This window comes from Sprattus sprattus, assembly GCF_963457725.1.
Source record: "Sprattus sprattus genome assembly, chromosome: 8".
NCBI classification, from domain to species: domain Eukaryota; kingdom Metazoa; phylum Chordata; class Actinopteri; order Clupeiformes; family Clupeidae; genus Sprattus; species Sprattus sprattus.
In genome coordinates, this window is record NC_137927.1 from 9,651,674 (window position 1) to 9,720,726 (window position 69,053).

The 69,053-nt window shown below is 42.3% G+C and overlaps 5 protein-coding genes across 5 annotated transcripts in view; all 5 read left to right on the forward strand.

The window, feature by feature from the left end:
* Window positions 1–694: 694 nt before the first annotated feature.
* LOC308368876 (low choriolytic enzyme-like) lies at window positions 695–4,094 on the forward strand (the record flags this gene model as incomplete). The annotated part of the gene is made up of 8 exons (XM_080843159.1): window positions 695–782; window positions 1,153–1,224; window positions 2,402–2,554; window positions 2,718–2,835; window positions 3,041–3,219; window positions 3,389–3,470; window positions 3,646–3,770; window positions 3,991–4,094. The coding sequence occupies 8 exons, from the start codon at window positions 695–697 to the stop codon at window positions 4,092–4,094; spliced, it is 921 nt and encodes a 306-aa protein (XP_080699285.1).
* A 5,748-nt stretch (window positions 4,095–9,842) lies between these two features.
* On the forward strand, window positions 9,843–12,431 carry LOC308368877 (low choriolytic enzyme-like; the record flags this gene model as incomplete). Its single annotated transcript, XM_080843160.1, has 8 exons — window positions 9,843–9,930; window positions 10,287–10,358; window positions 10,732–10,884; window positions 11,045–11,162; window positions 11,328–11,506; window positions 11,721–11,802; window positions 11,984–12,170; window positions 12,390–12,431. 8 exons carry the CDS (start codon window positions 9,843–9,845, stop codon window positions 12,429–12,431), a joined length of 921 nt encoding a protein of 306 aa, XP_080699286.1.
* Window positions 12,432–18,188: 5,757 nt separating this feature from the next.
* LOC308368878 (low choriolytic enzyme-like) lies at window positions 18,189–20,772 on the forward strand (the record flags this gene model as incomplete). The annotated part of the gene is made up of 8 exons (XM_080843161.1): window positions 18,189–18,276; window positions 18,632–18,703; window positions 19,069–19,221; window positions 19,385–19,502; window positions 19,668–19,846; window positions 20,061–20,142; window positions 20,324–20,510; window positions 20,731–20,772. 8 exons carry the CDS (start codon window positions 18,189–18,191, stop codon window positions 20,770–20,772), a joined length of 921 nt encoding a protein of 306 aa, XP_080699287.1.
* A 4,733-nt stretch (window positions 20,773–25,505) lies between these two features.
* On the forward strand, window positions 25,506–29,360 carry LOC308368898 (high choriolytic enzyme 1-like; the record flags this gene model as incomplete). The annotated part of the gene is made up of 7 exons (XM_080843188.1): window positions 25,506–25,577; window positions 26,465–26,537; window positions 26,924–27,076; window positions 27,383–27,500; window positions 28,056–28,234; window positions 28,370–28,451; window positions 29,228–29,360. The coding sequence occupies 7 exons, from the start codon at window positions 25,506–25,508 to the stop codon at window positions 29,358–29,360; spliced, it is 810 nt and encodes a 269-aa protein (XP_080699314.1).
* A 39,090-nt stretch (window positions 29,361–68,450) lies between these two features.
* Window positions 68,451–69,053, forward strand: part of c1qtnf4 (C1q and TNF related 4) — a gene marked incomplete at its 3' end in the record, with an annotated part of 15,339 nt that continues 14,736 nt past the window's right edge. Inside the window, exon 1 of the mRNA XM_080843466.1 lies at window positions 68,451–68,559. Coding sequence (XP_080699592.1) covers window positions 68,550–68,559 — 10 coding nt within the window. The 5' untranslated portion in view covers window positions 68,451–68,549. The remainder of the gene's footprint in view (window positions 68,560–69,053) is intronic.

The following is a 69,053-nucleotide window of genomic DNA, read 5'->3' on the forward strand; positions in this document are numbered from 1 at the left end:
GCCTTGATATGTATAAGACATGAAAACATTGAATATGTAGACCATTGTAAAAACGTTTGTGTTTAACTGAGAAAACAGCAGACAGATATATCTGAATAAGTGACAAGTCCTCTCAAAAATTTAATGACTATAATGATAACATAGTTATTAGAATAATTGCAATCATACAGTTTCATACAATATAATTTTACAAAAGTATTAAAATAGAAAAAGGCAACAAAAAACCAATAAAAAAACTTTGACAGAACCATGCGCTTAAATCCTGAATCCTGCAAGTTTTATAACATTCATTAACATGCATTACCAGAAAACTTCATTATTTCTGATGATTACCAAATCCATGATTAGCCCACAGAGGACAAATACCCAATCTCCATATGTCAAGGTTGCATGATAAAATATCTATTGACATAGATACGTATCGTGCACACATGCATTTCCAAGGATTCACGTGTTTTTCCTTTGACTATATTTGGTAGCCTTTATCACAGTGGAAGCAGCTTTGAGACCTATATAAGCACCCTCTAACAACTTCACTCATCCACTCGTGAAGCATTACGGTAAAGTGTGCAGCACTATACAGTGTCTGTCGTATGCTTATGTTTTCTTGCTATCGTATTCATTGTCCATGCAATACTAATACTTAAACAAACATGTTTATTGGGTGATGTTTCCCCCCAGGTGATTGTCTGTCATGGCTGTGTTCAAGTTCGCTGTGGGTCTGCTGGCCCTGCTGCTGGTGTCTGCCTGGGCTGAGGAGGTGGAGGTGAGACAGTTTCACAGTATAACACTTGCAACCTGTCTTCTCCTCATAGCTTCATAGCAACACATTTAATATCCAGCTTTGTCAATTCAGTATCGAGATGAATTCAAAGACTTTGCTAGGTCTCACATCAGCAAAATGCATTTTAGGTCATCAAATAAAACAAATGGTTTAGGGTCAAATGGTTTAATCTATTTTCGCTCTGTCTTCTCTGTTTACACGTTCCACCTGCATTCTTCTCCTTTAGACAGGTAAAACCAGCATTTCATATTACAGCTGAACACTGCATGAATGCATATATACAGTATACATGCATATATTTATACATAACTAATTGTGATGTTCAAAGGTAGTTTTATAATTACAAGTCACTGTTCACTTCCTCCCAGATGAGATTGTGGAGGACACCAATGCTGAGCTGTCTGTGTCTGAGCTGCTGGAGAGAGCCAACAGGGACCGCAGTATGTCCACCTCCAGACAAACTCTTTCATGCATCAGCTGTCTTATTGCATTTATTATCAAATCAAATCAAATCAAACTTTATTTGTACGGCGCATTTCATACACGAAGGTAACACAATGCGCCTCACAGTAGGAAGGAAAGAAAAAGGGGGGGAGGGAGGTTTATAAATACTTGTAAAGAGACACAGATGGGAAATAAGTAAACGTTACATAAATGTTAAATAAATACATTTTACATGATACCAGGGCACCACTCTTGATACCAGTGTGGTGGGATTTAGGGACAGAGAAACATTTCAGTAGTGGCAATAATGTATATGACAGTCGCAACACGCGCCATATGCTGTACAAGAAGCAACGAGTCAATCAGCCCAAACCACACCAAAAAGAATCTCTTAGCACACCTTTCTTTTTTCCACAACGAGCTGGCACATGAGTGATTGAGTCGACTCCTGGCCACGGTACAGCATACGCTGTCTATAGCCCAGTTAAACGTTACATAAATGTTAATTAAATACATTTTACAGGTTACAAAACACTTTTAAAGAGACACAGATTTTGCCAGAGAAAAATCAACAGCAAATTATTTACTAACAGCACTGGCACCGTAAAGGACTACACAGCACGGTTATCCTCATACTAAGAGACAGCTGCTTGGGCTGGGGGTTACAAACACTTGTAAAGAGACACGGATGAGTAAATAAATAAATGTTTCAAAAATGTTAAATTTATATCTTTTTACAGTGAGTGATAAGCCAGATAAAAGAGGTATGTCTTAAGTGTATGTTTCAACCGTTTTAGCCATTCTTAGGTATTCTGGCAGAGTATTCCAAATAATAATTGATAAATAATTGATAAACTATTGCCTAATAAAAAAACAACAATGTTAATGTAAACATCTTCTCATGTAATGAATAAATAACTAATGTGTTAGGGTTATTGCTCTAAAAGAAAATAAAGAATGGGGTGAATGTATCTCAAGGTGTTTCCTAAGAAGTAACTCTAGCTCATTTGCTTATTGTAACCCTACTGTTACACCAACGATTAGGCCACTCTGCAGAACTTAGAGAACGGGTGTATGGCAATAGAACATGTATCGCAGATCTATTTTTATTTTTAAGCCGGACAGCATTGATCAGTTGTAACAACAGTGCTCTCTGCTGTCTCCCTCCTCCAGCTCCTGACTTTGATGAGCCCGAGCTGATGGGAGACATCGCCCTTTACAACGAGGCTGAGAGGAACGCCGACCCTTGCACTTCCCGCGGTTGCATGTGGGGCAAGTACAATGACGGCAAAGTTTACGTGCCATACGTCATTGCCAACCACTACTGTGAGTACAATTTGCACACTGAAAGAGCAAGAGTTGACAGTATACAATTCATTCTAACTGCATTTTCTCTTTCATGAAGGGTAGTTTACTGGTCACAACTAAAGCTACTCACACAGTCTTTCCGCCGATGATTAGTTAAGTTTTTTTTTTACTGCTTCAACAGCTTCCCGCGAGCTGTCTATCATTCAGCGTGGTCTGGACTCCTTCTCCTCCATGTCCTGCATCCGCTTCAAGCGCCGCTCCAACGAGAGGGACTATATCAGCATTGAGTCTCGTAACGGGTATAAAACTAAAATCACAACTCCAGGCATTATACATAGAGATAAAATAGTAGATATTTAGAGTAGAGAATAGAGTATTTGATTGTCCCATCAATCGTGTGCAAACATAGTCTAAATGGCTGTTCATCTTTAATTACCAAATGTAAAGTGAATTTCTCCTAACCTTTCGTTAACTTACCACGCCTTTTCCATCCCACACCCCTAGATGTTACTCCTATATTGGTCGTACTGGTAACGCTCAGACTGTGTCTCTGAGCCGTTCCGGCTGCCTGTACCACAACACCGTCCAGCACGAGCTGCTCCACGCTCTGGGCTTCAACCACGAGCAGACCCGCAGCGACCGTGACAACCACATTCGTGTTGTCTGGGAGAACATCATTGAAGGTAGGATAACATATCTAAACTAATTATCAAATGGGGGTTTATAACATGTACTTAGATTCTCTCATATAGTGTTTATGATGATCATATTTGTATAACAGGCAGAAGCTGTTTCAAAAGAATAAGTTAGCAGAGATAACATTTAGAGGTTAAAAATGTTTCTTTCACACAGACATGAAACACAACTTCAACAAGAAGAACACCCTCAACCAGGGAACTTCCTATGATTACAACTCTGTCATGCAGTACTTCAAGTCAGTAACACAATGCATGCTGATCTACTCTCAAATAATATTCACTGATTCATGAATTGATTGAGTAACCCATTCATTATTTAATTCAGGCATTCATTCATCCATTTGGATATTTTCACAAGCCATTTTCTCATCTCTTCATGTGCATTCTGGATGTATATTTCTGTCATATTAGCACTGCCTTCTCCAAGAACAACCGCCCTACAATGGTGCCCATCCCTAACAGCAATGTTTCGATTGGCAAGGCCACCCAGATGAGCCAGAACGACATCAACAGACTCAACAGGCTGTACAAGTGCTGTGAGTATCATTCCTGCACACGTCAATCTAGATGGGCCTGTTATTCCTGCACTTTCCTCGCTGTAGGGTTTGTTTTGTGTTCAGTTAGGCACTAGGCCCCGATAGCGTGAGCTTGAAGAAAGCTATCTATATTTAGATAATGGCATTGGAATCATTCAGGCTGGACTGAAGGTTTTAAACAGAAAACTTTGTAAATATAATGACATGTATTACTGTGCAGTGGACTGTCTTGAGATGGGGTGTCCTCCTAAAACCCACTCTGTGTTTTTCTTATCCAAACAGAAGCTCACAGGCATTGATCAGGACAATAGCCAGGCTGCCTGAGGGAGAACTCCAGATGTTTTAATCACCGGAGCTTTAATCTCATCTGATTTGATAGCAATGCTTTGTTGCTCAGCAGATCAAAATGCATTCACTCAATAAATCATCAGAACATGAGTGCAAAATGAAGGCTTTGGTGTGTTGTTATTTTTTCCTTGTGATTGTCCCATGAACAAAGGTCTTATAACAAAAGAGGAACATAAAGTATTAATGAACAGCAATGGCACATATTACATGGTGTATTCTGAATATTTAGTGTCACAAAATGTGTACACCAGATAATTTAACAAAAAAATGCTATTCCCCCTCCTCTGTATTTTCAGTATACATGAAAATAATGGCTTAGTTCCTTAATTTGAAAATAAAGAGCAAAGAATCAACTTTATTTCCTTTTTCTCTGGTTTAAAAAAAATAGTTGCACAAACAATACTGTACTGCTAGCCTGGGTGCCAGACTGAATTTAGCCCCGCCCACCACATTTGTGGTCTGTTAAGTTCGGTCTGGCACTGCTCCATTGGGGAGAAATTATAAGTTTTCAGCAAAATGATCTAACCAATGACATTTTCAGGGTGGGCTTTATACGATGATGGACAGATGATCTACCAACGCTTGAGTTGATTAAACAGTAGATTCCAAATCGTACCAAGATGGCGGCGTCTCGGGAGCTTGTCAGTGGGAAATATTTTATGTGAATTAAGCTATCTACACGACTTTTTTATGTGTACATTGACTCGGTTAGTTGTGTATGTGCTACACGAATGTTGCAGTGAAGGTCTAAACTGTAGTTCAAGACCATTATTGTTAGGTTAATGCAAAAATCCATTAAAAAACACATAGTAGCTAGCCTCGCTGCTAATAAGTATAACGTGAGCATGCATATCTCACCGATATTGACAGCGCATCAATTTTGAAAGAGGAACAGAGAAACGCGATCAAGGCATTTGCCGATCGAAAAGATGTTTTTGCCGTCCTTCCTGCGGGATCCGTTAAAAGTTTAATGTATCAGATGGTTATACTATGCTGCTCTGATTGGTTCTAGGTATCCAAATGAGCGAAGAGGCATTTTTTTCCCTGGTTCGTTGAAACACGCCCCATAATCACAGCTCAATGGAGCAGTATCAGACTCATATTCTGACTAGAATTATGAGTAAGACATCGTTAGGCTACTGTACTGCACAAACTGCTTTGAATTGACCAGTCAACCAAGGTTTTGAATCTTGCAGAAGCTGTAGGCCACCAATGGCCTACAAAAAACTTTACTCAACACAGAACTGCTGGCGGGTAAATGAAAGCATTTTCAACATGCAAACATAAGAAACAGCGTTGCTTTAAATATACAAAGACATGAGTTTTTCATGCCTCAGTGCATCAACAGCAGCTTGTAGGGTTGTGAACATTAAGGACCTGATTTACTAATATGCGAGCGCTGCTTAATCTGCGTTCGCAAATTAACGCACAGTGTTTTTGCGCATTTTCCGTGGTATTTATCAAACCACATCTGCGCTGGGCACTGGGGTGCTTACTCCGCCCTTTAAAGTGCCTGATTTACTAACATTGATTTGCGAACGCAGCTTAATATGCGTCTTTGCGAGGTGCACATTAACGCACAGTGTTTCCCCGCATTTTTCGGGATATTTATCAAGCCAGATCCGCGCTGCATGGGCAATCATTATTTAGCGCACCGTTTAAAGACTGGAGAAATTGCTTGCAAGTTATTGCCACCATGGAGATTCGAGGAAGAAAAAATGAAGGTTCAGCAAATAGGAGAAAGATATATTGGTTCACGTTCGCTCAATCACTGAACCTGATTCAATGGGTTATATTGTTGTTTTGCCTGCCATCACCTACAGCGAGATGTTGAAAAGAACACGATTATAAATAATATGCTATTGGTGGCATTAATGCATAAACTGTCTATTACAACAATATAGATGTGTACATGGCGAGATTAATACGTTCTACAAGGGACATGGGTTCACTACAATATATCCCCACTGAAACATACATTTACCAAGTAGCCAGGCCTCTCCAAAATCACCGTTGCTCAATCATGGATAGATGGCACTATTCCGGAAGATAAAACTGTCATGGACAGACCACTACCACGTAAGTAATGGTCATGTTGTCATGTCATATGACCTGAACATTCATTGAATATGTGTGCTTTCTGTTTCGTTAAAAGTGTTCGTGGATTGAAGATGGGGCTGTTTGCATGTGGGTGCGATGAATGGCTCCAATTACGTTCGGAAAGTTTAATTTCAGCTATCGTAGTGGGGAAATGTATATTGACCAGTGCCCCGTAGCAATGCGTCGAGTACCTGGGTGAATATTTGGCTGAGTGAAGGCTGAGATATACCAACTGATGCTATAACTGTTTGAAATGATCCAATGCCAATATTTGCAATGTTGTCCAGGGTCTACCAACTGATTGAATGGAATGTGATCTCCGGTTGGAGTGTTAGATGTCGTCTATGATCTGGTTCAGTAATTGAAGTATTGCGTGGCTTTCAACCTGTACCGTCTAATGATTTGTGGTTCATTTAACTGAAAATGTGTTATACGAGTTGAAAAAAATAATTCTGTGCGCTGTCTCTGTCTTTTTTCTTCGCCTTGCTGTTATCACTGCTGCCATATCAACGTTTTCAGACTCAATGGAAATGCGCTTGCTGGTTAAGACGTGCTTTTATGAGGCGGAGAATTAGCGCGCAAATCGGAGACTTGCGCTCACCAGGCAGTTTAGTAGATACCATGCAATACATTATTAGGCGAACTTACCTTCTCTCCTCCCATTAAAGTGCGCTTCACGCCTACGTTACCACCCACGTCCACGTAACCTCCCCTGTTCACACCCACAGGCGTTAATATGCGCTGCGCCCCCTTAGTAAATACCGTTTTATGTTTACGACCGCTATTTTACGCCAGAAATGGGCGCATAAATCTCTCAGGAATACAGTAATCATGATCCTGTTATACTTTGCTAATGAACTGTTTATAATAAACCACCAACATGTGGATAAGTAAATTACATTTGTCATGTTATTATGGTTTGCGTTTAAGGCTGCGAATAAAATGCATCTTCTTTGTGGATCTCTTTGCATGTTCTTGATTACACTGATGCAGATCACAATGATTGTGGGAGGCAGGCAGCACAACACCTGCCATCGCTGGAATTAATTATCATACCCACGTGCAGGGATATAATTAGAAGTGTCTAGGACGATGCCATCCCATTAATCAACAACAACCACAACTCTCCGATCACGTCCTGAGCACACATGTTTCTCTGCTTTTTTTCTGGAAAACATTTTTGATGTCTTTCATGTCATTTTCTGGAGTCATGTTTCTCGTGTCATATTACACAGCATTTGCCTTGTACTGGGGGGCGATAGTGGTTCAGGAGGTAGAGGGGATTGTTTAATACTTGGAAGGTTGCTAGCTCGATCCCGAATTACCAAGTGTCGAAATGTTCTTGAGCAAGACACTGAACACCCAAACACTGTGCTGGTTGGCAAGTTAGATAGAAGATAGAAGCTTCTGCCATCTGGTGTATGAATGGGTAGATGTCTGAGGCATTCATCTGTAAAGCGCTTTGAGTTCTCTATGAGTAGAAAAGTGCCTGGTATCAAGTACAATATTACCGATAGTGCAAACAGTAGATGAAACTGTAACATTTAAAGTGGCGAGACTGTATCACTGTCCATTTAGAAGCCTGATGGCCCTGAACTTGTGTCGTCGGTAGGCTCGTCAACTAACAGTAAACTAGCTGCAGATTGCAAAACGTTTCAGCACATCTGAGCGTGTCGAATATGAATGATTTCGACGCAGCGAACCGCGGATATGTTTGAGTGCTCATGCATTGCATTGCTTGGAATAACCAGAGGTGAACTGTGACGTAGCAAGCTTGCGCATGTATGTTTTAACTGTCTGTTTTGATGTATCAACTGTCACATTTGTTGCACTGGTTAGAATTCAGTAAAAGACGGAGCAAACACAGTGTATGTGTTGTTGAAACACATATGTGCGTAGACTTGTTTTCTTTCCCTCTGAGAGTGGTTATTCAAAGAAAATGTTAAGAACTATCTACTGATAGAAAGAAGGGAACTTTTAGCCACTACACTGCCTGCGCACGATGCGGATCCACGTTGATGTTGTTAGTAAACAAACAGGGTGGGAGCACATCTCCGTCGTCTTTGCACATGCCCAAGGCAAGGTAAGCGGCTTCAATTTTGGTCCATGTAACCACTTACAAACAAGAGCAGCTTCCCGTAGAATTTTTCACACCTACTTGCGAAGACGATTCTGTCAGAGCGGCTTACAAAAAAGACACATGTACACGCAGCTACTGTCCATTTAAAAGCCTGATGGCCCTTGGAAAGAAACTGCTCTCCAATCTACGGGTGCGAGACCGAATACTTCGGTAGCGCCTGCCAGAAGGCAACGGGCTAAAAAGTCTAAAGTATGGATGGTAACAGTCTTTTAGGAACCTGCCAGTTTTTTTGAGGCATCATGTGTGGAAGATGTCCTGCAGGGATGAGAGCTCCCTGCCGATGATGAACTCAGCAAAGCTGACCACACTGCGTAGGACCTTGACTGTGCAGCTCCCATACCACACTGTGATGCAACCAGTCAGGATGTTCTATATAGTGCATCTGTAAAAGTAAGTGTGGATGACTGATTCCATATGAAACTACTTCAGTCTCCTCAGGAAGAAGAGGCATTTCTAGGCCGCTTTGACCACCTTGTCCGTGTGAGCAGACCAGGTGAGATCACTGATAATGTTCACCCCGAGGAACATGAAGCCCATATCATATCCTGTGGTAACACGTGGGTCATATAGAGGTTGCCGCAGAAGGAACATGGTGCTGGTTACAAAGACATTTTCAGTCCAATATGACAAGGAAAACAATAATAAACTATTGGGTACAAACATCAGCAGGCAAAGATGGTTCTGAGGTTGGCTGGTGATAAGAAATGGCTATGACAAAAAGAAACAACATAGTCACAACATCCTGGAACATGAATATGCTATTAGAAACTCAAAGCCTTGATGTGTATCAGACATGAAACATGGAATAATATGTAGACCACTGTAAAAACTTGGTGTTTAACTGAGAAAATAAAAGTTATTTTCTTTGAGTCGTCAAAACAGCAGACAGAAATATCTGAATTAGTGACAAGGCCTCTCCAAAACGTAATGACTATAATAATAACATAATTATGCCATTAATTGTAGTCATACAATTTCATACAATACAATTTTACAAAAGAATTACATAGATAAAGGCAACAAATCCTACAATAGAAGAACAATACGGTTTAATCCTGAATCTTATTCGTCTTTTAACATATGTGACATGCATTATCAGAAACTTCATATTTTCTAATTATTACCAAATCCATGATTAACCCACTGAGGACAAATACCCAATCTCCATATGTCAAGGTTGCATGATAAAATACCTATTGACATAGATACGTAAAGTGCACACATGCATTTCCAAGGATTCACGTTTTTTTCCTTTGACTATATTTGGTAGCCTTTATCACAGTGGAAGCAGCTTTGAGACCTATATTAGCCCCTTCTAACAACTTCACTCATCCACTCGTGAGGCATTACGGTAAAGTGTATTCCACTTACAGTGTCTGTTGTATGCTTATGTTTTCTTGCTATCGTATTCATTGTCCATGCAATACTAATACTTAAACAAACATGTTTATTGGGTGATATTTTCCCCCAGGTGATTGTCTGTCATGGCTGTGTTCAAGTTCGCTGTGGGTCTGCTGGCCCTGCTGCTGGTGTCTGCCTGGGCTGAGGAGGTGGAGGTGAGACAGTTTCACAGTATAACACTTGCAACCTGTCTTCTCATAGCTTCATAGCAACACATATCCAGCTTTGTCAATTCAGTATCGAGATGAATTCAAACACTTCGCTAGATCTCACATCAGCTAAATGCATTTTAGAACAAATGGTTTATGGTCAAATGGTTTAATACTCTCACTCTGTGTTCTCTGTTTACACGTTCCACCTGCATTCTTCTCCTTTAGACAGGTAAAAAACCCAATTTCATAATACAGCTGAACACTGCATGAATGAATATATACAGTCTATTTATACATCTTATATTTATATATAAGAGTTATTGTGATGTTCAAAGGTAGATTAATAATTACAAGTCACTGTTCACTCCCTCCCAGATGAGATTGTAGAGGACACCAATGCTGAGCTGTCTGTGTCTGAGCTGCTGGAGAGAGCAAACAGGGACCGCAGTATGTCCACCTCCAGACACACACTCTTGCATCAGTTATCTTATTGAATTCATTATTGATGAACTATAGCTTAATAGAAAACAACAATGTAAACATATTCTCATGTAATGTAGAAATAACTTGGTGTTAGGGTTATTGCTCTAGTATAAAATAAAAAATGAGGTGGATGTATTTTAAGGTGTTTCCTAAGATGTAACTCTAGCTCATTTGCTAATTGTAACCCTATTGTTACACAAACGATTAGGCCACTCTGCAGCACTTAGAGAACTGGTGTATGGCAATAGAACATGTACTGAAGATCTATTTTTATTCTTAACCCGGACAGTATTGATCATTTGTAACCGCAGTGCTCTCTGCTGTCTCCCTCCTCCAGCTGCTGACTTTGATGAGCCCGAGCTGATGGGAGACATCGCTATCAACTCTCCCGATGAGAGGAACGCCGACCCTTGCACTTCCCGCGGTTGCACGTGGGGAAAGTACAATGACGGCAAAGTCTACGTGCCCTACGTTATTGCCAACCACTACTGTGAGTACAGTTTGCTCAATGAAAGAGCAAAAGTTGACAGTACTAACTGCATTTTCTCTTTCATGTAGGTTAGTTTACTCGTCACAACTAAAGATAGCCTACTCACACAGTCTTTCCGCCAGTGACTATTTAATTGTTTTATTTGTTACTGCTTTGACAGCTTCCCGCGAGCTGTCTATCATTCAGCGTGGTCTTGACTCCTTCTCCTCCATGTCCTGCATCCGCTTCAAGCGCCGCTCCAACGAGAGGGACTACCTCAGCATTGAGTCTCGTAACGGGTATAAACCAAAAATCACAACTAAAATGCAAAATTAGTATTTGATTGTCCCATCAATCGTGTGCAAACACAGTCCTTAATGGCTGTTCATCTTTAATTACCAATGTAATGTGAATTTCTCAACCTTTTCTTAACTTAACACACATTTTCCATCCCACATCCCTAGATGTTACTCCTATGTTGGTCGTCGTGGTAACGCTCAGACAGTGTCTCTGAGCCGTTCCGGCTGCTTGTACCACAAAACCGTCCAGCACGAGCTGCTCCACGCTCTGGGCTTCAACCACGAGCAGACCCGCAGCGACCGTGACAACCACATCCGTGTTGTCTGGGAGAACATCGTTGATAGTAGGATAACATATCTAAACGAATGATCAAAAACATTATTTTCCCCTCCGTCTTAGTAGTGTATTTGTAATGGGGGTTTGTAACATGCACTTAGATACTTTCATATAGGCCTACTGTATATGATGATCATATTTGTATAGCAGGCAGAAGCTGTTTCAAAAGAATAAGTTAGCAGAGATAACATTTAGAGGTTAAAACTGATTATTTCACACAGACATGAAACACAACTTCAACAAGATCAACACCCTCAACCAGGGAACTGCCTATGATTACAACTCTGTCATGCAGTACCACAGGTCAGTAACACAATGCATGCTGATCTACTCTCAAATAATATTCACTGATTCATGAATTGATTGAGTAACCCATTCCTTATTTTATTCAGTCATTCATTCATCCATCCATTTGACGATATTTTCACAAGCCATTTTCTCATCTCTTCATGTGCATTCTGGATGTATATTTCTGTCATATTAGCACTGCCTTCTCCAAGAACAACCGCCCTACAATGGTGCCCATCCCTAACAGCAATGTTGCATTTGGCAAGGCCACCCAGATGAGCCAGAACGACATCAACAGACTGAACAGGCTGTACAAGTGCTGTGAGTATCATTCCTGCACACCTCAATCTAGATGGGCCTGTTATTCCTGCACTTTCCTCGCTGTAGGGTTTGTTTTGTGTTCAGTTAGGCACTAGGCCCCAATAGCGTGAGCTTGAAGAAAGCTATCTTTATTTAGATAATGGCATTGGAGTCATTCAGGCTGGACTGAAGGTTTAAACAGAATACTGTGTAAATATAATGACATGTATTACTGTGCAGTGGACTGTCTTGAGATGGGGTGTCCTCCTAAAACCCACTCTGTGTTTTTCTTATCCAAACAGAAGCTCACAGGCATTGATCAGGACAACAGCCAGGCTGCCTGAGGGAGAACTCCAGATGTTTTAATCACCGGAGCTTTAATCTCATCTGATTTGATAGCAACGCTTTGTTGCTCAGCAGTTCAAAATGCATTCACTCAATAAATCATCAGAACATGAGTGCAAAATTAAGACTTTGGTGTGTTGTTATTTTTTCCTTGTGATTGTCCCATGAACAAAGGTCTTCTAACAAAAGAAGAAGTACACAGGTATATGATCAGAAATGGCACATTTCCCCTGGTGTACTCTGAATATTTAGTGTCACAAAATGTGTACACCAGAGAATCTAACAAAAAAGTGCTATTTCCCCTCTGTATTTCCCATCTGTATTTTCATTACACATGGAATAATGGCTTAGTTCCTTACAGTTTTTCACTGTTGCTAAAACCCGTTTTTCAAAACAGTAACGTCTTTCTCAAAACTGCACACAGAAAATTGAAAACCTCACACACAAAATGCTAAACCTGACACTCCCTTTGCAAGATGACTCTTTGCTATCATTTCTCTTAACTGTTCACAAAACGGAACTCGTGTTTTCATTTGGTACACACAGCCATATTTTCAAAACACACACACATACATTAATTTAGTACACACAACTAAGCATTAGCTGCACACTACCAAGCATTTACAGCACACAGAAGTGCAAAATTGAAAACACAATCATCGAAACACACCATATGAATGACAATAACTCATTGAGCCCTTTCTCCTTTTGTAATATGTATCAGTGTAGGCCTACATTTTTCATAGTCAAACATAAAACAGCAATACCGTTGTTCTCACAAACCATATTTACAATTTCAGTCTCCTGTTCCACCAGATTGTATTGACATAAAATTGTATACAAAATGCTTATAGTTTTTCTCAATTGCTTACACACATTTTTTGAAAGCATGCCTCGTTCTCAAAACTCTAAACACAAATCCCAAAGCAACTAACTGAAAATGCAAAACCCTTTATATCTCCTGGAAAATGCTACTTTGCTTTCAAAAAATATTGAAAGTGTGTTTTCTTCCTCCACAGTGTGGTTCTCTTTCAGTCCTGCAAAATACAAATACTGTGAGCACACTACGTATATTATATTGATATGCAGTATTACAGTACACAAGGCAAACAGATTTCGTACTTGTTCTCCATCCTGAAGGTTCTAATGAAAAACCATGAAAACATGGTCTAACACAGCGGCCCAAATCTCATTAGAGATGACCATTCTCCTTCTTCTTTCTCCTGATCCTCCTCCTTCTTCACCTTGTCCTCATTCTCTTCCTCCTCCTTGTCCTCCTCTTCCTTCTCTCTGTCCTCCTACTCTTCAACCTCCTACTCCTCCTCCTTCTTGTCCTCCTCTTCCTCCTCCTCTCACTCTTACCCCTCTCCTTCTCTGGTTATCGATCTTTTCAAGTTTTCAATAGTTTATCAAACAAAACAGAGGCTCAAGACACTTTTATGGTGCAGTCCTCACTGCAAATTGGTCAAAAGACCTGAAAGTTTAGAGATTTGACTATTTGTGGCTTGCAGGTTGATGCTTTGAGATTTTACTTGAAAATTGTGTGCAACAACAGAACTTTGTGTACACTGTTTTGACAACAACGTGATGTGTAATTGACATCAGTGTGTTCACAAGGAAAATCGGACTCTAATGTAGATAAGGGAATCTTAAGTATTTCCCACTTGGGGCGAGCGATTGATACATGACGTGAAGGTTGTGCAGATTGTGCCGAATTTTCGCTTTTTACTTCTTAACAATAGTGAAAAACTGTAATTTGAAAATACAGAGCAAAGAATTAACTTAAAAAAAAAGTTGCACAAACAATACTGTTCTGCACAAACTGCATTGAATTGACCAGTCGACCAAGGTTTTAAATGTGGCAGAAGCTCAAGGCCACCAATGGCCTACAAAAAACTTTAATCAACACAGAACTGACGGGTAATTTAAAGCATTTTCGACACCCAAACATAAGAAACAGCATTGCTTTAAATATAAAAAGACATGAGTTTTTCATGGATCGGTGCATCAACAGCAGCTTCTAGGGTTGTGAACATTAAATCTCTCCGGAATACAGTAATCATGATGAATCATGTTATACTTTGCTAATTAACTGTTTATAATAAACCACCAACATGTGGATCAGTAAATTACATTTGTCATGTTATTATGGTTTGCATTTTAGGCCGTAAATAAAATGCATCTCCTTTGTGGATCTTTCTGCATGTTCTTGATTACACTGATGCAGATCACAATGATTGTAGGAGGGAGGCAGCACAACACCTGTCCTCGCTGAAATTAATAATCATACCCACGTGCAGGGATATATTTAGAAGTGTCCAGGACGATGCCATCCCATTAATCAACAACAATCACAACTCTCTGGTCACACCCTGAGCACACATGTTTCTCTGCTCTTTTTCTGGAAAACATTTTGGATGTTTTTCATGTCTTTTTCTGGAGTCATGTTTCTCATGTCATATTACACAGCATGTGCCAGTTATTTAGGGGCGATAGTGGTTCAGGAGGTAGAGGGAATCGTTTAATACTTGAAAGGTTGCTAGCTCGATCCTGAATCACCAAGTGTTGGAATGTTCTTGAGCAAGACACTGAACACCCAAACACTGTGCTGGTTGGCAACTTATAGAAGATAGAAGCTTCTGCCATCGGTGTATGAATGGGTAGATGTCTGAGGCATTCATCTGTAAAGCGCTTTGAGTTCTCTGTGAGTAGAAAAGTGCCTGGTATCACATACAATATTACCGATAGTGCAAACAGCAGATTAAACTGTAACATGTAAAGTGGCGAGACTGTATCACTGTCCATTTAGAAGCCTGATGGCCCTTGGAAAGAAACGGCTCTCCAATCTACAGTTGTGAGACCGAATACTTCGGTAGCGCCTGCCAGAAGGCAACGGGCTAAAAAGTCTAAAGGATGGATGGTAACAGTCTTTTAGGATCCTGTCAGCTTTTTTGAGGCGTCATGTGTGGAAGCTGTCCTGCAGGGCTGGGAGCTCCCTGCCGATGATGAACTCAGCAGAGCTGACCACACTGCGTAAGACCTTACGGTCCTTGACTGTGCAGCTCCCATACCACACTGTGATGCAACCAGTCAGGATGTTCTCTAGAGTGCATCTGTAAAAGTTAGTGTGGATGACTGATTCCATATGAAACTTCTTCAGTCTCCTCAGGAAGAAGAGGCATCTCCAGGCCGCTTTGACCACCTTGCCCGTGTGAGCAGACCAGGTGAGATCACTGATAATGTTCACCCAGAGGAACATGAAGCCCATATCATATCCTGTGGTAACACGTGTGTCGTATAGAGGTTGCCGCAGAAGGAACATGGTGCTGGTTACAAAGACATTTTCAGTCCAATATGACAAGGAAAACAATAATAAACTATTTGGTGTTCAAACATAAGCAGGCGAAGATGGTTCTGAGGTTGTAGGCTGGTGATAAAAAATGGCTATGACCAGGGGCGGCCCTAGCACATTTGGCGCTCTAGGCGAGCTTCGCTTCTGGCAATGTACGAACACTATTTTGCCCTAAGACTGTATTTCTTTCACATAAACACAACAACGATCGCAGCGATGAACAAACATTAATTGAAAAACAAAATCACTGAGAAAATACAGGCCTGTGCTGAACTACGCTCCGACCACGCCCCCCTGTTCAACTGTTTATGGATACACACACACCTTCACGTCATCTTCCCAATCGCTTGCAAACAATGTTTATAAAATAAAGTGAATCTGAAATTATATAACAAAAGTATTGTAACTAATCACGGGAGTGCGAAATATTTGTTATGGATTTTTATTACTAAATACTTAACACAACACAATGTCAAAATGGCACAGGCTTTATGCCCTGCTACAGGTTATCTTGAACAGACTGTGTTACCGTCATATACCTGTATAAACTCAGTCCCAACCAGTGGTGTAGTGGTCCCTGGAGAAGTGAGTATACTCTTAATTTTGCCATTTTTTTAAGCAGCCCACACAGCACAGGATTAAACGCCCTGTTTTGAGAGGTTGGTATACTAGGCGATTTTGCTGCCTGAAAAATAAGTGGGTATACTCCGTATACCTGCGTGTACCCTGGACTACACCACTGGTCCCAACACAGAACAACGACATGCAATAAGAGCAGTAAGAAACATTGTGTATCACACAAAGAAAAGTATGCGACCACCGCACGGCATTATGGGCCGACTATGCCGGACGTTACAGTATGTATTATTTGTTAAATGTAGCTATTATGTAGTTATCAAGTATTTTGGTGTATTTGGACAGCCTGACATACTTTTTTCATTCCAAGATGCATAGCTCTTGATTAGTTAAATCATGTCTAATCAAACTGGCTAGCTAGCTCGCACTATATTTGAGGTGTTGTTGAACTGGCTATTGGATTTATATGCGCCATGTGTTTTTTTGTATAATGTAGAATAAATGGACATTTTGGATATAGCCTACCCGCCTCTGTTGAATACTCAAAGAACTATGTGACAGGGAGTAGGAGTACTTTCAATGATAAGGTACATCTTTTTTTCACTAAAGTACTCGGGGCAATTTACGCCTTCATTAACGTTTTCTTATCTGGAATTCATTCTAGGCTAGGAACAGGATTTAAGGATTTACCTTTGTCCTTGCCACGTTTTTCTTCTTCTTCCTTTCTGTTCTTCTTAAATTGCGCCCCTCTTCATTATTTCGTTCTTCAAAGTATCTTGACACACACACTCTAACCAAACGCCTCACTGTGCTAGCATGTTCTGTCAACACCAAGGAAGGACATACCCCTTCCGTTTTCGATTTTTGGCTCATTTTACCCTAATGTTAGCTTTATTTTTTAATGTAAAAAGATTGGTTGGGGATATAGAAAGGGTAAAACAATTCTTGTTTTTTTTTTTGCTCGGCGCAGTTTTTGGCGCCCCCTTCTGAGTGGGGCCCTAGCCGACCGCCTATACCGCCTGTAGGAAAGGCCGCCCCTGGCTATGACAAAAAGAAACAACATAGTCACAATATCCTGGAACATGAATATGCTATTAGAGACTCAAAGCCTTGATGTGTATCAGACATGAAAACATGGAATAATAGGTAGACCAATATAAAAACTTAAAAAGTTTAAACTTATAAAAGTTATTTTCTTTGAGCCGTCAAAACAGCAGACAGAAATATCTGAATTAGTGACAAGGCCTCTCCAAAACGTAATGACTATAATAATAACATAATTATGCCAGTAATTGTAGTCATACAATTTCATACAATACAATTTTACAAAAGAATGACATAGATAAAGGCAACAAATCCTACAATAGAAGAACTTTACAGAACAATACGCTTAAATCCTGAATCTTACTCGTCTTTTAACATATGTGACATGCATTATCAGAAAACTTCATATTTTCTAATTATTACCAAATCCATGATTAACCCACAGAGGACAAATACCCAATCTCCATATGTCAAGGTTGCATGATAAAATACCTATTGACATTGATACGTAAAGTGCACCCATGCATTTCCAAGGATTCACGTGTTTTTCCTTTGACTATATTTGGTAGCCTTTATCACAGTGGAAGCAGCTTTGAGACCTATATAAGCCCCTTGTAACAACTTCACTCATCCACTCGTGAGGCATTACGGTAAAGTGTATAGCACTATACAGTGTCTGTCGTATGCTTATGTTTTCTTGCTATCTTATTCATTGTCCATGCAATACTAATACTTAAACAAACATGTTTATTGGGTGATGTTTTCCCCCAGGTGATTGTCTGTCATGGCTGTGTTCAAGTTCGCTGTGGGTCTGCTGGCCCTGCTGCTGGTGTCTGCCTGGGCTGAGGAGGTGGAGGTGAGACAGTTTCACAGTATAACACTTGCAACCTGTCTTCTCATAGCTTCATAGCAACACATATCCAGCTTTGTCAATTCAGTATCGGGATGAATTCAAAGACCTCGCTAGATCTCACATTAGCAAAATGTATTTTAGAACAAATGGTTTATGGTCAAATGGTTTAATACTCTCACTCTGTGTTCTCTGTTTACACGTTCCACCTGCATTCTTCTCCTTTAGACAGGTAAAAAAAAAAAAACATAATACAGCTGAACACTGCATGAATGAATATATACAGTATATTTATACATCTTATATTTATATATAAAAGTTATTTTGATGTTAAAAGGGAGATTAATAATTACAAGACACTGTTCACTTCCTCCCAGATGAGATTGTGGAGGACACCAATGCTGAGCTGTCTGTGTCTGAGCTGCTGGAGAGAGCCAACAGGGACCGCAGTACGTCCACGTCCACCAGACAAACACTCTCTTGAATCAGCTGTCTTATTGAATTCATTATTGATTAACTATTGCTTAATAGAAAACAATGTAAACATCTTCTCATGTAATGAAGAAATAACTTGGTGTAAGGGTTATTGCTCTAGTATAAAATAAAAAATGAGCTGACTGTATCTCAAGGTGTTTCCTAAGATATAACTCTAGCTCATTTGCTAATTGTAACCCTACTGTTACACCAACGATTAGTCCACTCTGCAGCACTTGTGTATGGCAATAGAACATGTACCGAAGATCTATTTTTATTCTTAAGCGGACGGTATTGATCATTTGTAACCGCAGTGCTCTCTGCTGTCTCCCTCCTCCAGCTGCTGACTTTGATGAGCCCGAGCTGATGGGAGACATCGCTATCAACTCTCCCGATGAGAGGAACGCCGACCCTTGCACTTCCCGCGGTTGCATGTGGGGAAAGTACAATGACGGCAAAGTCTACGTGCCCTACGTTATTGCCAACCACTACTGTGAGTACAGTTTGCTCAATGAAAGAGCAAAAGTTGACGGTACTAACTGCATTTTCTCTTTCATGTAGGCTAGTTTACTGGTCACATCTAAAGATAGCCTACTCACACAGTCTTTCCGCCGGTGATTATTTAAGTGTTTTTTTTTTTTGTACTGCCTCGACAGCTTCCCGCGAGCTGTCTATCATTCAGCGTGGTCTTGACTCCTTCTCCTCCATGTCCTGCATCCGCTTCAAGCGCCGCTCCAACGAGAGGGACTACCTCAGCATTGAGTCTCGTAACGGGTATAAACCAAAAATCACAACTAAAATGCAAAATGAGTATTTGATTGTCCCACCAATCGTGTGCAAACACAGTCCTTAATGGCTGTTCATCTTTAATTACCAATGTAATGTGAATTTCTCAACCTTTTCTTAACTTAACACACATTTTCCAAACCACATCCCTAGATGTTACTCCTATGTTGGTCGTCGTGGTAACGCTCAGACAGTGTCTCTGAGCCGTTCCGGCTGCTTGTACCACAAAACCGTCCAGCACGAGCTGCTCCACGCTCTGGGCTTCAACCACGAGCAGACCCGCAGCGACCGTGACAACCACATCCGTGTTGTCTGGGAGAACATCGTTGATAGTAGGATAACATATCTGAACGAATGATCAAAAACATTATTTTCCCCTCCGTCTTAGTAGTGTATTTGTAATGGGGGTTTGTAACATGCACTTAGATACTTTCATATAGGCCTACTGTATATGATGATCATATTTGTATAGCAGGCAGAAGCTGTTTCAAAAGAATAAGTTAGCAGAGATAACATTTAGAGGTTAAAACTTATTATTTCACACAGACATGAAACACAACTTCAACAAGATCAACACCCTCAACCAGGGAACTGCCTATGATTACAACTCTGTCATGCAGTACCACAGGTCAGTAACACAATGCATGCTGATCTACTCTCAAATAATATTCACTGATTCATGAATTGATTGAGTAACCCATTCCTTATTTTATTCAGTCATTCATTCATCCATCCATTTGACGATATTTTCACAAGCCATTTTCTCATCTCTTCATGTGCATTCTGGATGTATATTTCTGTCATATTAGCACTGCCTTCTCCAAGAACAACCGCCCTACAATGGTGCCCATCCCTAACAGCAATGTTGCATTTGGCAAGGCCACCCAGATGAGCCAGAACGACATCAACAGACTGAACAGGCTGTACAAGTGCTGTGAGTATCATTCCTGCACACCTCAATCTAGATGGGCCTGTTATTCCTGCACTTTCCTCGCTGTAGGGTTTGTTTTGTGTTCAGTTAGGCACTAGGCCCCAATAGCGTGAGCTTGAAGAAAGCTATCTTTATTTAGATAATGGCATTGGAATCATTCAGGCTGGACTGAAGGTTTAAACAGAATACTGTGTAAATATAATGACATGTATTACTGTGCAGTGGACTGTCTTGAGATGGGGTGTCCTCCTAAAAACCCACTCTGTGTTTTTCTTATCCAAACAGAAGCTCACAGGCATTGATCAGGACAACAGCCAGGCTGCCTGAGGGAGAACTCCAGATGCTTTAATCACCGGAGCTTTAATCTCATCTGATTTGATAGCAATGCTTTGTTGCTCGGCAGTTCAAAATGCATTCACTCAATAAAACATCAGAACATGAGTGCAAAATGAAGGTTTTGGTGTGTTGTTATTTTTTCCTTGTGATTGTCCCATGAACAAAGGTCTTCTAACAAAAGAAGAACATCAAAACATGGCACATGGTGCACCTGGTGTACTCTAAAAATGTAGTCTCACAAAATGTGTACACCAGAGAATCTAACAAAAAAGTGCTATTTCCCCTCCTCTGTATTTTCATTACACATGGAATAATGGTATAGTTCCTTAATTTAAAAAATACAGAGCAAAGAATCAACTTTATTCTTTTATTATCTGGTTTTCCAAAAAAAGTTGCACAAACATTACTGTATACACCTAGCCTGGATACCAGCCTGAACTCCGCCCACAAAATTTTTGGTCTGGGAGATTCAGTCTGGAATCGAGTTAGTTGGGAGAGATTTAACGTTTCAAAAAGGTTGAGAAAGCAATCTAAACCAATCAAATTGTAAGGGCGGGCTTTATACGTTGATGGACAGATATAGATAGAATATACCGGAATATACATCGAACAAAGATGGCGCCGTCTCGGGAGCTTAGTGGGACATATTTTATATGATTTAAGCTATCTACACGACTTTTTTATGTCTACATTGACTCGGTTAGTTGTGTTTACGCAAAACGAGTGTTGCCGAGGATTTTAGGTCCTAACTAAAGCACTCTAGACCATTATTGATTGGTTATGCTAACGCGTTGGCCAAAAAAAATCATTGAAACTAATGGTAGCTTCTAGCCTTGAGTGCTAATTAAGTAACGTGAGCAGGCATATCTCAGCAGATATTGACAGCGCATTCATTTTGAAAGAGGAACAGAGAAACGCGATCAAGGCATTTGTCGATTGAAAAGATGTTTTTGCCGTCCTTCCTACGGGATCAGGTAAAAGTTTAATCTGTCAGATGGTAATACTACGTTGCTCTGATTGGTTCTAGGTATCCAATTCAGCGAAGAGGAATTTTCTGTCCTGGTTCGCTGAAACACGCCCCATAATCACAGCCCAATTGTCCGATCTCAGACTCATATTCTGACTAGAATTATGAGTATGACATCGTCAGGCTAGTATACACCTTTCCTACAGGTGGTATAGGCGGTCACCTAGGGCGCCACTCAGAGGGGGCGCCAAAAACTGCGCAAAAAGAAGATTTTTATTTTTTTTGCTGGGCAGAGGTTTTTTTTGCGCCCACTTCTAAATCCCCAAACAATATTTTTACATTAAAAAACGGAAGGGGTACGTTCTTCCTTGGTGTTGTCAGAACATGCTAGCACAGTGAGGCATTTGGTCAGAGTGTGTGTGTGTGTGTTTAAGAAACTTTGAAGAACAAAATAATGAAGAGGCTAAAGCCATCTGGGGCGCAATTTAAGAAGAAAAGAAAGGAAGAAGAAGAAAAACGTGCCAAGTACAAAGGTAAATCCTTAAATCCTAGAATCCTACAAAAACTGTGAGAAAAAATATTATTATATGGGGGGCAGGAGTGAAGCTTGCCTAGAGCGCCAAATGTGCTAGGGCCACCCCTGACTGTATAAAAACTGCTTTGAATTGACCAGTCTACCAAAGTTTTGAATCTGGCAGAAGCTCAAGGCCACCAATGGCTTTCACAAATCTTTACTCAACACAGAACTGGTGTGTTATTAAAAGCATTTTCAACACGCAAACATAAGAAACAGCGTTGCTTTTAATATAAAAAGACATGAGTTTTTCATGCCTCAGTGCATCAACAGCAGCTTCTAGGGTTGTGAACATTAAATCTCTCAGGAATACAGTAATCATGATGAATCCTGTTATACTTTGCTAATGAACTGATCACTAAATTACATTTGTCATGTTATTATGGTCTGCATTTTAGGCAGAGAATAAAATGCATCTCCTTTGTGGATCTCTCTGCATGTTCTTGATTACACTGATGCAGATCAAAATGATTGTGGGAGGGAGGCAGCACAACACCTGTCCTCGCTGAAATGAATTATCATACCCACGTGCAGGGATATATTTAGAAGTGTCCAGGACGATGCCATCCCATTAATCAACAACAATCACAACTCTCTGGTCACACCCTGAGCACACATGTTTCTCTGCTCTTTTTCTGGAAAACATTTTGGATGTTTTTCATGTCTTTTTCTGGAGTCATGTTTCTCATGTCATATTACACAGCATGTGCCAGTTATTTGGGGGCGATAGTGGTTCAGGAGGTAGAGGGGATCGTTTAATACTTGGAAGGTTGCTAGCTCGATCCCGAATCACCAAGTGTCGAAATGTTCTTGAGCAAGACAATGACCACACAAACACTGTGCTGGTTGGCAACATAGAAGCTAGAAGCTTCTGCCATCTAGTGTATGAATGGGTAGATGTCTGAGGCATTCATCTGTAAAGCGCTTTGAGTTATATGAGTAATCATCATGTGATCATGAAATCATTAGATAACTGAATATCAGTAGACACAGTAACTGCTATGATTTACCAACCATACTCCAAATATTGATGAAACACTGAAAATCACTCCCATAGGATGACACCAATGTTATGTACTCACTAATATTCCTACATCTAGAAGAAAACCTCTACACTACACAGCACCAGCGCTTTGCAGAACATGGATTGTAATATCCAACAGCTGATGGGTTTGAACATGGATTTTAATATCCAACAACTTATGATGGGCACTGAGTTTGAACATGGATTTTAATATCCAACAACTTATGATGGGCACTGAGTTTGAACATGGATTGTAATATCCAACAGCTGATGATAGGCACTGAGTTTGAACATGGATTTTAATATCCAACAACTTATGATGGGCACTGAGTTTGAACATGGATTGTAATATCCAACAGCTGATGATAAGCACTGAGTTTGAACATGGATTGTACTAACCAACAGTCTAGTGATGGGGTTGAAATAGTTATTTCCTTCTTGGACCTTAACTGTCAGATGAAAGTAAGATGTTGAGCGTAAGATGGGTAGAGTAAGGTGGGTAGAGTAAGATGTGTAGAGTAAGATGTGTAGCGTAAGATGGGTAGAGTAAGATGCGTAGAGTAAGATGGGTAGAGTAAGATGGGTAGCGAAAGATGGGTAGAGTTAGATTTGTAGAGTAAGATGGGTGGAGTAAGATGTGTAGAGTATGATGGGTAGAGTAAGATGGGTAGCGTAAGATGTGTAGAGTAAGATGTGTAGAGTAAGATGTGTAGAGTTAGATGCGTAGAGTAAGATGGGTAGCGTAAGATGTGTAGAGTAAGATGTGTAGAGTAAGATGTGTAGAGTTAGATGCGTAGAATAGGATTTTCACCGACCAACATACGATGGCCCTGCCCTTAATTAAAGAGTCAATAAAGATCAAACAGCAAGAGATATGAGGCCTGCAGCTGCTGCAGATCTCACAGGGGAGGAGCGAACAATGAACCTTGGTAACATCTCATGGAAAAATATTAAATTCATGGCTTTTTTTCATGGTTTTTATCATTCTTGGCAAGCATCTATTTTGGAGACTCAGGTTGCTCCCTGATTTAGATTCACACTAATATTTACAAGTATACGGCTACTTGTTTCAGAGAAATTTAAATTAAGCTACTGTTGCACATCTTGAAGTGGCTGTGAATTGACCAAACAACTTCATCAATTAATTATTAAACATCAATTAATAGTTCTTTCGTATGTTTAAAAACATCCACTTTGTGTATACTCTTGGCCTACTGTTGAAATAAATCTTCTACCTCAACACTTAAATCTTCTGAGACATTTCTATGACAAGACAAACATTATTACATTACATTATGAAACCTGAACAAGTGAAACAAACTATTTAACTGATTGAATCAAACATAAAACATTGAGGAATGAAATTTAGATATATATTTAAAAATGCTTAAATTAAATCAAAGAATATTGACCACACATTGTACAATTTAATGCAATACTGAGGGACTAATAAATGAAGCTAGGTATTTGTTTACTTGTAGCTGTGGAAATGGTATTCGCAATGACACAACAAAAGCTCAGGTATATTCATGTCAACAGTCAACATGGAGCCAAGGAATTTGGGAAAGGAACACCTGAATGTGCCTTGCCAAGGCTGTGCACATATTGATATATGATAAAACCGCCAGACCATGTTATAATTTCCTATATGTTCCCATGTCCCTGCAAGAATTAGCATGGAAGCAGGAGTTACTGTTTGCTCAGATAAAAAGTGCCCAGGCAAGCACATGGTTTGGCCATATTTGGGATGAGTTATCAGCATGTGTGCGAGGGTACAGGTATAAAACGTTGCAGTCCTCCCATGGTCCAGCAGTCAATGCCTTTCTGACACTTCAAAGGTAAGTCACTTGTGTGAAAGGACAAAAATCAGATGCATACAAGTGTTTTCTTTCATTCTTTCTGTTTCAGTGTACAAATAAACTCAACATAGCATGGGACTCACATACATTCATGGTGCTGGTTAAAGTGTAAATACGCCTAACGATCATAATTTATTGTAATCCTTATATCTCATAGGTAGAAAGTAACACGACCACTACGAGAAGGATAACTGTAAAAATAAAAGCTACCATTCTCCACCCAAAATGACTACCACTAACATGCAATGCTTAACTGTGTTGAATACTCATGTTTGTTTTCTATTCTGCGTACAGTCTGTCATGGCTGTGTTCAAGTTCGCTGTGGGTCTGCTGGCCCTGCTGCTGGTGTCTGCCTGGGCTGAGGAGGTGGAGGTGAGGATCGTTGTCCCCATTGACGTCTTTAATTCTACACATGCAACCTGATCTTACGTCGACGAGGTCTTACTCCAAAGTCACTCTTTATCTGTCACTGACGAGCCTTTCTATTCTCTCAGGGCACATATGTCCAATTCAATTTATGTCACGGGCCAAACTGTAATCTAAATCAAGCAGGAAATCTACAATACGAGACTATGCATAAAATTGGTGTAATGTGTATTCCACTTTGCCCACAATCAATTTATTCTCTAACTGCAGAATTTAAGCAGATTAGTATGTCATAGAAGTAATCAACAATAGTAGAACAGTAGAACACTTTTCACCTGTGCGTGCTCTCACACTTGACGACTATTACAGAACCCTTTTCACATGTGCATGCTCTCACACTTCACTTTTCCTACTGATATTAATGATATTCCTGCATCACTGAATGTATATGCTATACAATATATCTACAGTATATGTATGTAAATATATATATACTGTATATATATACTATGTGATGCAAGACTGATTTCATTTGAAATGATTACAAAATGAATGTGCTCTAACCTCTCATCTCATCCTTTCTCTTCTCAATAATACCATATGAATCCTGCTTCCTCTCTCAGACAGGTGAGTAAAAAAAAAAAAAAAAAAGAAATCTATCAACTTATTGTAGTCAAGGTAATCGGTAATTCGGTAAGAAGTGAATTCATAAAAAAAGGCTTCCACCTAAATTTAAAGAGTACCTTTGACATGTGCTTCATGACTAAATTCCTTCTTCATAATTAAATGAACTATCTCTGTCATTGAACTGACCCAAAGTGCCTGCAGCTGATTATGTGTGTGTGTGTGTGTGTGTGTGTGTGTGTGTGATGTCTGTGCCGCTCCCAATAGAGAATGCTGTGGAGGAGGACACTACTGCCGAGCTGTCTGTCTCTGAGCTGCTGGACAGGGCCAACAGGGACCTGAGTATGGGCACCCCGCCATTATATCATATTACCTGATGCCAAAACTATAAACATAAATTATTATGATGTATTCACACAGATATATTATTCCTAATTGGCCTTAATTGTTGTCTTGTTGTTCTTATCCCAGATTACAGTTATAAAACTGGTATTTATTATGTGCTTCAATGTTAAATGTATTGGTTATATTATGTACATACTCCTACAGAGGAAAATCAGCAGTAGGCCAATTTAACAGATGTGAATGATATTGTCGGCTACTTTTCCACATTTGCACACAGACATTGTATCTATATATTTGTGTGGTTTTATCAAGAATGTTTTGTAAGGGTTAGGATGCTGTTGAATGTGGTCTTTAATAATGGTCTCTCCAATTCGCTCCTCCAGCTCCTGACTTTGATGAGCCCGAGCTGATGGGAGACATCGCCCTTTTCAACGAGGCTGAGAGGAATGCCGACCCTTGCACTTCCCGTGGTTGCATGTGGGGAAAGTACAATGACGGCAAGGTCTACGTGCCCTATGTCATTGCCAACCACTACTGTGAGTCCAGTTTGCTAAATAAAACAGTGAAAAGGTGACAATTCATACTAACTGCATTCTCAGTAAGAATGATATGCTGGTCTGTTCCAGCAACCTCTGTGCTGTAGCACATTTTTTTTGTTTGTTTGCGACAGAAATCTTCATAAATACCGCTAGTGACAGTGAATGACAACATTATCACAATGCGATGATGAGGTTTTCCCCCCCACGTGGTTCATCTTTACAGTCACTCTGATGTGTTGCTACCCTGTCGCTCTCTAAGGAGACTTGCCAAATAAGGCAATGTTTAATTTTCGCTCCCAACAGCCTCCCGCGAGCTGTCCATCATTCAGCGTGGTCTGGACTCCTTCGCCTCCTCTTCCTGCATCCGCTTCAAGCGCCGCTCCAACGAGAGGGACTACATCAGCATCGAATCTCGCAGCGGGTGAGCTACCCGACACCATTCAGATCATGCTTAACAATAGAGTAGTCTACTGTGAATTACACCGGTGTAAAGCAGCTCCTGGAATTGATCCTATCAACAATATGTGTTGCATTCCAAATCTGATCAGAAGTGGAGAAGTAAGACCTGATCTTAGTATTATTTCGTTTGGTATTACATAAACCAAGAGTGTAAGTGTCTAACAACAGAGATTCATCAGATAAGGGAAAGTGAGGGTAGGTCAGTATCTTGTACGTCTTTCTACAGGCTCAGATACTGGCTTTACACCACTATCTTGTCTGACTTTTTTATTATTATTTTTGATTTTAGTGATTGATTGTTTTACCCTGTAAAGCACCGAGCTTTCAATGTATTTTTAAGTGTGCTATATAAATAAAATCCATTATTATTATTATGTATTATTATTACTATGCCTACAAAGCCTCTGAGATCTGTAAGGCTCGTTTCCTGTGATAGTGACCATGTTGTTGCTGACCTCCATAAGACTATTTTCCTGTGATAGTGACCCCGTTGCTGTTTTTGACCTGCGTCCTCCAGATGTTACTCCTACGTTGGTCGTACTGGTAACGCTCAGACCGTGTCTCTGAGCCGCTCCGGCTGTCTGTACCACAGCACCGTCCAGCACGAGCTGCTCCATGCTCTGGGCTTCAACCACGAGCAGACCCGCAACGACCGTGACAACCACATTCGTGTCTACTATGAGAACATCATTGATGGTGAGACAGAAACAATCAACACTGCAACTAGTGGTTTTCTCAGAGATAATGCTCATATTAATATGGAAATATCTTCTTTCAGGAGAGTCAGCGTGTATTTATAACACAAACTATTCTTGCATGTGATTCCTATAGATATGAAGTACAACTTCAACAAGATCAACACCCTCAACCAGGGAACTGCCTATGACTACAACTCTGTCATGCAGTATGAGAGGTCAGTGGCATCAGATTCAAAACAAACAATTCAATTATGTGTTTTAAATGGGATAAATCTCATCCCTCTTCATGTATGTAGTCAGGTGTATATAGCACTACAAAAGGTGGACCTTATGTATGGGTCTCCAGTACATTCGCTTCTCTAGAGTAGCCTACTAAAAGAACTATTAAAGATTGTATAGTCATTTGAGAAAATGTTTGATCATAGACTTTAAATCAGTTTTTAGTGATGCAGAGTAATACATAGTTTCACCCCATTAAAAAAATAAGTATGATACAATTGTCCCCAGTTTTCCCATACCTCAAAACATTTTAGTATGTACTTGAAAGAGTTCTTTTATTAGATTCAACAGATTCTTTTGAAGACTGTCTACAGATGCTCAGATTATAAACAAACTATCTGTTGAAACTCTGTTAACTACAATTTATGGTTAAGGTTAAGGGTTGGGTTTGGTTAAGGTGAGAAGACTGAACTTGAATTTCAACAAACCATCTGTAAAGTCTCTGAAGGTAGACAGTATTTAGTACTAATTAATACAAATTATTGTAAGTACATTTAAGTAGTACTGAGGGAGAAATGTACTTGTAATTAGTACATTTGTTATATATTTTTTGCACTTATATTTAGAACACAAAACAATCATGTACTTCCTGATATTAAAATACATATTAGTTCAGTAAAATATACTGCATTTTTATCTGGGCAAAGAGTCCAGAATTTTAGTAAACAGAGCGGTTCCAGACTGAACTACACGTCCTCCCCATGTCCTCCAGGTATGCCTTCTCCAAGAACAACCGCCCCACCATGGTGCCCATCCCCAACAGCAACATCGCTCTCGGCAAGGCCACCCAGATGAGCCAGAACGACATCAACAGGCTCAACAGGCTGTACAAGTGCTGTGAGTAGTATTCAGTCACCACACCTCAATCTAAATGTGCCTGGGAGGTGTTATTATTCCTGCACTCTCCTTGCTGTAGGGTTTGTTTTTTGTTCTGTTAAGCACTGGTCCCCACTTGGTTATCTTGAGCTTGAAAGAAAGCTATCTTTTTTTAGATGATGGCCTTGGAATAATTCAGGCTGGTTTAAACAGACTACCGTGTCAACATGATGGAGTTTGAGATGATGCTTCATTATTCTTAGGAAATTAAACTTTTGTGAAGAGAGTGTGTTGGTCTTCCTTAGTCAAGGAGATATGAGGAAGGTTTTTGATAGTTGTTCAATAAGTTTTTAAATAACTGTCAGTGATGTTTGAATATGGGCAGTGCCATGACTTGACATGACTGAGAGGTTTTTTACAGATATGGCATAACCCATTTCTGAAACCTTATCTTTAATAACCAGTCATTTTATTCAAAAAAATAACCATGTGTTCTGGCACCAGCATTACAAATGACGTGTTCATTAACAAACTGTACAGTATTAACATCCATTTCATTAAGCTTTAGTTTTGGCAAGTGACCATTCTTCCCTCCTTGTCTAAACAAGCCTTTCTTGTCCACAGAAATGAAGGCAAAATGACCAAATTTGACATCCATTCCACTCGCCACCAACTTCTAAAGCCAATTACCATCAATAAACATAATTTGGTGCAATAATGATGTCTTATTCTCAACATTTCTCTACTTTTTTTAGTAGGATGTGCAATTGTTTTGCTTCTATTATTAGAGAGGTTTGATGTTAGGATTCAATAAATGTTAGGGCCTGTAAGTGTACAGTGTGAAATGTATCATAAAGAAATGATAATAGCAAGCCAATCCCAGCAAGGTATTTTGCCCAGCAATCAAGCAAACCAAAATGGTAAAAACATTACAGTTATGCCTGATCATTTTGTATGGACATTTGATTAGAATTAAGTTCCTATGAATCATTTCTTTTAAATGTCCTCTGAACAGCAACTTTACCTGGGTGTATGCTTTGTTCAAGGTTAATGATTTACCATTTGCTATCTGTAGTTTAATGAACACACCACCAATTGGACATTGGAGTTCAAATGCTAAGACCAGCCTGGAGAAGACTTTGTCACAGTCTAAGGATCCAGTAGTCAAGAACACTGCTCCAACATTAAAACAGGGAAGAAGTGGAATCCACGAGAAGTGGTTCAACATGCACCAGAAGTATTATAGCATGGGGATATCATTGGGCAGGTACAGGGTTTGGGCTAGGTGACAGTTGAAAAGTATGAGGTAAGGGCGACACTGCTAGCGAGGAGCCAGATGGTAACTAGCTTTGTTCACTAGCAAGAAGAGGAAACTAGATGAGCAGCAGCGGCTTCTGAAGCAAAACAAGGCAATGGATGAACTGGCATGGTGGTAAGATGAGGAAGATTAGCTGGAGATCACTTTGGGCTATGGACACAAACCGTCTTAAATCCATTATTGTAGCCATTTATGATGTCTTTCCAGCTGTGCAGAACCTAAGTGAGTGAAGACAGAAGCTGGAAGTTGTGTTCGGGTGTTGGCTCATTATAACATATTTTGTCTGGACATAAATGTAGCCCGACCCAGGAACGCTACATGTGTAGACATAGGCGATGACAGGGACAGTAGGTTTTATTTTGTGCGAGAGGGCCAGAAAAGTGGATACCAGGCAAGCACAAAGAGTACTGGCAAATGGGGCAATTGTTGTATTGTTGTGACTGACTGTGAGACCAGACAGTGTTGTTTTCTGAGTGTGAGCCCATTGTTTACTTTATTGAGCTAACGATTCCCTTTGAAGATACGATTGATGAAGAATTTAAAAGGAAGGAGCTAAAGTCTGCTCTAGTCTAGCGGAAGCAAGGCAACGAGGTTGGCAAACACAAAGTCGACAGTCGAGGAGACAGGTTAGAGGCTTTGTAGCTAAATCAGCCAACACCTCTGTTGGATTTAGTTTTTTGAGGACGGTCACTCAAAGGAGCTTTAAAGGAGTGGTCTGAGGCTGCTGAAAATCGAGCCAGTGGTTGTGGCTAAGGCGCTTGCAGACTACTTGGGGTCGTGAATTACCCTGAAGTAAAACTGAGATATGTGAAATCTGACATGTGTTCTTACCAATTATGAGCATGAAGGGGGGTAGCTCTGGGACGTCAGACCTGGGGGTCAGCCTGTCGCTCACAGGAAAACACACCACACCTGTCCAGGGAGAGAGAGAGAGAGGCACTGGAATTAGCAACCCATTTACAGTAGCAAGTCAAGGAGTGGACTAAAGTGTTGCTGTATCACTGAGGCTACTTATCTTAGCAGAGGGACTAAGGGCTGAGAAGACCTCCAATGGCAGCAGGGAGTAGCAGCTTGTCACAGTACCCGGGGTTACCTTAACGGCACACCCACACCCACACCCACACACACAGATGCACAAGCCCGCAACAAAACACGGTTAAGCTAGATACTCATAATTACCACCACCCTAGCTGACATAGCAAAAACACAAATCAACAAACATGCAGGCCAAGTAGCGGAGATGGAATCAACATGCCCAGCCTAGCCCCATGCATGCAGGAAAACAAGGATAGAAACAAACAAACAAACAAACAAACAAAACATGAGCATGCGGCGAATTCTAAACATGCAATTTCACAGCAGAACAGAACAGCAGCCTTGTCCAGGGCGGGGAGGCAGTTGGCGATTCTCTGCTCATGCGGAGCTGCAATGACTGCACACTCAGGGACAGCGAGTCTCGGACTAATAATGAAACAGAGAGGGGGATAGCATTGTTAGTTATAACTAATGCGCCTTTAAAAATACTGAGCCGTACTCTTAACTAACCCTACATATTAAAATACAGAGCGGTACTAGTTACTGATACCAGCCTACCTCCAGCTGATTACCACAGAGCACCCAGCGTCAGAGCAACCGCTACACCGGCTGTGCCGGAGACACTGAACCACTCGTGCTAAACAGAAAAGGGAACGAGCCGTTTTAGAAACCATCCAAGGTGCAGCAATGGACAAAGTGGCTCAATGCCAAAGTTGCTTACCTTCGTTAGCAGCATTGGTCCAAGTAGTGCAACTTGCAACCCCACGCCACCATACTAACCGATGGTCACCCGGAATCAAAACAAGGTTAGGAGGAAGTATCTCCCCGTGACCTATGATGGCCTATATATCAAAATATCAGCCCGCCCAGTAATCAGTGTTACTATAACTGGGGGATGGACTGTTGAGGCAGAGGCATAGCCCACTCTGCCACATTCTACCCCACTCTTTTTGAGTCATCGCCCAGACGACTACGACCTGTAAGCCCAGAATTCGATAAGGGTTGATGCCAACCTCTGCTACCGACTGGCTACCACTGGGTCCAAATGGTGAAGGTACCTACTCTCCATCATTGTTTGCAGTGGGCTTTGGGAGATGATGAACGTTCGAGTGCCCACCCGCAGTGGAATGCACAGTCCGATGCAGGACCGGTTGGGTGAGGCTAGGAGTCTCAACAGGGGTTTCAGGGGCAAGCAATGGTAGGCTCCCCTCCTGTATGAAACAGTCCTCTGGAGCCGTCGTATGTTCCAAAGGTGCCGGCTCAATGGCCCCATCGGTAGCAAATACGATTGGGCCAACCAAGTAGACTGGGGGTGTGTCCCGAACCATGAGCCATAGGTCCTCCTCCCCAGGAGGGTCAACTGAGGGCGTGACAGAGACTGTTGGGATGGGAGCCTTGGGCTGCTGAGCCGTAGAGGCAGAGGTGACTTGGGCCTTTAAAAGATCACGATGGACCGTCTGTACCTTATGCACGTTGTCTACTGGGGCAATGGTGTAAACAACCTTCTCTCCCAGAGGCGCTTTAATCACCTGGTAGATCAGTAGACTCCAAAGGTCCTGGATTTTGTGCCTACCCCTAGCACTGTGGTCACGAAGGTAGACCCTTTGACCCACCTGCAAAGGTGCCTCATGGACCCTTTGGTCGTGCCGCTCTTTTCGACGGCCCGCCGATGCGCGCAATTGCTCTTGTGCCCCCTCAAAAGCCACTCTGAGCCTTGCCTGGTGCTCCACTACCCAGTCCTGCACCGTCCCTGGTACTGGTTCCTGGACCCGTCCAAGGAGAAAGTCTATGGGGGGAGTGGGTTCCCGTCCAAACATTAAAAAGAACGGAGACTCTCCAGTGACTTGGTGAGGGGTGGTGTTGTAGCAGTAGACAACCTGTGGGAGGCAGCAAGTCCAGTCACGTTTACGCGACACTGGCAAGGTGCGCAAGAGGTTATGGAGGGTTTGATTAAACCGCTCACACTGCCCATTACCAGCGGGGTGATATGGGGTGGTGCGAGACTTCATCACGCCATATAGGGAGCAAAGCTGCTTGATCAGGTGGACCTCAAAGCACCTACCCTGATCAGAATGAATGCGGCTAGGGACACCAAACCGGTAAAACCATTCATTCAGGAACACATTAGCGACTGTTGAAGCCCGTTGATCTCGTGTAGGGATAGCCTGGGTGTACTTACTGAATACATCCGTTATAACAAGCACGTTCTCTACCCCATTTTGTGCTGGCTCCAACTGGGTGAACTCAATAGCCACAATCTCATTGGGCCTAGATGCAAGCAGGTGACCCATGAAGCTGTAGTGGACCGTGCCAGAATCCTTAGCGACTTGGCACCGATCGCATTCCCTACACCACTGTTTGACATCGGCAAATAGACCTGGCCAATAACAATGGCGCCGCACTAGTTCAGTGGTGTGCTCGACACCTTGGTGGCCATGGTCCTGATGCAGCTGTCTCAGAGTTTCTTCTCTGAGGGCGGCGGGCAGGAGAAGCTGTAAATCTTCCTCCCCCCCATCTGGCCGGAAAACCTGGCGATGTAATACACCCTCTTTTTCCACCAACCGGTCCCAGTGGCGCAGGAACCCCAGAGCTGGTGTAGGGACCCGTCGTCGCTCGTCAGCAGTAGGTGGAGACCTCTTTCAAGAGAGGATCGGTCTCCTGCATGGAGCGGATCTCAGAGGGGGAGTGACCCGGAAAGACCGCCATCACTGACTGTGTTTGCGACACCACTAGGGCGGGTGGGGAGACCTGCTGCAGGCCGACCGGGACCAAACCCCGCAAACAGGGAACGTCCCCAGGACGTTAACAGGACATTCGCAAGGTCCCCAATCGTCCCCAATTGGTCCCCGGCACAACGTTCGCTAAAGGACGTTACCAGAACGTTTTTGACGTTCGTAGCAAGTCTACGGTTGGTCCTTCTGTGACGTTCGCATGAGTCTTAAATCGGACTTTTAGGAAACATTATAATTTGTTCTCTCAGCACACGTCCCCAGGACGTCCTTTAAAAACGTCCCTGTTACCTTATCCTGCAGGTCCTCTGCGTGACGTTCGCATGAGCCTTAAAACGGACTATTAGGGAACGTTCTTATTTGGTCTCTCAGCATACGTCCCCAGGACATCCTTTAACAACGTCCCCGTTACCTTTACCTGCAGGTCCTCTGCGTGACGTTCGCATGAGCCTTAAAACGGACTATTAGGGAACCTTATAATTTGGTCAGCACACGTCCCCAGGACGTCCTTTAAAAACGTCCCCGTTACCTTTACCTGCAGGTCCTCTGCGTGACGTTCGCATGAGCCTTAAAACGGACTATTAGGGAACGTTCTTATTTGGTCTCTCAGCATACGTCCCCAGGACATCCTTTAAAAACGTCCCCGTGACCTTTACCTGCAGGTCCTCTGCGTGACGTTTGCATGAGCCTTAAAAAGGACTATTAGGGAACGTTCTTATTTGGTCTCTCAGCATACGTCCCCAGGACATCCTTTAAAAACGTCCCAGTAACCTTTACCTGTGGTCCTCTGCGGGACGTTCGCATTCGGTCCTTCCAAAACGTCCCCTTGACGTCCTCTGATGGTCCTCTCTGAACCAGAGGTTCCGCTAGAGAAAAATGTTTTTCATTTGCGAGACATTTTAATGATAAGCCGGCCAAATATCTATTTCTGCTTCTAAATTAGCCTATTGAAGAAAACTGACGGCCTGCATAGCTTAAATAATAACATAATCAGCTAGTTTAGAATGCAACATGTTTGTTTTCCTAAGTTTACAATGGGAAACAAAAACATTAATGTCTGATGCGCGTCAATAAGTGGCCTTTAATCGCAACCTGCTGTGGCGTTAAAATGAGCGCCGCAACATGGTCATTGCTCTGTTCAATGAGAGCAGAGATTCTAAAATTATTCGACCCTCTTGTGAATCCTTTGCGTAGCCTTTTCACAGTGCTAACAGAAAATTTTACTGTGACTATCAATATCCTCGCACCTTGAACCTTGACTAGTTCAGTTCATTGTTCATAATTCAAAAATTTTAACTAAGTTCACTGCTCCAATTTTCAATATGCTGCGAGTGCGAGCTCTGGCGGCTCCGGCGCTCTCGTACGGGCATAGACAGTATAATGCAACATATGCGTGTTGTTAAATAACTTTCTAACGGCAGATTAGCCTGTTCCTTTAAAACATAATAAAGGCAGTGCACGTTTGCTTTATAGGCCTAAATATTTGGATTGTTGTCAAATCCAGATTGTGTTTGCGAGACGGGATGTTTAAGAAATTCCAACCAGACAATTTGACCGGTGAGCTTTCTGTTGCAGCATCTTTGAAGGCCTGTGGAAAGCTCAATGTTAACGCTAGACTTGATAGACCTTCCTATGTAGGCTATGCATTGTATTGGAATCATGCAGACATTAAATTTATAGCACAGATCAGTAGAGAAGCATTCATATTTATTTTATTTCATCATTCTTAGTTTGGCTAGTTATTCTGCCTCCCTGCCCGCACGTCCCTGCCATGGATGTTAATTAAAAAAGGAATCATTACGGAAAACCCTCAATGCGTAGTGACTGAGATCGCTACAATATGCTTTTTCTCAAACCCTCGGAAAAAATGACTAAGTTTGTTGGCTGTCTCACACTGTGATAAAGGTGTTAAAGTGACAAAATAAGAATCAGACAATGGTAGTGAAGTGGTAGCGAAGTGGTTTAGTAATAGGAAGGTTTACGGTTCAATTCCCATGCCTCGCAATCAAGTTTGAAAGCGCGTTTGTGTCTCTGTGTGTGTCTATGTATATCATATAAAATGTGCTATATAAATAATCTTGAACGTGTGTGTGTGAGCCATGTAAGCGAAATGACAGCACCGCGATCTATTATTATTTTATTTTTTTCATTTAGCTCAGCAAAAACACCGTGCCTGCTACGTCCGCGGTGCGTCCTTGAATAACGTCCCCAGGACGTCTAAAACAAGGTTTCCAGAAGTCACCACAATGCCCTCAGGATGTTCTTGCAACTTCCTGCAGAACGTCCCCAGGACCTATAGAAACACGTTTTCCAGACGTCACCGCAATGTCCTAGGGACGTTCTTGCAACGTCCTGCAGAACGTCCCCAGGACCTATAGAAAACGTTTCCCAATTGTCACCGCAACGTCCTCGGGACGGTCTTGGAACGTCGTGCAAAACGTCCTAAAGTTGTCAAGGGAACCATACACATTTACGTTTTTAGAACGTTCAGAGAGACCATTACAGGACGTCGAGGGGACGTCATTTTGCTTACAGGGAAGTCTCTGGGAGGGTGTGCTCGCCTAGACTACCACCAGACATATACTGCCTAGAGAGGGCATCAGCGTTCTGATTGCTGCGACCAGAGCGGTATTTAATCTCGTAATTAAAGGCTGCAAGCTGGGCGGCCCACCGATGTTCTGTAGCCCCTAACTTGGCAGACTTGAGGTAGCTTAAGGGATTATTATCCATGAACACAACACATTGGTTCCCTAGCAGGTACTCTCTAAACTTCTCAGTCAAGGCCCACTTGAGCCCAAGGAATTCCAACTTTATGGAGCTGTAATTATCCATGTTGTGCTCGGTGGGTGGCATAAGCAACGGGACATACTACTCCCTCCTGTTTCTGGGAGAGGACTGCTCCGAGACTGCAATGGCCAGCGTCAATCTCTAAGATGAAAGGCAGAGCGAAATCAGCGTAAGCCAGAAGCAGTGCGGAGATCAGCCTTGCCTTCAAAGCCTCAAAGCTCTCTTCACACTGGGCTGTCCACGCCGAATCATTTACCTGGCGGGATCCCCGTTTCAACCTTGTCCCAGAGAGGGCTGCCACTAGTTTGTGCAGTGGACTTGCCAGCTTTGCAAAGCCCTCCACAAAGCGCCTGTAATAACTGGCAAACCCAAGAAATGAGCGCAACTCTGAAATGTGGCAGGGCCGCTGCCATGTCGCCACTGCCTCAATTTTAGCTGGATCGGTGGACACCCCCTTATTGGAAATCACGTGTCCAAGGTAACAGACCAGTTTGCGGAAGAAAGCGCACTTTTCCAATTTGGCTTTCAGCCCTTCTTTGTGGAGGCGACTGAGAACAACTTCCAACCGTTGTAAATGCTGGGTGACAGAGGAAGAAAAGACAACAATGTAATCTAGGTAGAGGAGCAAGGACTGGCACTGTTGGTCTCCGAACATTCGCTGCATCAAGCGTTGGAAGGTGCTCGGTGCATTGCATAGCCCAAAGGGCATCCTGTTCCATTCAAACAGACCAAATGGAGTACAGAAGGCTGTTATGGGCCTAGACTGTTCAGAGACGGGGACTTGATGGTAACCGCTAGCAAGGTCCAGTGTGGAAGACTACTGGGCCCTCGCAAGTGCATCCAAACTTTCCTCAAAACGAGGTAGGGGAAAAGAGTCCTTACATGTCATATTGTTTAGCAGGCGATAGTCTACCCACATGCGTAGACTCCCATCTTTCTTTTTTGCAATGACAATAGGGGACGCGTAAGGGCTACTACTCTCCCTAACTACCTGTGACTCTAAAAGCTGGTTGATATGAGCTTTGACCGTCTCGTAATCCGAGGGGGGAATACGTCGGTGCCTTTGTCGGACAGGTATGTCGTCCAGTAGTGGGATGTCATGGGATATCAAATTGGTGCAACCTAAGTCATCGCATGAGCTGCGAAAACCGAGCTATACCTCTGTAACAGGCTCCTCTCCTCTGTCTATTCTTGTCCAGACAAAGCCGACAAATCCACCGCGTCGATCCTATCTGGCACAGAGCTGGTGGCTTCCTGTGAGGAATGGGTAGCAGTGATAGGCCGAACCTCTGAAACACCAGATGGCAGGCTGATAACTTCTGCACTACTTAAGGATCCCATACTCACCCGAGGATAAAGAAGGACTTCAGTTATTCCTACATTTATGATAGGGACATAGGCCGTGCCTCTGATGACATGGACCAAACAAGGTTACTGCTGGCAACCCCGAGTCGGGAGGTTTGAACAGCGCAGTCTGACTGGACAGCTGCTCTGAACAGGTACTGGCAACGAACTTCATTGTCCCCACAGCTATGTGGACAGCCCGTGGGCTTCTGACCTGGGCAGTCCTGGGAGTCTGGGCTGCAGACAGGTGGCACCGCTGTAATGCCTCGACGACGAGACCTGGAGCTTGTGACACAGAGGGAGAGTCAAAAAGAGAAGGGCCATGTGCCCCAAACAGTTCCTGGTAACACCGGCGAATCACATTAATACCAAGGATCACAGGGACAGCAGGTGGGCCTCCAGGAGGGTCCTTCACTATTAGGATACCACAACGAGGCATTACCTTACCACACAGTACCACCTCCAACTCCAAGTAGCCAATATAAGGAATAGCAAGGCCATTTGCAGCCTTAAGCTGAAGCCAATGACATAAGTTGAGACGTTCCTGACCCCATGGTTCGAACTGTTGCAGGAAGAAACCCTCAGTCACAGTGGATACCATGGACCCGGTATCCAATAAGCAAGACACAGTAACCCCCCCTATTGAGACATTAATGTTTGGACATGAGGACATAAGTGCCAATACCTCATGACCATGTGAGCTGGTGGATTCCCCAACAGAGCTGTGGCTCGGTAGCTCAGTGGGCTTTAGTTTCCCTGCTAGTGGGAAGATTGAGATACTCTCAGAAGGTCTGAGGGTGGACCAGAGGTGGAACTAGCCCTGGAGCAAAAGGTTAACTGTTGCCCGTCACACTCCCTGGCAAAATGCCCGGGCTGCTGGCACCGTCGACATATCAAGGAACCATTGCGTGGGGCCCTGTTATATGATTGGGGGTTCTGTATCGAGGTCACGGTCTGGGTGAGCTGGGCAAGCTGCTCCTGCTGTTGCTGCAACAGCTCTTTAAACTCTGCCCACTCACCACCCCGTGGAGATACAGGGGAGGCTGGGTGAGAACGGCCCTGCATACCATACTGTAAGCCATAGGCCGTGGGGAGAGAGCAACTACGCGCCCTAGCTCCACCCGGAAATTCCTCTTGTTCCCATCTAATGGCCTCCCTACGCACGTCCAGCAAAGTAGCCAGTGGTTGGCGGCGAATTAGCTGTTTCAGCGCTCTACGGAGAGCACTGTCCAATACATGCTCAACGAATTGGTCGAGGAGGAGAACGTCAGCATTAGGCACGCCACTAGGGGCACGCTGTTTGACCTGTTCCATTAAAGCCATCAGGGCTAGGGAAAATTCTTGCAGTGTCTCCCCTTCCTGTTGCCGTCTAGAAAAGAAAGCTTGCTGGAGGGTCACATAAGACTGGCTACACCCATACAACTCATTTAGAATAGCCAGAACCCTAGTGGCATCTGATCGTTCGGCGCTAGGGCGATACTGAATCTCCTCCTTTGCCTCTCCTTCTAAATGGTCGAAAACAAAAAAGGCCTGATCTGCAGCAGAAAGATGAGGAGCACGCATACATGCCTGCACCTCCTCTATACATTCTGCTATGTCAAGGCCTGTCTTACCATTGAAGATTGGACATTTCCGATCTCGTGGAAAGACCACAAGCCGCTCAGTGACAGAGTGGGCAGCCCTGGGCTTGGGTTCAGGCGGGGGCTCAGGCGGGGGCTGAGACATAGGCTCAGGCTCAGACTCCCTAGGAGGGGACCGTTCTCTACGAAGGCGCTCATTATCAGCCATGAGCTGTGCAACTAAATCTTTCAACCACTGCACCTCCTCCTCCATGCTAACCAGGAAGGCAGCACTACCACACGAAACAAACCAACGATCGCCTTCCTCTGCTCGTTATGGGGCCCCTTGGGACAGAGGCTGCTGTTCTGTTGCTGCAATAAGTAATTTGACCCTGGGTGAAAATCACAAAACAATTACACATAAACAGCACCAATGAGGGAACTCACGTCTCTGCCTGTATTGAGTGAAATCCTGCCGACCACGCCAAATGTGACAGTGGCGAGGTAAATGGTCAGAATGATTGGGAATGTCGACTACGCCACCTAGGTAGTCACCCTAGGACAAAGATAGACTAAGCTTGCTTGTTCAAACAAGGCAAACACAAGTTCGTACCACTTTTAGGCCGGAGACATGGGTTCCATAAATACAGTTTATTAATAGACAAACAACAGGAGTAAACAGGTACAGGGTAATTCTAGCACAGGCTGTTGCCTCTCACACAACAACCAAGCAGAGCTATGTCATATGTGGACTGGGGCATAGCGTTGGTTTCTGTATGATATGTGGGGTTTATTGGTGGAGGGTTGTGTTCAATGTAATGTGTGTAATAATGCAATCTGTTTAATTGCCGACTGGCCGTGTGGACTGACAGGAACTCCTTTTATGGACTAATGCACACGGCCAGCTTATTGAATGATTGAAACAGTGGCGGGAGCAGTCCTATTTTATACGGGACGTCCCTATCTGCGAGAGACTCGACTTCCCAGGTGGCCCGGGGAAATGACGCCATCGCGCTGCGACGGAGCGGGAGTGAATACAACAAACACCTGCAGAGCAGCCGACTGGGGGAAAAAGAGGAATGCATGATCGCATGCCAGCAAAGGAAAGTGTTTGGCTCGTGGTTTTTATACTGGCGTGACTGGGCCACCATTGGGTCGCTGTGTGTGTGTGTGATTTCGTTATCTTGTCTCCTGGAGGTGTGGATCGGGAAGCGGTGGCCGACGCGAACCCGGAAGCAGCACTGTGAAGAGAGAGGGAGAGCAACGCGAGTTACTGTCGGCGAAAAGGAAAGTACAAAATACCAAACGTTGACTGATTTGTGAGTCGGCTGGTGCCTAGCACTTGGCGTGTTGCTGAGTACTGTGATTGTGATTGCCAGGGTTCGCTTGTTCGACTGCGGGACTGAGAGGGGTCGCACGGCAGCCTACGTTGAGCCAGTGGATCACGTTCTCCTCGTAGGATAGGACGGCGCGACGCTTGGAACTCTGGGGACTAACAACAAGTATTGTATACGTGTGGATTGTTTTGTTATTTTGGTCGGCGTGGGGGAAGGCCGCCGACCAAATTGAATTGGACTTACCTTAAATATCTGGTCAGGCAGCACACCTGCTCAGGAGGGTGGGCGGAGTCTTTGCAAGCCTCTCTTATCCATGTGGGTGGCATTGGCGAGGGCCAACGTGTGCAGGCTGGAAGTGTACCGATTACCAATATTGTGTTTTTGCCTTGGCTATCATTTGTTTGCTGATCATTTGTCCCCTGTACACTGGTGTGAGCAGTTTGTAGTGGATTGATGTTTAATTCATTTTTCTTCTGAGAGGTGAATCAGATTTAGTTTCATTTGTGTTGCTTCCTTTTTGTGCACTTATTTTTCTATGAGTTTTGATTGTAATGTTGGAACATTTCTAGCTGCATTATGTGGGCTGCTCCTTGATGTGTAGTGGTGGCTGGTAGTCTCAACCTGTCCACTCTTATGTAAGCCAGGGGGTGGGTTCATGTGGGTTGAGTGTGACCCATCATATTGCTTTGTGGAGGTACTGTCTGTCCATGCTGTTGAGCTTGCGTGTTGCTGTTGACCCTTACAATAAAATCAATTAAATATACCCAGCTTGGTGTTGTGTGTCTCAGAGGGGATTGAACCTGTGTCAGTGAGTAGGCTGGCACGACAGCTACTTTCAGTATACGTTCATACATACAATAAACACACTCAGCAGATTTATGCAATGTTAGCCAGTGGGCTATGAGCCAAATAGGAAGCAGGTGAGATGGCCGTAGCAGTGCGGGGATTGACCAGTGGCCAGGACTAAGAGGTGGAGCAGGGCCGTGGCTTACCGTGGCGAGCAGGACTTTCCCAGAGCGGGGACAGGAGAGACCCAGAAGACACACTCCACACGTGCATAAAACAAATTCACACTGCACTCCAAAAACAGGGCAACCGTTGTGCGCACAGCAAGGAAAAGTGAAGGGGGGGCTCCACCACCTGGGGGTCAGCCTGTCGCTCACAGGAAAACACACCACACCTGTCCAGGGAGAGAGAGAGAGGCACTGGAATTAGCAACCCATTTACAGTAGCAAGTCAAGGAGTGGACTTAAGTGTTGCTGTATCACTGAGGCTACTTATCTTAGCAGAGGGACTAAGGGCTGAGAAGACCTCCAATGGCAGCAGGGAGTAGCAGGTCTTGTCACAGTAACCAGGGTTACCTTAACGGCATGCACACACCCCCCCACACACAGATGCACACGCCCGCAACAAAAAGTTAAGCTAGATACTCATAATTACCACCACCCTAGCTGGCATAGCAAAAACACAAATCAACAAATCAACAAACATGCAGGCCAAGTAGCGTAGATGGAAGCAACATCCAGCCTAGCCCCATGCATGCAGGAAAACAAGGATAGAAACAAACAAACAAACAAACGAACAAAACATGAGCATGCGGTCAATTCTAAACATGCAATTTCACAGCAGAACAGCAGCCTTGTCCAGGGCGGGAAGGCAGTTGGCGATTCTCTGCTCGTGCCGAGCTGCAATGACTGCACACTCAGGGACAGCGAGTCTCGGACGGAGCTATGATAGCTCGACAACTTATAATGAAACAGAGAGGGGAATAGCATTGTTAGTTATAACTAATACATAAAAATACAGAGCCGTACTCGTAACTAACCCTACATATTAAAATACAGAGCGGTACTAGTTACTGAAACCAGCCTACCTCTAGCTGATTGCCACAGAGCACCCGGCATCAGAGCAACCGCTACACCGGCTGTGCCGGAGACACTGAACCACAGAAAAGGGAACGAGCCGTTTTAGAAACCATCCAAGGTGCAGCAATGGACAAAGTGGCTCAACACCAAAGTTGCTTACCTTCGTTAGCAGCATTGGTCCAAGTAGTGCAACTTGCAACCCCGCGCCACCATACTAACCAATGGGCACCCGGAATCAAAACAAGGTTAGGAGGAAGTATCTCCCCGTGACCTATGATGGGATATATATTTAATTTAGAACAGGTAAGGGGAGTTGCCTTACCTGTTCTAAAATCAGCGCAAATCACGGACTCGCGGGGCTTATTGCTTTTCTAAAACTGTTACTACAAATATTTGATAGGGGTTCATAAATAAAGACAATTCAATTTAAGAAACAATAGTTTAATGATAAACCGTCATTCTTCCGCCACTAAAAAATATAGTTCCTAAATAAATCGTTGACACGCAACCCTTGAAGCAACGCAACAGCCAGATGGAACACTGGGTATGAAATGCACTATATGAATACACAGCCTTGCCTTGCCATTCGCTGCGCAGTAATATGGAATGCTATCATAGAATGTTATGAGGTCAAATTGTAAGGTTGTGCTGGATTTTACAACGGCTTTTAGCCAATCACAATCAAGGATTTGAACCATCAGTTATAGAAATCAAAATATCAGCCCGCCCAGTAATCAGTGTTACTACAACTGGGGGATGGACTGTTGAGGCAGAGGCATAGCCCACTCTGCCACATTCAGACAGGGCATGTTGTACTGTGAAGAAAGGGCTTTAAGGATCCCGGGTGCAATTGTACATGGTTGTATCCTGCTGTGCAGGATCTATGGTTGGGCAGTTGTTATATCGTTTAGGTTAGGTTGCTGACTGTGAGTAGGTTGAGTGAGTGAGTTAGTGAGTGAGTTAGGTTGCTGGCTGTGAGTAAGCCTACTTTCATGTGACAGTGAGGGGATTGGCCGCTGTGGGAAGTCCCCAACCAATAGCACAAGGAATCTAACATATTTTCCTCTGTATAACCAACATAAAAAAATATATTACCTCCATGGCTGGCTTGGGAATGATTTGGCTTTTCACAGGTTCTCAGGCGTTCTGAAATCTGCTGAATCTACTGTTCATCTGGCGAGATTTTCAGCTCACCTCAGGTGCTAGTGTCTGCCACAATAATAAAACTGCAGTATGTGCAACACAATGCTGCCGCTGAAGCCATCTGTAAGAGCCTTTGTGCTACTGTATGTCAGTGGTGCTAGTGTTCACTGGAAGGTGTGTGCTTGTGTGTGTGTGTGTGTGTGCATGTTGGGGAAATGGGTTGGGTTGGGTGAGGTCTATGTTGGTACATGTGCGTATGTGTGTATGTGTGTGTTTGGTGGGGGGTCTAAGTGGGTACATAGTGTGCGTGTGAGGGTGTGTGAATGCATGTGTGTGTGTGTGCATGTATGTGTGTCTGTGTGTGTTTGGTGCAGGGTGGGGGGTCTATGTGGGTACGTTGTGTGTGTGTGTGTGTGTCTGTGTGTGTGTCTGTGTGTGTGTGTCTCTGTGTGTGTGTGTGTGTGTGTGTCTGTGTGTGTGTCTGTGTCTCTGTGTGTGTGTGTGTGTGTGTGTGTGTGTGTGTGTGTGTGTGTGTGTGTGTGTGTCTCTGTGTGTGTGTGTGTGTGTGTGTGTGTGCACGTATGTGTGTGTGAGCGATACCCCTATCCCAAACACGCCACCATCGTGCTCTGCACCCCCACCTCTACTGAGCAGCAGGGGTATGGATGCCTTCAGTTTCCATAGCTAGCATGAACCACATGACTGGTCTCTTAGCAACAGCACAGAAACTGCAGACAGAGGATGCTGTAAAAACTATCCTCTGGAGTGCCTCTGAGTTATTTTATGTTGTACCTTGTGAAGCAATGGCCTTCACATGGATTCAGTCTCTGGGTCTTTTTCATTCAATCAATTGTGCTCTTATCAGAAATGGAATGCAGTTCCCTGTAGCCTCTTCAAAACAAGGGATTGAGAAAACATGAACTCAGCACACACAGTGTTATCTCTTTTCATCTACCTGTAAAATAACCCAACACATATAATCCATTGGTACAGCATTCATACAGGAAATCCTTTCTCATTTGAAGATATGGGTGTGTAGAAAATGACTATTATCCCCTCAATGATATTTAATCCACAGGCCTATATGCCTGCTGTGGTATTGCATTTCTCTAGCTAATCTTGCAACTGTGTGATGGTTTTTCAAGCACCACTTTCCCTGAATATAAAATAACGGTCTACTGTCCTCAATCCCAGTACTTGTGATCAACAAAGTAAAAACCACAATTACAGAGCTTCCTGTGAGGAGAACGGAAGCTAAATAAATGTGTCTGCCCTCGGTTCCAATCATGACGGGCTGTAAGCTGCATTCATATACATGGCAGCTAGAGCATCCACCCTAAGGAGGGTATTTCGTGTCAATGACTCCAAAATGCAGGATGTATGGGAAAACATGAAACATCTAGGGTTCACATCTAGAAATAGAACAAAGAGAAAAATTAGGATGTCTTGAAATGTGAAGACAGTTAAGCTTTGTGTGTTTTGTGGTTCAACATGAGTCCATGCTAAAACACATCTGCTGGTAGCTACTGGTTCTTGGGGATGGAAGAACTTATTTCCCTTAGTTCCACAGCACCAGACATCCACACTGTGAAACAAATGGAGCCTATGGAGAGGAAATGGAAAAGAAGAGATACGGTCTCCTTGAACTGACAATATGAGCTACTGGTGAACGAGACAACTCTCAAATGGAGACACATAAACTTCAATTTTCTATGAACTTCTGTGGTTCAGCATGAGGTCTACATTTCCACCACCCCCCTTCCCCTCGGCTTCGCGTCGGGATGCTGTTCGCCCTGTCGGGGCTTATTTTCCGATAATGACCGGCATTCTATACATTATCCCTTACATAGCCTATGAACACATTTGTGGCAATGCCTTGGACACCTATTCCTAAAGTAGTGATTAAAAAGAGGAAGAAAAATGTCAAGTTATGTCTTGCTTGACAGCTCAGACATACAGTATGTGCAGATCCAGTGCCATGAGAGATTGGATAAATTCAGTGGCGGTCCGTCAGGGCCTTCAAGGCCTTCTCTGCTGGCCTAAACATCATCAGAAAATAAATGTAATAAAATAAATTTAATTAGTGTGCTTGCCCGAAGGGAAGCACAGTATTGTTATCGTCAAGTTTTCTTTATTAGTGTGCTTGCCCGAAGGGAAGCACAGTATTGTTATCGTCAAGTTTTCTTTATTAGTGTGCTTGCCCGAAGGGAAGCACAGTATTGTTATCGTCAAGTTTTCTTTATTAGTGTGCTTGCCCGAAGGGAAGCACAGTATTGTTATCGTCAAGTTTTCTTTATTTATTTATTTATTCCGTACGTTTTTCTTGCAGCTAACTACTCCTCGCCCGATTGAGCTAGAGACGCCATTCAAACACCAGAACGTCCGGCCCGATCCGGTGCAAGCTGCTATGACTTTTCGTGGCGGTACAACTTGCCATCCCTTTTTTATTCCTCTTTTTCATCCCCTTTTCCTCTCATTGACTAACATGGTGGAAGGTTGAGCCATTGTGACGTCACACACTCTGAGCTAGGAGAAGCTCTCTTAAATGCCATAACAATCATGCTAATCGAAAACCACCATCAAGGTTTATACCTCTTAAATGCCATAAAAATCATGTAAATCTAAAACCACCATTAAGCTTTATATCATGATACAGTAGTAGGTATAGCTAGCGAGTTGTTTACGTTCACAACCCTCAGACAGTTAAAAAGGCCCGACAACAGTCACCAAAGAAAACCTAGATATACTATTGATACTATCGTGAATAGAGTGATGATAGCTAGCGAGCTATTTAGCCTTCACCCAGGCTCAGGTTTATTTTGCTAGGTATCTCCGATATCGACGCAGAGACACAGTGTGAAAAAGGATGAAAAACTTAACGAGGAAAAGTGGTTCGGGAATTACGTATGCAGTAGTTGGCTGTACCAACTCAAGAAAACACCTGAACGAGTGGTTAGATAGAGAGTGCAAAATATTAAAACGAATGTAGTGGCAACAGTTTCAGGTACAGTTTATACACCCGCTCTAACAGTGTTAACCAGTATGTGAGTAACGTGGGTTTTATTAAGGCATAGCGTGTGTAATGTGTAGCTATTTCATTCCGTTTGTTAACCTTTCCGGCCGTCTGTATACCAGCAGCAGAGCGGAGCATTTCACTCCCCTGCCATCTCGGAATGAAATAGCTACACAATACACACGCTATGCTTTAATAAAACTCACGTTTTACGAGACACCAACAGAGGCACAATCGACAAGTCTTACCATTGAAGATCTTTGACGTTCGGTCTGAAACTACAACCAGCCATCCAGGTTAATCCAAGTTATTGTGGAGAACGACAGTTGCATCAATCATTTCATTAAAACTTCACACTTATTACATTGGACATATCCACCAGCCTAATTAGAATCTGCATTGTCTACGGAGCAGAAATATCTCCATACAGTAGATTTCCCTTCGTTTAGTATCATTTTAAACTTTCCAGATGACTGTATTGCTCGTCAAGTGATACGTGTCCAGAAACAAGGCCCTTTGTCTGGATAGCCATAGCTAGCATAACTGCCATTGAAATCCAATGGTAATGCTACCTAGCTAGGTATGCTAATTGTCGGTATCCATCGTTAACTCGTTAATCGTTAACCATCATGTCACTGGCTTTAATTTAAGAATGGCATGTTAGTAGTACATTTAGTAGTACATATAATATCAGTACACTTGATTAATTACTGCTGATGTGTTACTTATATATGTTACTTATTAGCAGCTAGCTACCTAGCTAGCCACTATGAGTTCCAATGTGTTTTCAGTTAGTGTTAGCAGCAAGCTAAGCTAGCTGCTGTAATAGTTGAGTTGAGCTTCAGTTAAGACGCTGCGTACCGTACTTCATCATCACATTCGATTATTTATTACAAACAAATTCGAATTCAGCTGTAGGCATGAGATCTGTATCTTGGAGACTAATTGCATCCACAATTTAAGTACTGCAAGCTAGACTACTACAGTTGACACAACACAGGAGGTCCCTGGGCCTGAGAAGGGAAGGTAAGGTAAGGAGTTTAATGTGGCTATAATATGGAATTTTAAATGTGCCTAAAACTAGACTAAATTGTAATGAGTTTTCGAAAACTAGACTGAAACTAAGAAGGATAACTATGACTAAATGTGACTAAAACTTATATGCATTTTTGTCTTTAGACTGAATCTAAAAATAGCTGCCAAAATGAACACTGAGATAGGGGACCCCTTAATCTGCAATTCATGGTTGCTAACTCTAATCAGATGTACTACCTAGGCTTATAAGAGAAGACAAACTTTTTATGCCAACGAACACCAATAACTAGAACTAATTTGACAGACTATAAACCAATGTGATACACGTGCTCTCTATCTATACAGTAAAAGTGTTGCTTACGTTTGATACTAGACCTACAGTCTAACTCTAACTGCATTAAGTCTAACATAGGCCTATCTTACAATAAACTTTAAGTAAAGCTGGCTATGTAACCGCATTCATTCCAATATTGTTGCACAGATGTTTCCTTTTACCAAGATAACAATTTCAACAATTCACTTAGCTCAGTAAGTCAGTATAACGAAACTCTGGAACTATTAGGCTATGACCAAATGTAACACCCTTTCACAATAAACAAGCAAACAAACAAACAAAAACAGAACAACAAAGATACCCTCATATGTCTAAACGTCAGTGGAGCCAAAATATAATGGTTGAGCTTGGTTGCTTGCTAAAATATATTGGAAGAAGGCCCCACTATACTGACTGAGTAGATGTAAATACATGTTAATTCATAGGCACTTGTTCTCTCTGTCACAGAGCAAGCACACTCTTGCAGTTCGTTCACGAAACGCATTCTAGTTTATTTATTTATTTATTCCGTACGTTTTTCTTGCAGCTAACTACTCCTCGCCTGATTGAGCTAGAGACGCCATTCAAACACCAAAACGTCCGGCTCGATCCGGTGCAAGCTGCTATGACTTTTCGTGGCGGTACCCCTTGGCACTCCTTTTTTATCCCTCTTTTTCATCCCCTTTTTTCTCCATAGACTTGCATGGCAGAGCTCTGCCGTTATGACGTCATAATAGGGTCATTAAACTGGCCTGCAGCTGTGCTTCTCACTGACACCGCCAAATCCAAGGAACGTCATTTTCTCTGTCCCTCTCAATTCAACTTTGAAAAAGAATAAGAGGAACCGTATTTCTCTGTCCCTCTCAATTCAACTTTGAGAAAGAATAAGAGTAACTACAGTTTCTAACCTAGCTACCGTATTTCCACTTCGTTAAGGTGAGTTGAATGGAAGCATTTTCAGTGTACTGACTGAAATTTTAATGGAAACTGATAGTTAGCCGTAGCAGCTAACATATAAATTAACGTTACGTTAACGTTGGAGACGACATTTTCCGTAATTCAAGTTGTGAAGTAAACCTTTGAAGTAATTCATGAATTTAGTTGTGTGGATATAGTGAACTAAGGCTTGTATTCCCACTACGGTAACGTTAGCTGTGTTAAGCAGAGCTATCCTAGCTGTGTTAAGCAGCTGTAACATCTGAGTACGGGGCTAAAGGCTAACTAACACTACGTAACGGGAGTATCCACTGGCAGTTTCAGCTAGCCGTAACGGGGGATCATTTTCCTTAATTCAAGTTGTTAAGTAAACCTGTGAAGTAATTCATGAATTTAGTTGTGTGGTCAAGTGAGCTAAGGCTTGTATTCCTACTACGGTAACGTTAGCTATCCTAGCTGTGCGGGGCTATGCAAAGGTTGCTTATACTGAAAGAATGGTTAACTTGTTGTGGCCGATAGCGTGAGTTAACATTAACCCGTGTCCTGGGAGTAATGATTCATGAGAGACCTTGAATCATTAGGTTAACTGAAAAACGTTTGAGGATGTAGCTGTTGTAGTGTGCTCAGTTTTCGAAAACTAGACTGAAACTAAGAAGGATAACTATGACTAAATGTGACTAAAACTAATATGCACTGAATCTAAAATAGCTGCTGAATCTAAAATAGCTGCCAAAATGAACACTGAGATGTATTAATTTTGGCAGCTATTTTAGATTCAGTCTTAAGACAAAAATGCATATTAGTTTTAGTCACATTTAGTCATAGTTATCCTTCTTAGTTTCAGAAGAGGTTTTTCATGGTTGCTAGCTCTAATCAGATGTACTATAGGCTTATAAGAGAAGACTAACTTTTTATGCCAACGAACACCAATAACTAGAACTAATTTGACAGACTATAAACCAATGTGATACACGTGCTCTCTAGCTATACAGTAAAAGTGTTGCTTACGTTTGATACTAGACCTACAGTCTAACTCTAACTGCATTAAGTCTAACATATAGGCCTATCTTACAATAAACTTTAAGTAAAGCTGGCTATGTAACCGCATTCATTCCAATATTGTTGCAGAGATGTTTCCTTTTACCAAGATAGCAATTTCAACAATTCACTTAGCTCAGTAAGCCAGTATAACGAAACTCTGAGATACCCTCATATGTCTAAACGTCAGTGGAGCCAAAATATAATGGTTGAGCTTGGTTGCTTGCTAAAATATATTGGAAGAAGGCCCCACTACACTGATTGAGTAGATGTAAATACATGTTAATTCATAGGCACTTGTTCTCTCTGTCACAGAGCAAGCACACTCTCGCAGTTCGTTCACGAAACGCATTCTAGTTTATTTATTTATTTATTCCGTACGTTTTTCTTGCAGCTAACTACTCCTCGCCTGATTGAGCTAGAGACGCCATTCAAACACCAAAACGTCCGGCTCGATCCGGTGCAAGCTGCTATGACTTTTCGTGGCGGTACCCCTTGGCACTCCTTTTTTATCCCTCTTTTTCATCCCCTTTTTTCTCCATAGACTTGCATGGCAGAGCTCTGCCGTTATGACGTCATAATAGGGTCATTAAACTGGCCTGCAGCTGTGCTTCTCACTGACACCGCCAAATCCAAGGAACGTCATTTTCTCTGTCCCTCTCAATTCAACTTTGAAAAAGAATAAGAGGAACCGTATTTCTCTGTCCCTCTCAATTCAACTTTGAGAAAGAATAAGAGTAACTACAGTTTCTAACCTAGCTACCGTATTTCCACTTCGTTAAGGTGAGTTGAATGGAAGCATTTTCAGTGTACTGACTGAAATTTTAATGGAAACTGATAGTTAGCCGTAGCAGCTAACATATAAATTAACGTTACGTTAACGTTGGAGACGACATTTTCCGTAATTCAAGTTGTGAAGTAAACCTTTGAAGTAATTCATGAATTTAGTTGTGTGGATATAGTGAACTAAGGCTTGTATTCCCACTACGGTAACGTTAGCTGTGTTAAGCAGAGCTATCCTAGCTGTGTTAAGCAGCTGTAACATCTGAGTACGGGGCTAAAGGCTAACTAACACTACGTAACGGGAGTATCCACTGGCAGTTTCAGCTAGCCGTAACGGGGGATCATTTTCCTTAATTCAAGTTGTTAAGTAAACCTGTGAAGTAATTCATGAATTTAGTTGTGTGGTCAAGTGAGCTAAGGCTTGTATTCCTACTACGGTAACGTTAGCTATCCTAGCTGTGCGGGGCTATGCAAAGGTTGCTTATACTGAAAGAATGGTTAACTTGTTGTGGCCGATAGCGTGAGTTAACATTAACCCGTGTCCTGGGAGTAATGATTCATGAGAGACCTTGAATCATTAGGTTAACTGAAAAACGTTTGAGGATGTAGCTGTTGTAGTGTGCTCAGTTTTCGAAAACTAGACTGAAACTAAGAAGGATAACTATGACTAAATGTGACTAAAACTAATATGCACTGAATCTAAAATAGCTGCTGAATCTAAAATAGCTGCCAAAATGAACACTGAGATGTATTAATTTTGGCAGCTATTTTAGATTCAGTCTTAAGACAAAAATGCATATTAGTTTTAGTCACATTTAGTCATAGTTATCCTTCTTAGTTTCAGAAGAGGTTTTTCATGGTTGCTAGCTCTAATCAGATGTACTATAGGCTTATAAGAGAAGACTAACTTTTTATGCCAACGAACACCAATAACTAGAACTAATTTGACAGACTATAAACCAATGTGATACACGTGCTCTCTAGCTATACAGTAAAAGTGTTGCTTACGTTTGATACTAGACCTACAGTCTAACTCTAACTGCATTAAGTCTAACATATAGGCCTATCTTACAATAAACTTTAAGTAAAGCTGGCTATGTAACCGCATTCATTCCAATATTGTTGCAGAGATGTTTCCTTTTACCAAGATAGCAATTTCAACAATTCACTTAGCTCAGTAAGCCAGTATAACGAAACTCTGAGATACCCTCATATGTCTAAACGTCAGTGGAGCCAAAATATAATGGTTGAGCTTGGTTGCTTGCTAAAATATATTGGAAGAAGGCCCCACTACACTGATTGAGTAGATGTAAATACATGTTAATTCATAGGCACTTGTTCTCTCTGTCACAGAGCAAGCACACTCTCGCAGTTCGTTCACGAAACGCATTCTAGTTAGTGTGCTTGCCCGAAGGGAAGCACAGTATTGTTATCGTCAAGTTTTCTTTATTTATTCCGTACGTTTTTCTTGCAGCTAACCACTCCTCGCCCGATTGAGCTAGAGACGCCATTCAAACACCAAAATGTCCGGCCCGATCCGGTGCAAGCTGCTATGACTTTTCGTGGCGATACTCTTTGCCACTCCTTTTTTATCCCTCTTTTTCATCCCCTTTTTCTCTCATTGACTAACATGGGGAAGGTTGAGCCATTGTGACGTCACGCACTCTAGCCAACTGACATTAGATCAGTTGACATAGGAGAAGCTCTCTTAAATGCCAGAAGTGGTTAGATAGAGAGTGCAAAATATTAAAACGAATGTAGTGGCAACAGTTTCAGGTACAGTTTATACACCCGCTCTAACAGTGTTAACCAGTATGTGAGTAACGTGGGTTTTATTAAGGCATAGCGTGTGTAATGTGTAGCTATTTCATTCCGTTTGTTAACCTTTCCGGCTGTCTGTATACCAGCAGCAGAGCGGAGCATTTCACTCCCCTGCAATCTCGGAATGAAATAGCTACACAATACACACGCTATGCTTTAATAAAATTCACGTTTTACGAGACACCAACAGAGGCACAACCGACAAGTCTTACCATTGAAGATCTTTGACGTTCGGTCTGAAACTTCATCCAGCCATCCAGGTTAATCCAAGTTGTTATGGAGAACGACAGTTGCATCAATCATATTTCATTAAAACTTCACACTTCTTACATTGGACATATCCACCAGCCTAATTAGAATCTGCATTGTCTACTGAGCAGAAAATTCTCCATACAGTAGATTTCCCTTCGTTTAGTATCATTTTAAACTTTCCAGATGACTGTATTGCCCTCGCTCGTCAAGTGATACGTGTCCAGAAACAAGGCTCCTTTGACTGGATAGCCAGAGCTAGCATAACTGCCATTGAAATCCAATGGTAATGCTACCTAGCTAGGTATGCTAATTGTCGGTATCCATCGTTAACTCGTTAATCGTTAACCATCATGTCACTGGCTTTAATTTAAGAATGGCATGTTAGTAGTACATTTAGTAGTACATTTAATATCAGTACACTTGATTCATTACTGCTGATGTGTTACTTATATATGTTACTTATTAGCAGCTAGCTACCTAGCTAGCCACTGTGTTCCGATGTGTTTTCAGTTAGCGGCAAGCTAGCTGCTGTTATAGTTGAGTTGAGCTTCAGTTAAGACGCTGCGTACCGTACTTCATCATCACATTCGATTATTTATTACAAACAAATTCGAATTCAGCTGTAGGCATGAGATCTGTATCTTGGAGACTAATTGCATCCACAATGTAAGTACTGCAAGCTAGACTACTATGCAGTTGACACAACACAGGAGGTCCCTGGGCCTGAGAAGGGAAGGGAATGAGTTTAATGTGGCTATAATATGGAATTTTAAATGTGCCTAAAACTAGACTAAATTGTAATGAGTTTTCGAAAACTAGACTGAAACTAAGAAGGATAACTATGACTAAATGTGACTAAAACTAATATGCATTTTTGTCTTAAGACTGAATCTAAAAATAGCTGCCAAAATGAACACTGAGATAGGGGACCCCTTAATCTGCAATTCATGGTTGCTAGCTCTAATCAGATGTACTACCTAGGCTTATAAGAGAAGACTAACTTTGTATGGCAACGAACACCAATAACTAGAACTAATTTGACAGACTATAAACCAATGTGATACACGTGCTCTCTATCTATACAGTAAAAGTGTTGCTTACCTTTGATACTACACCTACAGACTAACTCTAACTGCATTTAAGTCTAACATATAGGCCTATCTTACAATAAACTTTAAGTAAAGCTGGCTATGTAACCGCATTCATTCTAATATTGTTGCAGAGATGTTTCCTTTTACCAAGATAGCAATTTCAACAATTCACTTAGCTCAGTAAGTCAGTATAACGAAACTCTGAGATACCCTCATATGTCTAAACGTCAGTGGAGCCAAAATATAATGGTTGAGCTTGGTTGCTTGCTAAAATATATTGGAAGAAGGCCCCACTACACTGATTGAGTAGATGTAAATACATGTTAATTCATAGGCACTTGTTCTCCCTGTCACAGAGCAAGCACACTCTCGCAGTTCGTTCACGAAACGCATTCTAGTTTATTTATTTATTTATTCCGTACGTTTTTCTTGCAGCTAACTACTCCTCGCCTGATTGAGCTAGAGACGCCATTCAAACACCAAAACGTCCGGCTCGATCCGGTGCAAGCTGCTATGACTTTTCGTGGCGGTACCCCTTGGCACTCCTTTTTTATCCCTCTTTTTCATCCCCTTTTTTCTCCATAGACTTGCATGGCAGAGCTCTGCCGTTATGACGTCATAATAGGGTCATTAAACTGGCCTGCAGCTGTGCTTCTCACTGACACCGCCAAATCCAAGGAACGTCATTTTCTCTGTCCCTCTCAATTCAACTTTGAAAAAGAATAAGAGGAACCGTATTTCTCTGTCCCTCTCAATTCAACTTTGAGAAAGAATAAGAGTAACTACAGTTTCTAACCTAGCTACCGTATTTCCACTTCGTTAAGGTGAGTTGAATGGAAGCATTTTCAGTGTACTGACTGAAATTTTAATGGAAACTGATAGTTAGCCGTAGCAGCTAACATATAAATTAACGTTACGTTAACGTTGGAGACGACATTTTCCGTAATTCAAGTTGTGAAGTAAACCTTTGAAGTAATTCATGAATTTAGTTGTGTGGATATAGTGAACTAAGGCTTGTATTCCCACTACGGTAACGTTAGCTGTGTTAAGCAGAGCTATCCTAGCTGTGTTAAGCAGCTGTAACATCTGAGTACGGGGCTAAAGGCTAACTAACACTACGTAACGGGAGTATCCACTGGCAGTTTCAGCTAGCCGTAACGGGGGATCATTTTCCTTAATTCAAGTTGTTAAGTAAACCTGTGAAGTAATTCATGAATTTAGTTGTGTGGTCAAGTGAGCTAAGGCTTGTATTCCTACTACGGTAACGTTAGCTATCCTAGCTGTGCGGGGCTATGCAAAGGTTGCTTATACTGAAAGAATGGTTAACTTGTTGTGGCCGATAGCGTGAGTTAACATTAACCCGTGTCCTGGGAGTAATGATTCATGAGAGACCTTGAATCATTAGGTTAACTGAAAAACGTTTGAGGATGTAGCTGTTGTAGTGTGCTCAGTTTTCGAAAACTAGACTGAAACTAAGAAGGATAACTATGACTAAATGTGACTAAAACTAATATGCACTGAATCTAAAATAGCTGCTGAATCTAAAATAGCTGCCAAAATGAACACTGAGATGTATTAATTTTGGCAGCTATTTTAGATTCAGTCTTAAGACAAAAATGCATATTAGTTTTAGTCACATTTAGTCATAGTTATCCTTCTTAGTTTCAGAAGAGGTTTTTCATGGTTGCTAGCTCTAATCAGATGTACTATAGGCTTATAAGAGAAGACTAACTTTTTATGCCAACGAACACCAATAACTAGAACTAATTTGACAGACTATAAACCAATGTGATACACGTGCTCTCTAGCTATACAGTAAAAGTGTTGCTTACGTTTGATACTAGACCTACAGTCTAACTCTAACTGCATTAAGTCTAACATATAGGCCTATCTTACAATAAACTTTAAGTAAAGCTGGCTATGTAACCGCATTCATTCCAATATTGTTGCAGAGATGTTTCCTTTTACCAAGATAGCAATTTCAACAATTCACTTAGCTCAGTAAGTCAGTATAACGAGACTCTGGAACTATTAGGCTATGACCAAATGTAACACACTAGACCCTTTCACAATAAACAAGCAAACAAACAAACAAAAACAGAACAACAAAGATACCCTCATATGTCTAAACGTCAGTGGAGCCAAAATATAATGGTTGAGCTTGGTTGCTTGCTAAAATATATTGGAAGAAGGCCCCACTACACTGATTGAGTAGATGTAAATACATGTTAATTCATTGGCACTTGTTCTCTCTGTCACAGAGCAAGCACACTCTCGCAGTTCGTTCACGAAACGCATTCTAGTTTTAATATTTTCTTTTCATAAATATGTATTAAATGATTCCCCATAGTCCATTATCTTCATTTCATGCTTCCAGCGTTGTTCATTTATGTTAGAGCTTTCATCCAATCATATTTCCGCTATCATGTGTTGCCACGCTCCTTGAAATCTTCCCAGAGAACAGAAATCTTCCCTGAGGCCTTCAGAATTCACATTGAAGGCCCGTGTACATCTGATTGGCTATCACAACTTGCTGTTTCAGTTAATTTAAGTTGAATGAACTGAAACAGACAGTTGTGACAACCAATCAGATTTCGAGTTGGCGACACTGGGCCTTCTAGAAGGCCCGGAAAATTTCTTTCCTCGCGTTGAACGTGACACGTAAACGTCCTTTGATTGGATACTGAGGCAGACCGGTGCAGTGCTTCAGTGCTCAGTTTAGCTGGCTAAAACGACGTACATCGGTTTCAATGCTTATTCTTCTAGTTGTTTCAATTGGTAAGACTAAATATAATTACATTAACCAACTCAAATAAATTAGTTTACACAAACTTGATAATTCCAGTTTTTGATACAATTACAACGCCATTTTCAAGACGGAACTTTCAAGAAAAACTGGATATCGTGAGGATGGGAAGTTTAATGAAACTGCTTTGCAGGTGGGACAATGCGATGTTACTTGTTAAACTTGTTAAACCTCACATTGAGTCACATAGGCTACTTTTGGTGGACTTAATAAAACTTTGTAGACTAATCCCTGAAAATCGCCTTTTATTTTTAAGTTGTGACAGTAATATCCAAGCGATCATATAACTTAGAGTTTACTAATGTATTGTTAATACGGGTGTATTGATTTGAAATGCTCCGGAAATATTAATAAAGTCTGTTGTACTCGACTATGTTAAGGTGATGCAATGCTCACTTATACTGCCTTTCTGTATAAAATATACTGGTTCGAGATCCATGGCGTCATAATGATGGTATTAGGAGGTGGATTCACTCAGTTTAACATCGTGTAGGACATCGCTGAAGGCCTAGTCGTGAAATGCACGGACCGCCACTGGATAAATTAAATATTTTGGCTTCCGACCCATCGCTTCCCTTTGTCACAGGTGTGCCACGTGGACGGCAAATGGTGAGAGACGCCATCTCATCCCTGCAACTCTATTTAAGTCCTCGTGGTAGACCTCTCTCCATTCCCCTCCTACCCCATTTTCGCTACACGCCATGGGAGGTGAGAATGGATTTGAGCGGGTCTCAGGGGGCTTGCTTGGCACCATCACTTTTTTTTTGCCGCAGGCTCTGACAGATGGTCTATTACCAGATCCACACCAGAGGAGGTGTGGAAACAAACGCTCTGTGCACTTGCAAGACTCATTCTCAGAGACCAGGAGAAACAGAGCGAGAGAGAGAAAGAGAGAGAGAGAGAGAGAGAGAGAGACAGACTCCTTCTCAGAGACCAGGAGAAACAGAGAGAGAGAGAGAGATAGATATAGAGAGAAAAACAGACAGACAGCTTGAACTTGTGATGGATCTTCCGGTGCAATTTCATTAAAAGGGATTAGGCTGCGAGTTGAGATTTACTCAGTGATATTGAGCAAGTGTCTGTCCTGAGAACCCTTTGAATAGAGAGTCTGCGACTGGTGTTGCAATGACATTATCAGACAAACTTACACTGTACTGTCCTTTCTCTGGTTGAGTCATATCTTCCTATGTGCTACTTTAATCACCTTGGCATTAACACACATCCACAGATGACAGTCCATCATTCCTGAAAGCTAGTTGGTCTGGAGCACTTGTAGATGACTTTCTTACTCATTTCCATACCTTTGCACACTGTTACATTGTGTTGTATAATGCTTTTATGTACATACTTTCATACAAACATATTTCTCCAGCCAACCATTTCGTAGTAAACTGATATTTCTGAATTGTGTCATTTCATGAGAACTGCAGGGCCTTTTGAAGCTCACCTGAGCTGGAGAGACTCCCCTTCATCAAACAGTGCAGCCACAGCATTGAGTGTGAACTGATGACTAATCCCTCATTCACAGATGTACCCGGCCAGACCCGAGACGATCAATACCCTTGACCCGAGTGTCTACAAAGGCAATGCCAATTTTCCAGGCCCTTCTATCTATCTCCTGCCAAGGAGTGTAGACACTTTGTTGCACACAGCAAACAATTAACCCTCGGGTATAAACAAACTCCTTGCACTTAACTGTATAATCTTGTAACAAAACAAAATTAAGTATACAAGTAATGTTTTTAAAACTGGGAAATTGCGGCTGGGTCACAGCAGGATATTGATCACTGGGAGCAGTCTTCACTGCAGTCTTCACATGATTTGCCTCATCTTTATGCAGTATATATCAATCTCAAATTGAAACAGCAGGAAACATTTTGTAATAGTAAGATTTAGAAACACTTTATTAGAAAGACCAATGCAGTTCATTGCTGCTTGGGGTGCTGTTGTGTTGTACTGCGTGATATAGATAAGTGTATTCATTATTTTGACCAACTCATTTCGATCAGCGAGGTTAGGCTAAATAACAGAAACACTGTGTTTAACTCGATACAGATAAAAAGCACTACAAACTACATCCTCCAAAATGTTCATAGAGTTGAACAGCCACCTTTCTAAAACTGTTTTGACGTGAACTGAACATTATAACAATCAATATAATTTTGAACATTGACTAACCGCCGCTGCCACGCCCCCCGTCCCCTGATCGCAAATTTTGCCAATATCATTTTAAACTCTCACTAACCGCCGCTGCCACGCCCCCGTCCCCTGACCGCAAATATATATATATTTCCTTCGGAGGGGCAACTTCAGTCGAGAAGGGCAAATGGGCAGTTGCCCAAGCAACCTTAGCCCACTCCTGTGCACGTCCACTGTTTTGCCACTTTTAAAAACATTTTTATTGTTCATTTATACTTCTGTTTAACAGCTGATACAGTATTTTAAATAAACTATGCCAAGGATATGATTCAGAAATTTCAGAAATACCTAACATTTGATGTTATCTTCCTAACATCTACGCCCAGTTAAACTAATGATGATGGTGGTGGTGGACCAGAAGTGGCACTCCACCAGCGGGGTGCTAACCAAAATCAGTGTACCTTATAAACTGGCAACTGTGTGTAAACTCCTTAATTGACGGTGAAATAAGATTGTTGTAGCTATATCAGAGCCCTGGATGTCTTCAATGCAGTTGTCTCGTGCAGCTGCTCACTGTCTCGTCTTATAAACATTGTAATAGAGAGGCTTGCTACCAGATGAGCCATGGACTGGGTTACTGCACTCCGCAGCACTGATAGTTTCCACAAGTGTAACCTTGCCTCAATCACCAGATGCCTGACATTTCCCTCTAGGTTCGGTCTGGATGGTAGGGTAACGCAAGCATGTCCACCGGGTTCAGCAATTAATACTATCCTTTTCGCGTGTTAATTAAGCACTTTAGTCACGATTAGAAAAATGTTTCTGCCGAGTGTTATCTCTGCGGGTGAGTGTCAGTTGCAGAAGGTAATTGAATCCTGCTTTGCAGCAGCATTCGTGGACTCGAGGCATGAAAGAGGCTGAGTAATTGCCAAGTGCGGCAGATAAGGCACATCAAGTAATGTGAGCAGATACCATGAATGCAGCAAAACTCCAGCTCCAGAACAGTACTCAGCTCATCCATGGAACTTAGTTAATGGAATCAGAGTTTGTGCGCTGGAAAATATATCTGACAGAGCCATAAGAAGCTTTAAAGCCTCTGTGTTTTGATCTAACCCAAATTCATGACCCTAATATTAAGCAGCACAGGCTTTAAAGACTAATAAATAAGTCCAGAATTTTTTACGTGAAATACTTATCACTAAACAAAGAACAGACTAATCAAAAACAAAAAGCCAAACAAAAACAAAAGCTCTTCCTTGGTGTAAAAGTACAACAAATACAGCTGAACATTGCTGTAAAAAAAGTAAAGAAACCTGGGAAAAGTTATACAAAATGGTCATTGTTAGACTGCTTTACACACCAAATGCCCAAACGTGTTCTCAGACCCATCTTTCACCAGTCATAAGTGTAACACTAAATGTCCTTGTACACTAAAGGATGTGTGATTTGTGTCCACTTAGACTTTAATGTCAGGGCCGCAGAGTCAGGATGGCTCCTTGTAAGACTGAATCTCAGGGAGGGAGATTAAAGAGAATGTGTGGCTTTAGTCTCTGCAGGGGAATCTCAAACAGCACACAGCAGAGAATGAGAGAAGACAAGAGTCTGCAGTGAAGCTAGGCTTCTCGGAATATGAAGGAAGTTAGCAGGGTAAGAAGCTGAGCTCTTCTGTGAATGTGGCCTGCTGCAGATTGAGATAGAAATGAAATGCTCTCATCTGTGGAAAAAATGGCTCCCACTTAACCATCAACGTTAGCAGGAAGCCATGAAAGAAATCCCTCTTAAGTCAACATCAAATACTCCAAGTGTGCAGTCCTCTCTCTCTCTCTCTCTCTCTCTCTCTCTCTTTCTCTCTCTCTCTCTTTTGCTCCTTTTTTTCTCTCTCTCTCTGTATCTCTCTCTCTCTCTCTCGACAAAAAAAAGAAGCCATTTCTGCCTTGGATCCTTCCCTAAAAATAATCCATCCACAAAAGGGTGTCATCTGAGAGAGCCAGGACACATGGGCCCACTGGCATCCACCCACTCGAACCTGTGCCCCCCAACCCCCCCCACCACCACCACTTACACAAACACACACATACACACATAAACACACACACACACACACATACACAGCTTTGGGGGGTGACACATTGGAGTGGAAGCGAGGCATGGAGGTTGGGCTGCCCCAGGGCTCTGCCATGTGGAAGGGGCAAAATGCCCAATGTTTCATCCCCACTCTCACTCTCTCTGGCAGGGGGCTCAGGTAGCAGGACCGTAGAGGGCTGATGGCAAAGAACCAGGTGGAGATGTAATGGAATTCGGGAGATTTGTTCCACGAGGGCGACCGCCTGTAACTATGCCAGGGCAGAGGAACAGAACGAGCAAAATAATTTCTTGCTTTCATGCTTATCCCTCCCCCATCTTATTGACAAAAAAAGCCTACCGCAAACATCTTTGAAGGGGATTGTAAACTCTTTTTTGGACTGCTTTCTGGCAGCTTCTTCTCTAGAAGCAGCTTGACATGGGATGGATTGAAATTTAAGAACTGTCGCCTTGTTTGCAGGTTGCCAAGGAAGCAGTAGGTGGGATTACCTCCTTGAAGACAACATACTGGTCCCTGAGCTCCAAATCCCTGCTATTTCTGTCTCCTCCTCCAGGCATCTCAGATATTACTGTAACTGAGCTAAAGTTTCTCCGCATATCTATACTGAACATTGCAGTGGCACCCCATCTTGAATCAATTTAAAACAATTCATTAAAGCACTAACAGCAATCAATTAAGTTTGAGCCCAAAACGAATTAAACATTCTGCTCATGTGTAGTTTCAGTAAGAAGTCTGTAGCCTTAGTTACGATGTCCGTATTTGAAAATAAATCTAGCTCCATAGCAGCAAAGGTATTGATCAAGTGCTATATTTTAAACAAATTCATTTTTTCATTTCCATTTCCGAGACAAAGCATGCAGACAACTGAATAAGGATGGCCGTGAAACCCCTTAGAGCACTAATAATATGACAAGCGCCAGGATCTGAGGATCACACCCCTCCTTTACGTTAATTATTCATGGTGGTGCTCTGCAAGACTCATCCATCTCATTTGTCTCTCCTCAGTTGGCCTTGAGGAAGGACTGAAGGTGTCCCCCGCACTTATTCATGATTTATTCCTCCATGTGTAACAGCGGTAGCTGTATTATTTTTAATGAGGGCTCATGCTAGGTTTGAAATATCCAGACCAGAACCAGTGTTGTTCTGTTTCATTCCACAACCTTTTTTAACAGCGGGAGCTTTTTTCAAATTATGTAATTATGTTGTATTGAAGTGGTTGTCTTTGAGTTGAATTAATTCAAGTCATTAGTTAGTCTACATACACATCCTTCAAACCTACTCTCAGAGAATCTGACAAATCTCGCAACAGGTTGCATTCACATAAATGCAGCATTTAAACAAAGCCTGTTGGTGCACTCAAAAACGCATCACATCATCTTTACAAACAAACACAAGCACCATATTTTGCACATGACTTAAGCTTAGTTTCTTCCATTGAATAGTCAGATATCGATGCTACATTTATTTTACATTTAATATTTTAAGCCAAGACCAACACCCATGAGCAAGTGGCTTTTTTAAAATTGAATTATTAATGTAGCTCAGGCAGAAACATGCAATATCATGTTGCAATGTCCATGTGAGTAGCCTTGAACCTTTGCATCCCTGTATGCAAAATACATGGGCATGTGTGATAACACATTATACATTCCACCCATTTGGTTCTATTCTAGAATTATGTGTTGGAGGCAACAGAAGTGAAAGGCGCAGTTCAAGCTATAAGTGTAGAAATATTGTAGAGCCTGTTGAAATAACCGTTAATAAATAACAGTCTTGCTAGCTTGCTATTAAATATCAGTAAGTATTACAAACTGGAAAACATGAAAACAACACAGCAATCCAAAAGGAAAGAGTGAGGAGGCCGTTTGCTTCAACCATGCCTGCTATATTCACATGGATTTTTAAAAACCCCATGTTACAGTAATCAATGGCAAATATATTCAACACCATTGACATATAACCTTTGTATGCGTGTCAACAGTTCTGAAATTATGTTAATGAATCCTGCTTTATAGAGGATGTGTGATGGTGTATATTCCAGTTCTCAGTAGTCATGACCTGCTTTCATGGGTTTCATCTGCGACTGCTGCAGAGCTCATTCTTTGCTGGGAAATGTAATGCAAGCCCTTGGAGGTAAGGGTGCTTTGATTTATCTATGACCAGAACCTCTTTGAAATTCGGGCTGTCCTAGATTTCTCATTATTTATGTATTTATTTATTTATTTGTAAAACAGGCCAAACCAAAAATAGGCTTTTGCACCCTCCCCCAGAAAGAGGACAAGATAAACACACACTCACACACACACACACACACACACACATACCAAAGATAATGCTATCATCCGTAGTTTAACGATACATTTTTGCTGAAACAGCATAATTTTATGAATAGCCTGGGCTGTAATTTGATGTGCTGCTTTATCAGCCCTGCTCCTTATCTCTCCCCAAACACGCACCTGCCACTCCCCTGGCCGAGAAGCCATTTCTTCCCACAGCCTTATCCTCCCAAAGCTTATCGGGCTCTGCTCCTCTCCGACACGGCGCTCTCTGAGAAAGTGTCAAAGGGATTTTCTACGCCTTTTTATTTCCCCTCTCTGTCCCCTCCAAAGTCCGTAGAGCCGCATTAGAGCTCACGCCTCCACTATATCAAAGGCAGGGATGTTTCATACAGATTTACACGACTGTTGTACATTTAGATTTTTTTTAATGTTGTCTGGGGCGTGTGTTACATAAACAGCACAAGTGCCAAACGTGTCCATCAAAGATGCTCTCTAATGAACTATCCGCTGACCTCTAACATGGATGCCTCTCATTCTGTCTTTTGGACAGTTGTTGTTTTTGTTTTGGCTGCAAAGGCATGTTCCTGCAGAGATAGGTGCACCTGCGCCAAGGTACACCCCCCTCAGACACACACACATACAGACACACACACACACACACACAAACACATTGCCGAAAATATGTCCACATAGGAATGATAGCACTCTCTGAAAAATGCCTGTGCGAGCAGAAAAGATGAAGCAAGTTAAAATCACAAATGCAATAATTGTGCACTACGTTTCTGTTTTATACCTCTTCCCCTCCATCTCCCTCCCCCACTCTTTCTCTCACTCTCTCTCTCGCTCTCTCTCCCCCTTTCTCTCTCTTTCTGTCTTTCTCTTTCTCTCTCTTTCTGCCCTCCTGGGAATCAGGATAATGATTATAATCATGCACAAGAGTGCGAAATTGCCACTATTGTTGCGATACTGAAAACCCCTCAGCATGGACTGGCTCTTTCTCCTCCCTTGCTTAAGTGCTTAAACACTGAACACACACGCATACAGCATTTAACAGGTATGGCCTTACAGTCTTTGCATGTCTCTTCACCTTCACAAAGATGAACACACACACACACACACACACACACACACACACACACACACACACACACACACACACACAGCATATGACTTCTTAAGCACATCACATCACACTCAGCATATGACATATCATAACACGCACAAATGCATGGACCCACAATTACACTTGCTATCTTATACACACACAAACAAACACACACACACACACACACACACACACACACACGCACACACACACATACATGCTTGTGCATGTATGTGATGCTGTCACAGATTAAACATAATTGTATCACACTCTCTGCAGATTTTACTCCTTATGCCTTCCCCCGTATTCCCATCCCCCCTTGCATTCCCCCATGGTTGATGCTGCTGGAGTGTCACTCTTCATCGTCCTTCCAGAGTCCCCCTACCAGCCAAGCCTCCCTCGATTGCTCTCAGATCCTCCAATGAGTGTGTGTGTGTGTGTGCACTTCTCTGTGTGTGTTAGAGAGAGAAAGAGAGAGAGAGTGTGAACGTGTGGGTGTGCAGCACACGCAGATTGCCAGACAACAGCAGAAGGTTGAGGATACACACACACTCAGGGAGGCAGAGAACAAACGCTTCCTGTCCAGGCGCCACTGCTCATTCAGAGAAGTTGAAAAGGACCTCAGCCCTCCTCTCCACACACAGGTAAGCTCACTACAGGTCCGACGGGATCTCTAGGCAGCACACAGGACAGGATCCTGACCCTCCTGTCCCCATCCTTACTGCACTAACCAGTGGTATCTAACGTGGGATTTTTTCCCTTCTTTTCCTTGCTGTTTTGCGGCAGCCAGGATGCAGTGCATCTTTTATCTGATCTGCATCAGAATCAATGCTGGAATCTGCAGAGTGTGATGCCACACCGCTGCGTTAACAGTTTGCTTTTTTTTTTTTTTTTACAAAAACATGTTGGTGGATCCCTTTGGTGAGGAGAGAAGCAAAAAAAAAACAAGCTAGAGGCGTCTTTTGATGCTGGGCTGAGATATTAGGTTTATCAGTTGCCACACTGTGTAGCTCTTATCTGTTTCCTCTTTCCCCTTTGTTCACACTTGATGCTTGGGCAGCAGTTTCCTCCGCAAGCCTGTGAGAGATTTGAAGAGAGAAAGAAAGAACGAGAGAAGGAAAGAGAGACAGAAAGAATGAGAGAAAGAAAGAGAATTAGAAAAGAGAGATGGAGAGAGGGAGCCAGAAGTGGCGGAGGGACTTTTGTCTGGTTCCGCTTCGGGGGTTGTTTTCTGTGGGGAACATGGAGGAGATAGATGACAGGAGGAGATGATCAAGAAGGAGGTCAGGGTTAGAGACCTCACACCCTGTAGCTAAGCTTGTTTCCTGGGTCTGTGAATGGGAGCTGTGTGAGAGAGCAGGTAAGAGAAAAAAATCTCGGCCAGAGATCTACCAACCACAAACAAAAAGTATTAGAATGGAAATGTACGAAAACAGAAGGGAGGTTTTTGCACACGTTTATTATCTGTCTGTACGCACATGCACACGCTATGCTCTCAGAATGTAAGCTTTTAAAAAAGCATTGCCATTTCAGACAACAAGAATCTCTGGAGAGTGCACGCTTGATATCAGAAGTCAACAGATTCATGTTTAGGTAAATGTATGAAAGTGATGAAACGAGCAATTAATTAGATGATTAAATTATCAAATGATCAAATGGCGAAAGAGATTTGGGCTAAACTGAGAAAGAGCTTGTTTGATAACATAGCACACCTGAGTATGAGTCATGTCATGGTGACATACTGAGAAAAAAGGCAAATGGTTGAATAAAAAATGACTTGCCAAATGTTTTTGTAGGCAGCAATTGTGGATTTGGATGACTACACACTTGCAAAAACAAAACTGACACAATACGAACATATTTCAGTCTTGAATTAACATGACCAAATAATCAAAACATCAGCAGCATTAGGAAATAGAATATGACCTTTTTTCTAACACGATCAAACAGACAAAATGAGCCATTCTGGCTGCTACAAGAGGTATAGAGGCATTGTAATGTGTGCTGACAAACACTCATAGTCACTCAGTGAAACGTCTCCATTGGCCGCGCGAGCCAGCGCATGAGCAGGTGGAGAGGAGCTAGGTGGGCGTTTCGCTCCTGTCCGAGCATTTGGGGAGGGAGTGACGCAACAACACGGCTGCTTAATGGCCAGAGACTGAGCCTTCACCAGGGCCGTTAGTTCCAGCCAGGGATGACAGATTGCTAGAGGGACACGCAGGAACCAACTCAGCCAGGAACTGCTTCCCATGACCAAGATCCAAATGCAAGAGCAAAGGAGATACACTAAGTGTGTGTGTGTGTGTGTGTGTGTGTGTGTGTGTGTGTGTGTGTGTGTGTGTGTGTGTGTGTGTGTGTGTGTGTGTGTGTGTGTGTGTGTGTGTGTGTGTGTGTGTGTGTGTGTGTGTGTGGGATTGGAGACACAGTACCACAGAATTGATATATTTTGCAGATGAGAGCCATATCTCTTTCATACTTCCCAAAACAAGCTCCTCCATTCTACTCTAATTCTTCTGTCTCATTTTACTCTTCTGCTGTGTCTTCGCTCATGTGTGTGTTCTCCCTCGGTACATCTCTCTAAATGTTTTTCACACCTTCCTCCCCCTTCTGCTTTCTACCTTTTCTTTCTCATTCTGTCTTTCCACTCTTCCACTCCACTTGTCCTTGTATGTAAGAGCATTGTCACCCCAGCCTCCAAACCTTCCCTCAGTGATCGTACCCGTTTCATAAAAGACCCTTCTCACTTTACCTCCCCCCACCCCTTGTATCTGTAGATACTCTCTGCCTTCCATTCTCTGTATATCCTCCTGTCAGCATTTGAAATCTTCTCAGCTTGCCTGTGCCGTCCATATCATTTTTACTGCCACCATTTCCACTGCCTTTTTTCACATGCTGTCACTCAGTAATTTTTTACCTCACCCTACCTATCTTTTCACTCCTTCTCTCTCTCTCTCTCTCTCTCTCTCTCTCCCTTTCTTCCTCCCTTTCTATCTCACTCTCTCCACCCCCCAACCCCCGTTCGTGTGAAAGCTTTGTGGAAACGGACAAATCCGTGCCTCATGTTGTTGCTCCACTTGGGTGGTGAGATGACATTTCCCAGTGAACTAACTGCCAGTGGCAGGACTGGGAAGGGTGGCGTTCTGTGAGATAAAAAGGCTCCAGAGAGAGAGTGAGAGAGAGAGAGAGAGAGAGAGAGAGAGAGAGAGAGAGAGAAAAGTGGAGACAGAGAGAGAAAAATAGAGAGAGAGAAAGAGGCTTCTTCAGGCTTAGATACACCATGCTTTTTGGGCCATGTACGTACTGTATATCCCAAATTAAAGCACCCATCTGTGGTGGACAGACCGTCGCTGACTGGCTTTAAAAGCCTGGGGTGGACAAAAAAGCTGTGCAGGGCATCAGCAGAGAGGATGAGCTCAGATAATTAGACGAGAGTGGATGTTTGCACACTTAACTGAGTTCATATGCATTTTTCTTCTGTCTGTATTTCTATTTGGGATTTCTATTCTATAAATGGAAAGCGTGTTATTTTTATCATCATCACCATCATCATTAGTATTAATATTAATATTGTTGTTATTATTATTATTATTGCAGTGAATGTACTGTCTGTTAGGGATGCATGGATAAACATCAAAAGTGGGAAGATAAAGACATTTGCTGTGGCTCTACAGCCTACTTCTTTGAGTAGAGCTGAAAAGCAAGCACACAGTGTGATCAACAATGTGTCGGCTTGGTAAGACAGCTGTCTTATGCTTAGGGTACCTCATTGTCAGCCTTCAGTGGAAGGACAGAGCGGTTGTAGAGAGAGACACGGACAGCAGGAGTGGGTTGGGGAGGGGTGGCAAATGCTTCAATTAGCCCTGTTATTAAACAGATGAACAATATTATCCTGGCACAGACACCCTAGGACC